Here is a 72089-nt window from a genome sequence, read left to right on the forward strand (position 1 = left end):
TTTTATAAAAAAAAAATAAATCTATCTTAATCAATTTGAAAAAAATATATATATATATTTTGAAAGTGCAACTATTATAAAAACAAAACTCAAATTAAAAAAAAAAAAATATATATATATATATATATATATAATAAAAACAATATAAATAAATTGGAGAATCATATGTGTGAAACATAGAATTGAGAACTATCACAAAAGTTATTTCTATCGTGAATTTTGAACTTAGTCACCTAAATCATTAAACTTATTACAAAAAAATAGTCATGTTTATCATGAATTTTAAACTTAATTAGTCACCTAACTAAATCATTAACACTACTAAAAAATAAAATAAAAATATATTATTGCTTTAAAATGAGTGAGCACATAAAGTCTTGATTTCAAATATTCCACCTGAAAATTCTAGTGGCTATAACAGTTCCACGAGGGATCCTCAATTAATTTAATGTTATAAAGATATTATCATTTCATAAGGTGTGTGGACTTTATTTTTTATCCTTACATATATATTAATTTTATAAAAGTAATCAAATATATTTATTTTTACATATAAAAATGTACCCTCCTTCAACTTAACTATAAAGATTGCTTTTCCATTTTTCAATCATATAAGATTGAATTACAGGTTTTCTAAATGGACCACTATCAACTAAATTAAAATTATTGACAAACTAAATGTTCATGATGTGAGAATTTAATGACAAATTCAATTATTATTGCTTATAATTAAGTTTCTAATCATCAAATTAGGAATGAATTATTTTGATATCCAAATAAATAAATATTAAAAGCATATGAATTAAAAAAAAAAGATTTCTTTGAGTTTCTTATGAATAATCATCATTTATTATGCTAAACTTAATTAATTCCATGTATGTGGTGACACTATTAATGGATTTTCCTATAAGTTTGTATTATACTGATAATTTCGATATATATATATATATATATATATATATATATATATATATATATATATATATATATAAATAGTTATTTATATTTAGATCTAACTAACAATAAAATAGTATTTATTGTTAGCATGGTCATGAATTTGATTCTTGACTTGTTGATAGAATATATAATGTTTATGTTTATATATTATTTATAAAATTAATAAATCAAATATGAAGGTATGTTTACATAAAAACTGTTTTCGGACATTAATTTTTTTTAAAGACTCGTATAACACATTAAAGATGAAAAAAAGTTATGACTATAAATTAATTCGTGGATTAAATATAATCTTTCATATCATTTTAGAAAGAAAAAAAATGTAGTTATTTTCTTCAATTGTGTGCTGCTAGTTAGATTTTTACAATATTAATTTTGTAACGTCGTTGTCCAATTAATTTATATATATAGCATGTTTTCCTTATTGTATTTAAAATAAATATACATAAAATTATTATTTATATATTTATTTTAAAATGCAATAAGAAAAATAATTGGACAATGACCTTACAAAGCTATAGATTTACAAATCTCCATAATACAATCCATTTATAAAATGAAAATTACTAAAGTTAATCTCATATATACAATCACACCTTCTATTAAATAAATTAACAAAATTATTGGGATTAAGTAGTACCAATACAATTTTCTTTTTAATTATCTAAAAGGAAAAAAAGTATATATCTATAACACCACAAAAACAAGATTAAATATTTCATTAGAAATTTTAACATTTAAAAACTTACTATTCAACAACTAAATTCTTTAGATGTACTATATATTAATGAAATATGAAAAAAAAAAAAAAATCAATGATGGTAGATGCGGATATATGTTAAGGCTTGGATAAGCTTCGGCCCACCCTATAAATAAATAAATAAATAAATAAATAAATAAATAAATAAATATGATATAATCACCTATTTGTTTTCTATTTCTCTAATTTAAAAAATAAAAACTCAAAAACTCATGTTTATTTACTTTATTTTATCTATATTTTTTTTAAAGCAAACTCAAATATTTTTAAGTACATTCCAACTTTGGTTTCGTCCCTCCGGATGGTAGGTAAGAATTCATTTTTTTTTTTTAATTTAATGAATTTCGATGCAAATGTTGCGCGAAAGTCAAATTGAAAAATTTGAATTGAATTATATGCTCCATATAAACTATTCAAACTCAATGAAGCCTAAATTTCAACATGAATTGTAAATAAAAGTAAGTTGTATTGATAAACTATATTTGATCTTTATATCATGTTTAAATGATTAACCAAACATGACCTTATTGGCATATAAGTGGAACCAGTATGGTTAGCCCATCCAATTTGGAGACTCCTATCATATCCAAAATGGACCAATTTATTATTATTATTATTATAAGTTAAGTTGTGGTCCATCCCAATGATCATCCACATTCCACCCTACAGTAACAACAGTGCACAACCCATCATGCCACGTGGCAACAACCCACTTGAAGATCATGATAGTTCCGCGAAAGAAAATATCAGGAGAAAATGGGTGGGACCCTTAATCCAAGCTGGAAGGGACGGTGGATGATTCAGTTGGGGGGCCCATATCCTGAGGTGAAGTCCATGCACGCTTCTGATAGACACTCAAAACACCCCTGGAGAAATTAATTTAATTAATTAATTAATTAATTGTCAACAAACAGGACCATTTCATGCTCACCAGACGTGGGTTATAAATCTTTCTTTTAATAATAAAAATAAAATAATAATTATGAAGATATTTAAAATTATTGTATTAAAATAAAATAAAATAAAAGGACAATAAGTGTTAATAAAGTCTAATGGAAGAGCAAAAGATGATTAAGATTGAGCCCACTTTCAAGGGTCTAATATATCGGCTATGTGTATGGGCGTGTTAAAATTATATACTATATGGTCCATGCCACGATCAATGTGCAAGCTTTTTAAATATATCTAAATAAAAAAAGGTCCCCTAAGTAGTTATCATCTAAATAAAATAATATGAAAATAATTAATCATTTTTTGAATTGGGTTTTGTGATATTCAGAATATAATATCTGGACTATAATAAAAGACATTGTTTTGATTAACAAATACTTTTAAAAAAATCATTTTAATTTTTTATAAGTAAGATCATGACTTAAACAATATTTAATTTTTAAAATAATTCATTTATATTAAAAATGATAAAAATCGTTTAAAAAAATGATAAAATGACATGAAAAAATAAAATAAAAAAGTCAATAATAATAAAAATAAGAAAAGAATACGAACACGTTACCCAACAGGTTATTGAGTTCGTAAATATTTCAAAAAGAACGAATAACTCTCGGGCCGACTTCATCGACTCTCCAGAACAAATATCAAAAAGTGTCATAATAATAGTATTATAATTGATACGTATCGGACGACTACAATCATTAAAGTTCTATAATTTCTCCCCGACTCGATAGTCTATTAGAAAATAATCAGGATGATAATACAAATATGTATTTATGTCATACTAGTCATCTCAATTCAAACTTCATAGTAAATATCCACAAACTCGGGTATCACCTAGTGAATCTTAGTCATACTCCACAAATCTATTTACTAGCCATATTTGATATGCAAAAGTAAATGAGTCGTCAATTTCACCTCTTTATCACACATACGACAAATAATTTATCATAATGCAACATTTTTTCAAAATGTCAGAAGAATCCTACAATACACACTCTATATAATCAAGAATTTCACAACCACACCGCCCATTAATTATATAAATCCTTACAATGCACTTTCAAATTTTATTCTCCATTAAATAAATCTCCCAAGATCAATAAATCCCCAATATCATCCAAATCAATAATTTTAACTGAAAAAATTATTATTTTTCTTTATTGGAACTATAAAATTCAGTTTATTGATGTATTAAATTAATGATATATATCACAATATGATGCATGAAAGAAGGATGTTAATCCCAATTCCTAGTCGGCCACGTACTCTAAATGCCCACAAATGATAAACTAAAAAAAGGAAAAGGAAAAAAAAGTTTTAAATATTGTTCAAACAAGGAAAATACTATCGCACACGAAAAATAATATGTTGTTATAACGTTCCGCGTTTATCAAATTTGGTGTTTAAATTAATATATAAAGTATTATTAGCCTGGTTGGATAAAGAGTTGTACTTTTTTTTATTAGGTTGTGAGTTCGAAACATACCTATAACATTTTTAATTTTATTTTTAACCGTTTTAAGTTCATGGGCGGGTCAACCTAGAATTCGACCCAAATATTCATTTACTCTCACATATATATCCAAATTAACCACCGCTCTCAACCCGGCAATCCAGAAACTTTCAAAATTAAGCATCATTATATATATATAGATTAGTTAGTAAAAAATATCTCGCGTTCATCAAATTTAGTGTTGAATTTAAAATAGAAATTGTTATTAGCTTAGTTGGTTAAAGAGTTGCACTTGTGTTGTTAAGTTGCGATTTCGAAACATACCTATAGCATTTTTAATTTTATTTTTAAGCGTTTTAAGTTTATGGGCGGGTCAACTCAGAATCCGACCCAAATATCCATTTACTCTCACATATATATTGAAATTAACCACAACTCTCGACCTGACAATTCGAACACTTTCAAAATTAAGCATCATATTTTATTTTTATATATATATAAAACAGATCACGAAAAATTGTATATATAAGTTTTTCTTAGTTTATATTTAAATATTAAATGAAGTGACAATTAATTCAAAATAATAAGTTGCCTTTTACTCTTTTAGACGGTTATGACGTTTCTTTTTATTATTTTTTAAAGATGGTTGACTTAATTTACGCTTACCATGTACCAAATATGTTTTAGAAATTAGGAATTGTTTCAATTTTGAGATGAGAAGATTAAAGGAAAAGAATGATATTTTAACGTTGTACTTACATATTTTAACATGGTAAATATTTATGTTTAAAACAATATGTAACTTATTTAACATTAAATACATTTTGCTCAAAATTATACATGGTTTCACAATTTTGAAATAAATTAAAGTTGTTATAATCGTTGAGTATCCAATGACATTCAATGTGATTATTTTTCAATTCTCGATTGCATTTAATATTAAAATATTAATCAACTTATTTTGCATTATATAATTTAGCATAACATTGTAACTTGTTTCGTAATTTTTAAATAATTATATATATATTCCTGGCTCTATTTATTTTCCATGCATAAAAGTGTGACAAAAAAAATTAAATGATATATTGGGAAGAGAATAATCTTGGGAAGCCACATTATTCTTAAAATATAGTTAATCATTATCGAGAAACACTGTAGATATAGATTCGTATCTTGTTTTGGATTGTGATGCATTATTTTTAGTCTAATAATACAATGTTTGTGATAATCACCACATAATAAATTCACTTGATCCGATTCGTTTTTCAGTACATGTATCTTATAATCTGGACCAATTATTCTTCAAGAAACACATGGGACTAATAGTAACATTTTCTAACCCCGATGTTTATAACTATTGATTTGGTTTCTGAAATTGATGGGTCACCCAACTCCCAAGATGGCATTGATTTCAATTGGGCATGGAGTCGTGTTGAATTTGAACCCATAAGTAATAATTACAGATCGAACAACTCACTACAAAATAACATTTATCGCGATTGATGTTTAATTGATAATATGAAAGTAAGCATTGATTGATTTACAAAAAAAAAAATGATTCTTTAAAAATCATTTTAATCGGTTAGATGTGTTTGGATTTTGATTATATGCAAATAGGCATAAATAATGTTCACACAAGAAAGAGCTCAATTGGAAATTACGATTTGGATGACAGTCGCTACTAGTTGAAAGATAATTCATCTACACTAGGTATTTCATCAATAGCGACGGTCTTCTTACCCCGTCACCAGAACTTATGCTTTGTTTTCCCTAATCATTCAAATATTTATATTTTAATTAATAATCAAAATAAAGCTTATAAGACTAATCTACAGCGGTATTGCGATTAGAGCTGCTTATAGTAGGCGGGTTGTGACTTGGAGGAGGATCGAGGAGGCATGGTGAATGGTGACAAAGTAAGCTCTTCTCCTTTGCTCGATTACACATCTTTTTTATGGTTAATTCCATCGTTCCTTACTTTGATGATAAAATGTAACAAAGAAGTTGTCCATATGCATATACATATTCATAGAGCTTTTTAGTTCTCAAATCTAACAAATGGATAAATTTAGTATAAAAACTTATCAAAATTCAAAAGAATGCTTGTTAAGGGAAAATAAATGGTAATATGCATGAATATCAAGTGGACACCATGGATTTTTTTATTTTTTTATTTTTTTGAGAAAAATTAGCAAATATAAATTTAATAATATATTAATGAAAAAAATCTTAAACTATTTTTAAATTTTAGTATTCAACTAAGAGGTATTGTGTAGAGTGAGTTTTTTTTAATTAAATTTAAATTCAGTCATAAATATATCGGTTATACTCTATCAAAATCTTACATCCGGCCATATATTTAACGGATTTGATATATCATATATTTGATCCGTTTGATAAATGTTTAGATATTTGACCATATATATATTTAATAATTCATATTCAAGCGTATTCATAAACTAATTTTAAAATAATTAATCAAACAAAATAAATTAAAAAACAAACATAGTAACAATTTCAAACAAATTGTCTTAATAAATATAAAAAAAAATCAAGTTGGTATATCTTTAAAATTTATTCGTATATCATAACTTTAACTAATATATTTTAAGTGTGTATCAAATTGGTTCGATATTTTAAATAACTTTATATCGAACCATAATATATCGGTTTTTATTCGAATGAAACAGAAACCTCAGTCAAACCATAGGCATCACTGAGAATTTGATCGCCCTTTCATCATCAACGAAAATCAAGCAACCTCGATATCAAACTCCATTGAAAACACCTCAGATCTGGACATTTCTAGATCTGAAACCAAGACAACATTGATCCCACAAATAAAGATGCAACAGAGATAGTTAATAAGAAAGCAAGTACTTTGAATTGATTGTATTGTGTGACATTAAAGTACGAGATGGGCGCCCAAATTAGTAAATATTTTATAGTATGTGCATACCCAGCCACATTATACACACGTAAGCATAAAGACCATAGAAATGGAAATATTTTATAGTTCAATGAATACAATATTTTGGTGGAAATTAATTAATTAATAATATTGCAGGTGATGGAGACAAAATTACAGGGTGTATGTGTAAAATTGACAACATTTTTTCTTGTTTACTTTATTACTACTACTTCCATAGAAAGAAAAAGGAGATGGAAAGTATTTAATTAAGATATTTCCAAAAAAATTCTTCAATTTTATATATTTCTTTCTTTAGAATTGGAAATGGAAAATTTATAAGGTGTGCCTATCTTTTTTTCACATGGTTGTACTTCAACCATTTCATCAATTTTGAATATATATATATACAAAAATATATTGCTAGCATTTGTTGGTTATGTGACAAAACTAATTAGGAAGTATATATATTATTCCTCTTTAATTCAAAAGTTTATTTTATGTTTTTTTTATTTGATAAAATACAATATTCACATGCACACATTAAAAGAATGGAAAAATTAGAGTGGGTCTTGGGTTCTATTGTAAAATAAATAATTAATAGTGTCTTGAATAATATATTTATTTATAAGATATTATTACAATATAATCATTATTATATAGATCATTCAATAAGATATATCCTCATATTCTAACAACCACGCACTAATTAAAGATACATTTACAATTATTAGATCTCATAATTATTCATATTAAAAGCACATGGATTAAAATTAAGTCTATAAAAGAAAAAAAAAATCTTAATCACATCTAAACTAGTTTAGCTATGGTTAAATATTACGTTTCTTATGGAAATATAAGTTGGGCAGGACTAATTAAAATGATGATATTATAATAAAAGTTTTGCAAGGATACTTAAAAAGTACATTCGTATTATAGTTTACAACGATAGCTAAAGATATTTATACATTATTAATTATATATCGCCATTGAATATGACGATAAGACATAATATAATTTCATAGAATAACAGCATGGAACAAAAGAATGCTATCAAATGATGTCTTTATATATTTAGTTGATCAGTTATAGTTTGCGTATGAGAAATATCATTTCTTTGTCCATCTCTTAATTCTTTGCAACGAAAATTGAGTAAATTCGTGTAAAAATCGATTGTGAAATTATTATTATTTGAGCATCAAACAACCTCTAATCATATTTTTCACTTTCACTAAATCTTAAATTGAATAGTATTAATTAATTAGTGATGATACATACAATAAGAATTAAAATATAAAAAATTGAGATCTGAGGAATAGTAGTTAGAAGAAGTATATACATGAGATTGAGACAATAGTGGGTATATGATTAATTAATTAATTAATAATGTTTTAAATATATGAAACAAACTGATTTTTGAGGAGAGGATTCAAACACGAAGACCATTCTCTCTCTTTGAAAATTAAATATTGAATTTTACTTTTATTTTCGTTACAGCCTCCTCCGCCGAATCAATTTAATTATTATTGTTGTTATTGCTATTTCAAAAATAAGGACAAATATGAATAATATAGCTGAGTCAGACACGTGATCAAAATTAATTATTTCATCTTATTCATTGGCGTTTTCTTTTTAATGTGTAAATATTTTTTTTATTTTTTTTTCAAACTTCAAAGTTAAAATTCAACTTTGTATCTTACCGTTATGAATTGGGTTGGGTCAATTTATTTGATAAATTTAAATTCGATTCTATTAAAAGTACTATTAGATATTAGTATGTTTGTGTTTGATAATGTAAACGACCTTTATCAGAAAAAAATAATTTTTATTTTTTATTTCATAATATATAACTTATTGTTTAAAATAATTGTGTGATATTTTAAAATTTTAAATAATGTAAATATATATTTTTTTTATTAGAAAAGTTTAGAGAAAAATCAAATTTGAGTTTTCATCAAAATGACCCAACAAATTGATTGGATATTGAAATTCAACAAATGTTACTTTCCTCTATTGGTAGAGAAAATTTGAAGATAAAACAAAAACAATCAATTTTTTTTTTTGCCAACATTACAATATACCAAATAAATGAAGCAAGACATATTACACTTATCTAAGATATTCTTTATACTAATAAATAATTGTATAACTTGATATTATTTGGGTTTGACTTGATTTTAATAAAAAATAATATTAATATTTATAAGAGAGGGACACAATAAAAATATAGTATTATAAATTATCAATCAAAATAATGAGAAATAAATTTAAACATGACCGATAGATAACAAAAGTCATCGATTTGTGAATTTATACTAAGAACACTTACTAATAAACCTCATTTTTTTTTTTTTAATTTATTATGAAAACTTGTATAAAAGATAATGATTTAGTAATTGCATTTGATGGGTGTCTATTTTTTCAATGATTGTCCTTTTATAAAACACAGTACACAATTATTTAAAAAGATGTTTAATATCGAATTAAAGAATGGGTGCTTAATTAAATTTAATTTGAGACAGATAGTACTTATTATTATAATTATTTTATTATAATAAGGAAAGGATATAATTGATAGGTGTCAAAATGAGACTTTTCCGACTGATGGCCGACTTGCCCGTGGGTGTGCCTTTTCCAACAACTGAAAAAATAATTAATTAATTCCATGTTATGTTATGGCCCCAAAAAATAAATAATCCCATTTGTCTTTGGCGCATTCACAGCCGTTAGATCACTCATGTATGGTCATCGAATCAAGTGGTCCCCTCGAACATTTCTTCACCAACATGGTAACATGCCTTTTTTACTGTTTATTTTTTATTATTATTTTATCCTAAACATATATATATGACTAATAGTAGTTTCAGATCCCTTTAAACAAAACAAAAATAAAATAAAATAAATTTTTATCAATGTGTTACCTTTTTATAATTAAGGTTATCTTCGTTAATAGGAAGAGTGAGGTGATTTGAGGGGTGTAATCATAAATTACGGATTTGATTCACATTTAGAGCGACTTAAATAGAAGTAAAGTTATGGTTATGAAATATTTTACTAGCTTCTTACTATAAAAAAAAGATGGGTACATGTCGAAACAAAGAAATTGTTAAGCTATGGAAAAAAAAATAAGAATTTTAAAGAGAAATGGATTAAACCTAAAAAAATCATGTCACATTTGTGAGGAAATTTATATTCAAATGGATTTAAGTTGATTAAATAACCAACTTAAATTAAGTAAGTAATAGTGAACATTGGTTACCTATTAGAATATTCCTTTATGTTCCTTTTTCTTATTTACTAGTTGTGGTCCAGCTTGTTTGATTTTTTTTAATTATTTATCATATTAGCCATCTCTTTTTAAAATAACTTCATTTATTAATATGAATATTAAAAAATTAAAAATTATAATTCAAAAAAAGTCTAAATTTTGATTCTAACCATTGAAATAACTCAATAACATACCTTAGTTATTTCAGGTGTGAACAGTTTAGTTAAGTCTCAAAAGTTAGCTTGAGATGTTAGGTTTTGTTTGGCTAAAATTATTTACATCATTTCACTCTTTTTCTTTCATTACATCATTCAACCTGTTAACTAAAATAGTAAAATATATTTTATTTGACAATTTATTATTATTATTATATATTAATATATATCCTTTAATTTATTTATTTTTTATCAAAACTCATAACCTCCTTAAAATAGTTTTTTCCTAAATAAAATAGAAAAAACTGTCATTATTAATTATCACTTTTAAATAACTCAAATCCGAACAAACACTTCGTTTCAATTTAGTCGTTTATAAGATCAATCTATTTCATTCACTTGTAAAAGATGATTCCTAGATATACAAGTTATACATAAATTATATTTTTAAAATAACATCAACTATAATAAAAAAAACTTAGTATTAATGGATTTTAGGGTAAATATTATTTTCTTGTAAAAAATAAAATTATTTATATTTTTCTTATAAAATTATACATATTTTTAAAATTTTAATAACAATTAGTCTATTAATTTAAGAATTCGACACTAAACTAACAATTGTTTTAACAGTTTTAAAATTTATCAATTATTGATCGTTCGATTTAGATCGGTTTAGTTTCATTTTAACAATTTCATTGTATTTGTTTAAACCCTAACAACCCTAATTGTTAGAAACTAAGATAGTTTTTTAACCAAACAACCCCTGATTAGAAGCTCACCTAATATCTGCAAAAGTTAAAAAGGACAGATAAAATAAAAAAGTGACACATCCGCTGAAAGTTACACTGAATATAATGATCGAATTCTTTTCATCACGCAAAACCTTAAAGTACTCTCTCTCTCTCCCATCTCTCTTTCTCTCTCTCACACACCACAAAAGGGCACATATTTATAAAGTATATGATAAAATGTGTATAAAGTTCATTTCTTCATTAGCTTCAACTTCAAATAGTTCCCACTGTTTCCACATCAAAATCCATAATCATCACGTCTCTCTCCATTTATCTCTCCTCTCTCCTCCTTTTTTTATTTTATTTTTTTCCGCAGTTTCTATATATCAACATTCAATACCCTAACAACCCATCTCAACTTGCATCTCACATTCTCATTTTCCTCATCACCGCCTTTTTCTCTTTCTCTATATAAAAGTATACCCTGTTTCAACAATGTCAATAAACCAATTCTCATCAGAAATCCCACAAACTATATGGTGGGCATGGCAACATCAACCAACAATTACCCATCACTCTAATTCCGAATCCAAACTCCCCCAAACTCAATCTCAATCCGCCGACTTATCCATGTTCGCCGGCGAAAACAGGGAAGCTTACAACAACAGGGAGTCAATGTTTGAGAAACACTTGACTCCAAGCGATGTAGGGAAATTAAACAGGCTGGTTATACCCAAACAACACGCGGAAAGACACTTCCCGTTAGGCGCCGCCGTCTCCGGCGAATCCACGGCGGAGAAGGGTTTGTTACTTACGTTTGAGGATGAGCTGGGTAAGTGTTGGAGATTTAGGTATTCGTATTGGAATAGTAGTCAGAGTTATGTTTTGACTAGAGGATGGAGTCGGTTTGTTAAGGAGAAACAACTTGATGCTGGAGATGTTGTCACTTTTGATAAGGGTGGTGACCATTTGTTTATTGGTTGGAGGCGGCGTGACTTGGCGGCGCCGAGTCAACCTGTTTCTACTCCGGTCACGGTTGGTTATTATCATCCGCATCCTTCTTATAATTCGAACCCACATGAGTCATCTCTTCATGCAACAGGTATTACTTCACTTAACATGTCTAGTTGTCATGTCATAGCCATTTTTGACCTAAATTGATCTAGGGTTTAGTTTTGATTCAATTGGATTATAAGCTGAATCAAACCCACAAAAAATTTATGTTGAAAGTGAGGTAGATTGAACATAATAATAATGCACGTGTTGGATGATTTGCAGCAATCGGCTTAGGTGATGAGGGACGACAATACACGCAAACGACGTCGTCTTCTGGTGGGAACCAAAAGAGGTCGGTTTTGAGGCTGTTTGGGGTCAACATGGAGTGCCATGATGTAGATGATCATGATGACGAAGATGGGTCCGAGACCCATACCCGACCCGACTCCACCACCCATCCATTTTAAACCCTCTTAATTATTTTCGGTAAGTAATTAATATATATAAATGTCTTGCCTCCTCTAATGAGGCAATCTATATAAATTCATCAATATAATTAATTAATTAATATATTTTATGATGATCTCATCTCAAGTATTAATATGTTTTTTCTACCATTATTGTTTGGTTCATGAATCAGCTTGATTATTTTTACTTTAATGTAGCTTTAGATAGGTTTAATTTTAAATTTAATTCTTTTTCTGGTTAAGATAGATTGGTTATAGCTAGATTCTTATGTAATGCAATATGTTATTGTATATATAGTGGTGGTCCATTCCAGCTAGCAACTTGGGCCTGGTTTGGAATTCACCTCTCATTTTGGTATAGCCAGGACTTGTTTGGATTCATTAGGTTAATCAAGGCACAATAATCACATCAATAATGTGTATAGTATATTGAATTATGGTTTTTAATTTGAATGGTTTGTTTACAGGATAGAAATAATAAAAATAAATAATAAAGACTTGGAGGATAGAATGATGAGAAGATATGTTAAAGGATGAAGATCTTTGAGATGTGACTTTTTGAAGATGGAAGAAAGTAAGAGAAGATGGATATGGATATTCCATACATATCTATATATATATTATTATTATATGTAGTCTTATAAAATATATAATTATATAAACTATGTACTGAATTGATGATGGATGATGATGGATGATGATACTAATTGGGGATGGAGAAGAAGAAAAATCCCAGATTTTGGGGCAGCTGTGTAGAGAAAATCCTAAGGAGATTTGAGAGAGAATGGGTCTGGATATGAGAAATTGACAGAAATAGGGCATACGTCATCATCCATGATCGATCATCGAAGAATTGTATATAAAGGTGGTTGGCATCAGGAATCTGTGTATATATTTTGGTTACTGTTATGATTCTGGTGCATGCCTGAGACTGAGAGATGCAAGAATTAGCTATATAGTGGTGGGTCTCACTTTCGATCGATGTCCACAAATAACAACTCCATCATCTAAATTGAGATATTTCTCATGCATGATCTCATATACTTTTAATTTTAAGTTGTATTATTTTTGTTTATTTATTTCTTTATGTTAACTATGTTTTGTTTAAGATATTTGTTTTCATTTTTCGTGTTTAGTCAAGGCACAAAAGGTTAATGTCATATGTCATGTGCATGTGCCGGAAAAGTTAATGTTTAGTTTTTTTTATAATAGTTTAATACATTTAAAAACATATTTGTTAACCCATTTTAATTATTTTGAATATTAGAAAATGAACAGTTTATTGTGTTGTTGATTTAAATATATATACTTATTTGTTTAGTTTATTAAATTTGTAAAATTAAAAGTTCAGGGTTTGTAAGTGGAGGGGTGATGTAGTGTGAGATCAAATTAAGATTCACTTAAACTATCAATTTCAAGTGATCAAACCAAGTTTTCCCTCAGGGCGTGTTCCATAAGGGTTATTTAAGGATTTTGTAAAAAAATAATTGGTTATTTGTTTTTAATTGTGTAAATTATTATAATAATTTTTTTTATTTAAAATTTATATTTTGTAAAAATAAAATAATTAAGAATATTTTAGATAATTAATGAAATAAGTGATTTGATATTTAAAATGATATTGATGTAATAGAAAGAAAATTTATAAAAGTTCAAATAAAATTCCAAAAGAATCTATAAAAAAAACCTACATCAAATGAGCTCTAAGTCTGAGTTACATCAGATTCATCACAATTCCTAAGAGAACCTTGAAACTTTGTTTTTTTTAACTTCATTATATACTATTAAAAAATCGTTCCACTTGGTTTGTTATATAACAAAAATTGTTGAAAGATTGACTACTTGTTAAGTATTCTAACTGGGTTCGAATATGATATCTTAAAAAACAAAACAAACAAATAAATGATTGTTTCTAAATCAAATAAAATTAAAAACAAAATATAGGTCAAATAGATATATGTCTATCAAAGATGTTGAAGAACATCAACACTTCCAACAGCAATGTCTGTTGACCATAACAAAATATACAATATTACAAATAATCTATAACAAAACTAAAACATAAGGAAGGATGGTCATATATGTTAGACATAGTTGATTAATGAACCTCACATTCACACTTAATTATGATAATTGAAAATTAGTATTTATTTCATATTATTGTCTTTAATTTTGTTTTGAAAAAATGTTTTCTTAATATGAATTAATGGAAGTCCATGATATATTATTAGTATAAAAACATCTATAATAGTGATCATTAAAGTAAGTCACTAATTATTATATTTCATAACGTTTATATCTAAATAATCCATAATCATATATTCAATGAAAGAGAACATTATTTAACCTGGAATATTACTATATGTTGCAGATCAATCGACTATTTCTATAACTCGATATTATAGTTGATAATCTAAATAAATACGTATGCGTGTGGTCGCACTAGAGTGTCCATCACGAGACAATTCCGGTTAATCCGTAAAAAGGAATTCAATAGTTGGTGGTTGGGTATATGTTTTTATATGTAAAACATATGATGTTATTGTGAGTAGTCAATATAGGAGTCACAACTCTTGTAATAGAAACAATGGTTTATATACTCAAAGGTCTCTTGTCAAAACTCTACTTAATAGTCAATGTTCATGACATACTTTCTGATGGTCTCCTCAAAATAGATTAAATGAGTAACAAGTTTTAGGATGACAAGAAAATAAGGTTGAATTAAATGCGATATTTCGGTCTTGGGAGTTTACAGTTAATAATCATACCCAATTAATTGAGCCGAATATAAGGGGTGACAAAATAACAGACATATTTGACACTTCGTCAAAGTTAGTACCAATTAACTTTTTGGAGTATCAGGGGTCACAAACGTTTTGCTAGAAATATCTTCGTGACTGAAGATTATAATCGGTTAAAATATTTGGGCCTAATGGGTCACATTTGAAGAATCAAGTGAAATGTAAAACGACAATAAATTTTGAATTCAACAAATGTTATAAGTATTTTTGAATTCCATCCATTTAATAAACAATAAGAACACTAGCATGTTATGTTGTTTTATCAATCGTTTCTGAAAAATGGTTTATACTTCACGTTGAAAAGACGTTTGGTGAACTAGTATGAGTCCATATCGTCGAGTGTTCGTGGATTTTTTTAAAGTATTTTAGACACTTCTTAAAAAGTCTAGAAAACCGTAAGGAATACGGATCATGATCGTCATCATAATCGTAAAAGATTAACAAAATGTCGTAATTCTATGAACTCGCTGTAGATGTTTTTAATAATTTATAATCAATGAAACTTGTCACTATTAATGTAAACAGAGATTATAAGTTTCATCAAATTTTAAATGTTAAATTCTAAAAAAAAAAATCAGCTATTAATTTCATATATATATATATATATATATATATATATATATATATATATATATATATATATATATATATATATATATATATATATATATATATATATATATACTGATTGTTATTTAATCAAATATTAATCTTGAAGTATTCATTGTCCACGAAGACATGTTTATTCACACAATGCAACTTAGTTCATATCTTCACAAGACACCAAATTATATGCAATTTTAAAGTTTACTATACAAGATATATAGCTTGAGAAACTTTTATAAAATCCTAGATTTATCACTGCAAAGTAATTTAAGATTTATCGCAAATTTAAGGACCAAAATTACCATTTTTAATCTGTATAAGAGCTGAATACTCCATAATTCATTACAAATGACAGAATTTATTTAAGGAACTTAATAAAACAACATGACATCCTAAGAGAATAGTTAAAAATGTCTCATTTTTTTAAAAAATAAAATAAAAATTGAACCTTTTATTCTTTGTATGTTACTTTTTCTTTGTAGTTAAAGATGTAGCATGAATGAATGTATGAGTATTATAGAAGGGAAAGAGGGGAAAGCCAAAAAGGGAAAACTATATAAAGTTAGAGAATTGACAAGAAGAAAGGTCACGGTGGGTTCTAACGATGCCCTGAACCGAAAATGGCGGACGAACTATCTCACCTTCCCCACCATTTTAATTTCCACCCACTATTTCTTTTATCACTAATAACATAGGGGGGGCATCATCAACTTGCATTTGTAAGAATCTAAACGGTAATCTTTAATCTTGATTTACAATTTGGAAAGAATGTGTTTTGCATCTTAGTTTGTGTTTCTTATGATGATGATGATGATGATCTAATCTATCTCCTTAAAAAAGCTTGATTTTCATTTACAGTTTGTTTTTACAGAATGATGGAAAAAGTCTTCAGGGAAACTGATGCGAGATAATGGATTCAGCAAGGAGTTGGTTACACAAGTTTCAACCTCGGGACCGCATTCGATCTTCAAGCAAGAAGAAGGATTCCTCAGTTTGTGAAGACGAAGATTTAACAACAATGTCAGCAGAAGAAGCTTCAAATGTCACCAAGCAAAAGGTTGCAGCAGCAAAACAGTATATTGAAAATCATTACAAGGAGCAAATGAAGAACCTCCAAGAGAGGAAGGACAGGTAATTTACATTATTTGATTACTGTTTATTTGTTTCAATTTGAATACAAATTTCTACTCATATTTCACAGTAATCAATCCATCCTGTTGTACATTCATTTGGAGTTTTGATTAATTCATGCAGTGTACTGTAAAGTAAAACATGCGAATTCTGAATTTTTCTCATCTTAAACGCATAATTGTAACACATTGTCTGCACAGTGAGTTCTGAAATTTCAGCATCTTCGTGTGATTCGAAAGCCTTTTCAACCACTATAATATATTTATCATGCATGTATACATATATGTTATTCTTTCGCATGTAATTACAAATTCTTAACCAGTTTTTGATTGTTTCATTTGGCAAACAGACGAGTTTTGCTTGAGCAGAAGCTAGCTGATGCTGATGTTTCTGAAGAGGATCAATGTAATCTACTGAAATTCCTGGAGAAGAAGGAAACTGAGTATATGCGTATTCAAAGGCATAAAATGGGTGTTGATGATTTTGACTTGTTAACAATGATTGGAAAGGGTGCATTTGGAGAAGTAAGTCTCTAAATGAATCTGTCATATGCTATATTTCTTTCTTGAGAAAGATAATGTTATTATTCAAAGAAAAATGAGAGCACAACAAAACTCAAGGACACATTACTAGACATGAAAATACAAGGAAAGAACAACGTTAAAATTGTCTTTTCACCTAACCAATCCATTGTTATCAAAATTCTCCGAGTAATGTTGGCTTTTTCATTGGTTTCAGGTGAGAGTTTGTAGGGAGAAGACATCGGGTCATGTGTACGCAATGAAAAAGCTTAAGAAGTCAGAGATGCTCCGAAGAGGACAGGTATAAAATGAAGAGAAAAGAAAAGCTGATCTAAATAATTGCTAATCTATGATTCTTTCAGGTGGAACATGTAAAAGCTGAGAGAAATCTCCTTGCATCTGTTGACAGCAACTGTATTGTAAAACTATATTGTTCTTTCCAAGATGAGGAGTATCTATACCTGATTATGGAATATCTACCTGGTGGAGATATGATGACTCTACTTATGAGAAAGGATACCTTAACCGAAGATGAAGCTCGGTTTTATGTTGGTGAAACAGTTTTAGCCATTGAATCTATTCACAAACATAACTATATCCATAGGTGTGTTATCTAATCTTATTATACATATTGACAACTAATGTTTAATGCTATTATACTTAGTTTCTCCTCTTTTTACTGCAGAGACATCAAACCAGATAACCTTTTACTTGATAAATTTGGTCATGTGAGACTCTCTGATTTTGGACTATGCAAACCTTTGGATTGCAGCACACTTGAAGAGAAGGATCTCCCTGGAGGGGACAGTTTTAACTCCAAATCCCAATCTGATAGCCAGTCTGCATCTTCAAACCGCACTCAACAAGAACAGTTGCAAAATTGGCAAAAGAACAGAAGAATGCTTGTAGGTGTCATGTAATAGAACGGTGACAAAAAAATTATTTCTTCTTTTGAATACTAGTTGTTAGTAATATAATCAACTTCATATATCGCTTCCAGTTCACTTTCTCTTTTTCTAATCCAAGGAACGTGTCTTCTTTTTTACACTTTTTCATTGGCAATTACAGGCTTATTCAACTGTAGGCACCCCAGATTACATTGCACCCGAAGTTCTTCTAAAGAAAGGATACGGAATGGAATGTGATTGGTTAGTTAGTTATTTACTCTAATTCTGTTTTCAAATGTGATCCATCTGGATTCACAACTGGTTGAGAAATGTGACAAAAGTATTGTTTTCAAATGAATCCATTATCTAATTTCCCTATATTTGGCTGTTTTTCTATAGGTGGTCACTTGGTGCTATCATGTATGAAATGCTTGTCGGGTATCCACCTTTTTATTCTGATGAACCTATGTCAACATGTAGAAAGGTAATGTTTTCTTTTATCATATATTGGTTTCGAAAAAATTGTTTCAATTGTTCCTGATAATACGGGATTTTCACTTATATAGATTATAAATTGGAAGACACATTTGAAATTCCCTGAAGAAGCAGATTTGTCAGCAGAAGCAAAAGATATCGTTAGTAAACTGCTTTGTAACGTCGACCAGAGGCTAGGCGCAAATGGTGCAGACGAAATAAAGGTGTTGTATGGTGTGTCCTGTTCTAATTTGTAAATATTCCTTCTAAGTTTCCATTATACAAGGTGATTGATTACCAAATTGTTTGTGATAATATAATATATAGATTCATACATGGTTTGAAGGCATTGATTGGGATAACCTATATGAAATGGAGGCTGCGTTTCTTCCAGAGGTTAACGATGAATTGGACACTCAAAACTTTGAGAAGTTTGATGAGGTTGCTTTTGTGGAACTCACTTTTTCTCATGTTAAATGGATACCATATTCATTTACTTAAACAGTTTTCTTTTTTCAGTCTGATGAGCATACTCAATCTTCATCAAAAGTTGGTCCATGGCGAAAGGTAATAAAAGCTGCACATTTTTTTTATAATTTACTGTCGTAGATAAGTGTATTTTGTCAGTATAATTTATTTGTATGACTTATCTTTCAGATGCTTTCATCCAAGGATGTTAATTTTGTTGGATATACATACAAGAATTTTGAAATTGTGAATGATTATCATGTGCCTGGAATGGGTATGTAAAATCGAGATAGACATTCTATTCTATTCTATTCTATTTCAGTTCTTCGTTTATTTATTATTGTCTTCTTCCCATAGCTGAGCTGAAGAAGAAAACTACGAAATCTAAGGCACCAACCATCAAAGCATTATTTGGTATGTTCTAATATTAGTATGCTTCTCTAAGAGTGATGGATGATTCTTTATTACCTTAATTATATTGTTTTGCAGAGGATGAACATGAAACACCAGAAACAGCTATAAATGAAGGAAGTTCTTGACAAAATTCTCACAAATTAACAGACATTAACTGGGAGACATCTGATTTTATGGGACAGAATCTGTACTGATGACATTCCTGAGTTTTATTATTATGTAATCCAATTTTGTTTTCTCATATAAACTAATTCATAGTTTCAAATGAATTTGATTGTAGAAGGTCATGACATGTTGAAACAGAGAGATTTGCACGTCTTCTTCAGTAAGATCTTTTTTTTAGTAAAAGATAGCTTGCCTGATGAACGTGCTAGGCACTATATTATTAAAAGAATAAGGCTATGGTCAATTTGAATTGAAAAAAACAGATGTATCTTTGAAGAAGATTACAGGACTGAGTTATTTTTTTTGTTTTTAAATTATGGAGCTAGGTCATACCAAGACCGATTCAAATTTGGGACCTTAAGTCCCTAAATGTGGTTTTTTTCTACTTGAGCTATTCTTGTGGGTCGGGAGACTCTCTGTTTCCATTCAAAACGCTATCAGTGGAGAATTAAACCCATGACATTTTGGTCTCTAAAGTCGACTATTTTCATTGGACCACTTTAGTTTGATGGGGTATTTAAGTAGAATGTATATCTATAAATGAATAAATTAGTTGGTATCTGCGTTAGGTCTTACTATTATTCAAAAATGACATTGATTGTATAACCAAAACCAAAATAAATCATGATAAACTTACAATTTTTTTATGAGATCCTGTTATAGGTTGATTAAAAAAGGTTGTTTCATCCTCTCTTCTAGCCTAGTGGCAACAAGAGGTGGATATCCCCCAGGCCTCCATGAGGTCCTGGGTTCGAGCCCGTCAGGCGGCAAGTTCTGCGCCTGGTTAATTGGTTAAGTATGTTTGCGGGCTATGTACTTAACCCGCGGGGATTAGTCGCACTCCATAGGAGCAGCGGAATCCAGCGTTCTAAAAAAAAAAAAAAGTTGTTTCTATTAGCATGTATTGTACCTATTCATTGCATTATTTTAGAAAGAAAACTAAATAGCATGTTTTAAAAACATCACTTATTGGGTGAGACAAGATTTGACATGCCTTGTATTTGTCAACCATATCTGGCCCATGTTTGGGGAGAAATGAGATTCCACTAGAATTTGGTCTGGTCGATTCTATCGGCTAGAAAAAGTTGTTGGTCTCGTAGAGAGTTCAAAATATATGTTTTTGAGCTCTGCAAACTCCAATTTTGAAGGCAAATTGAACGGTTGAATTAACATATGATGCACTTTTAAGATAAAATTGTCGCGAAAGTCATGAGTCGTCGAATGGAGGGCCGGTCTTAAGTGGTTCAAGCTCTTGCCGTTTTGGTATTTTCTGAACCAATGGAAGAGGATGACCACCCCATTGATACATAGATTGTGTTAGGCTTAAGTCTCTTCAAAACATAATTATGATTTAAATATAGAAATAAGTCTCTCCAACAAGTTATTTGTTTAACTATAATACAATTTCTTTATTAAGTTTACACATTATAATATTATATATCTCATTTTTTTCTTAAAAAACACAAAGATATAATATAAAATTAAGTCATTAAAATATCCAACTATTGTAGGTGATAATATATATATTTCTTGTTGGGTTGTTTTTTTATTATGAAATTATCAAATTGAAAAAAAAATATGAAAGAGAGTCAAAAGAAAGGTTGGTAAGGTCATCCAGACTAATAAACATGTCATAAAATTAAAAAATAAATCATTTGACTGAAAATGTTTTATAATTTTTAACACCTTTTATCATCAGAGTTCAATCACTCTTTCTATTTCCAAATAAAATAACATTTAAACAAAAATCATTATAGAAAGTCCAAAATGAAAGACAAGACATTTGCTTTGACATATTTCATAATTTGTAATTCACTATTTAATGAGCCATATTTTTACATATTTCAAAATTACTTATAAATATTTTTATTTTAAATTTATATTATTTTTGTACCACCTTATTTTAAATAATATTCTTTATCTAGGGTTGGATTACAAACAAGCGAGTCAAACTATTAAATATTTATTAGCTCTAACTCGAGCTCGACTCGACTATTTATATACAAGTTTGACTCGACTCGAAAAATTTGAACTAAAATTAATTTTTCAAATATTTATCATGAAAAATATTTATTTATTATAAGGCTCGAAAAAATTCAACAAAACATCAAACATGTATTAAGCCTTGTTCTCTTTGGGTTAAAAAAAAAACAATCCAAAATCAATTTTCCAATCAATTATTTCTGAACAATCACATCACTCGTTTCATTAACCAAAATACTAAAATACCCTTTACGTCTTTTTACCAAAAATAATCATCACCTCCTCAAAATCATCCGCAATCATTACTTTTTCCCTCTATAAGTTTTTTCAAAAACCCTAATCCGAACAAAACTTTATATAAGTTCTGACTCGAATATTAAACATGCCCACTTCAGCTCGTGAACTCATTTGCCACACTAAAGTCTAAACTAGGGTAAATTAGATGAACCTAAATATCTTATTTGTGTTAGGTTAAATAAAGAAATAATTTCAAATTATAAAATTAAGGACTAACAGTTCTATTTATTTTTTTAAATTATAAAAATAAGTTTTTAAAAAATAATAATTGTGTTAGGAATAAATTATAATATAAAATAAGGAAGAGTAAAAGAAAAATAAAAAAAAAATCGCCACATGCTTGTCTTTCCCATTGCCATACGCACAGGCCACAGCGTTTCTCTCTCTATCTTTCTCTCTCTCTCTCTCCTTCATCATCATCATCGTCATTTCTCTTCTCAATCCATCAGCTCAATCTGGTCGTCTCCAATTGTTACTTTTTTTTTTCTTTTCAATTTGATATCTTTCTCAAAGGATTTACACAGTTCTCAATCCGATCTCAAGCAATCGGTTTTCGTTTGTCTCTTTCCAGCACCAAAAAAAAGAAAGCGCGTCGATTCCTTTTCATCGCAGCAAATTCAACGTGCATCATATGAGATGGCAAATTGTACAATTTCTGATGAATAACTCTCGTTTCTCTTCTACCAATTACAGTTTCCACTTTGAAGATTGTGGAAATTTGAGAAAGATTTTGTAAATATAATTTTGCTTCATTGATTTTCGTCTCTGCAGCTTATTGTATTCTAGTATAGTAGATTGTTCCTATAACCTGTCCATATAGAGAGCTTGTTCTTCATTACCCTGATTTCATCAATCTCCGTTCATTTCTGTCTTGAGAGTTTAGCGGTACAATAAATCCTGTGAGCTCGGTGTAACTTGAGTAGCTGCTTATTTTTTGTCGGCTGATTCTATTCAAGAGGAGATAGATCTCAACATAATGGATCATGTTATTGGTGGAAAGTTCAAGCTGGGAAGGAAGATAGGGAGTGGATCATTTGGAGAACTTTATCTAGGTAATTGTTTCGTTTTCACCGTCTTATCCCTTTCCAAGAGATTTGTGTACTGATTGATGATGTTTTTCTAGGTGTTAACATACAAACAGGTGAAGAAGTGGGTATTAAGCTGGTATTTACTATGTCTCTTCTGCTCTGATTGTTTCAACGAGTTCATTCTTTTTGTTCTGTTTTCTGCATTTATTTGGTTCTTATCTTTAAGAAGATAGTTTTTCCCCTTCTTTATTAGGCTTGTCTGATGTGCATTAACTATTGTCTATGGGTTTGTCTGCAGAAGCCCATAATAATAGGGGCCTAGGATTGGATCAAGATTATTTGAAAGAGATGTTTCAAAAATATTTGCAATCTTCAATGGACTTAGATGCGTGTCAATTTTCTAAGCATTAGTTAGAGAGAAGTCTATTAGTGTGGATATTAGTGTTGGAAAGAGGATAAGAAGCCAAAATCTTAACTTGCAAATGTTCTGAAAAAGTTGGAATGCATGATGGAAAGAGTAGGTATCTTTATCTTGTCAAAGCAAGGACGAGCCTGTGATTCGATTGGATGCTTAAGTTGAGAGAGCTCGGAGATGAGATGATTAGGGTCTTGTTTGGTTCTCCATTTGACTGGGATGTATGGTGATGTATTGAGAAAGTGATAGAACTTTTACAGAAAGAAGTTCAGGAAGAAAAAAATGGGTTCAATGTTTTTATAAAAGGAGAGGGTAGATTTCATTTTCCAACCAAAATAGTTTTGTGAAACAAAGTTCTTTTGGAAATTGTTTTAAATGCCTCAAAATGGATACCAATCAAGTGTTAGGGCTCTCTTATATAGAGAATCACTACTTCCAAACACCAATTTTCTCAAATGATTTTATTTTGATCCAAAATTATATTTAGAAGTTAGTGGTCCAATAATGATAATTATCTAGCTATACATGTATATATTTATATTTCATAATAGTTTTTAATCTCAAAACTACTTTTCTAAAACCACTTCTTTACAAAATGCCAGAACAACCTCTCAACTGGCATGAGCTATCCTAATATGACCAATTCCTTTCAAAATACTCTTAATATTAGATGCTTAACATTGTTTAGCTTTTATATTGCTAGTTATATTTTTTGAATTGGTTTTCCTCTTATTGTGATTTTCGTCTTACATTTCTTTCAAATGCTATTTGCTTCTCAGGAACCTGTCAAGACCAAGCACCCTCAACTCCATTATGAGTCCAAAATTTATATGCTTCTCCAAGGGGGAAGTAAGTATTCATCTCTCTTGTCTGCTTCTGACATAACACTGAGGAGCCATGATTAGACATTGAAGGACCTGAAGAGTTGGATTTTATATTTTTAGGCCACAGATTAAAGATAAGAGTATCATGAACCAAAAAGGGGAAAAAAAAGAATTTGACAGAACCACTTTTTGGGTTTCCAAGCTAAACCCTTGATTTTTCCTTTAATCAAGGATAAAATGTCCTATGTTTTTAACATACTTTTTAGCTTGGGGTTCCATTAGTTTTGTGGGTTCTTGATTTATACAGTTTATATATATTATTGAAGTCAATACTAGTTGCTGTAGAATAAAGAAAATCAGCACACTAACCCTTCCCCCTGCCAAAAAAGTAAGAAAAGAAAAAAGTCTACTTTTCTCCTACCATGATAGAAATAAGAAGAAATCATTACTATCAGTGCATGCAGATTTGTCTGGTGGAAACCATAGAAGGTGTTTCCTTTTTCCTCCCTTCTTTCCCTCCTAGCAATGATAGTTGTAAAGGAAAAAAATTAAGAACAGATTGAGTGACCATTGATTTCATTACGAATATGAGGCTTCTTCCTTTAGTTTTTATATTATCCTTAGTGCCGAAAATGTAACTTTTCCTGCTATTAACTTCATTTGTCTATTTCATTTTGTTTAAAGAGTAAAGCAAAAAAAATAAATCTGACATTCTTAAATTAATCTGATTTTACTCCCATGAAGCTGGTGTTCCTAGTCTCAAGTGGTTTGGAGTGGAAAGTGAATATAATGTCATGGTTATCGATCTTCTGGGACCGAGTTTGGAAGACCTATTCAACTACTGCAATAGGAAATTCTCTTTGAAAACCGTTTTGATGCTTGCAGATCAGTTAGTGAGTACACAGATATTAAATTGTGATTACTAAATTAATATAGTTTAATTTTGAGCTTCTAAGTAAAACCTTCCCCATATTGTGTTTCTTTTTAGATTAACAGAATTGAGTATGTGCATTCAAGGGGATTTCTTCATCGAGATATTAAACCTGACAACTTCTTGATGGGCTTAGGCCGCAAAGCAAATCAGGTTATTTTCCATGTATTCAGTCTAGCTGCTGGTGTCGTTTCTTCTTTCATATGTGTAAATGTGGAATTTATTTCTGAATGATTAGCTATATTTGAAAATCTCCCCTCTGAGCTCATTAATTCTATTTTTTTTTTTATTTTTATACTAAAAGTGAGGTCATTAACTTGGTTTTATTTATTATCTTTTTTTGGGGGATAAATGTTCTGGAAAATCACACAATTATAAGGAAACAATTAAGTACTTATGCCGATTAGCTTCTTACTTACTTTGTACAGTCTCTTTAACAAAAATGTACAGCTGCAAAGACTTTGAAGTTGTTTATATTTTATCTTGATCAAAAGCATGTACATATTGCTATGATATTGATGATTTTATTATATGGGAAATGGACTATTTGTTTCGTCATTTACAGACAATGTTGTTGTCACAGGTATACGTAATTGATTTTGGCCTTGCGAAGAAGTACCGGGATCTTCAAACACATAAACATATACCATACAGGTAAATCTTGTTTGTAACCCCAAAAGTGCAGACTTCATATTTCGTTGTCTAACCTGTTGAGCCTCAAAGTTGACTATCTTGTCAGTTTAGTTATCAATCTAGATTTTTGTTCTACTCTTGTTTATATTTCAGCCATTTCTTATTATCCTGTCAGTGAACACGAGGAACACCTAGAGCTTGTTTGAGATGCAGTTTTTCTTTAAATCTAATTTTGGGAAAAGAAAAAAAACTTGTTTGATGAAAACATGGATCATTCGAGTTATTTGGGTTAAATGACTAACATATCTTTTGTATTTAACATTTTAAAATGTTATACGAAACAAAGTAATGGTATTTTAGTTGATGATGATGATTTGATTGACGAAGTGATTGAATCCAAATAACCCTGCATCCAATAAGGCACTAGTTTTTTACTTTAGCACCTTTTATTATTAAAGTTATTGCTTGTATAAAAGAGGAAGTAAAGACGGAAAGGATGCAAGATTACAACAAAATACAAATATGGAGAGCCAAAATGAAAAACAAGAAGGAAAACAAAAACATAGCAAAGTGAATGGGAAGAAAATCGCTGGGTTTTTTACCTTTGTAATTAGAGCTCATATTATGGTTTTTCTTCCTATGTTTATGCAAATAAGATAATATTGAGGTGGAAGCTAGATAGGCTAGTTAGGAATGAATGAAGTTCTTTCTTGTACGGTGAGCTCTGAAGCTCATGTTTTGGATGTAAGAGGTTGCTTCATATTTGTTTGCCTTTTCTTTCTTTTGGCTGCTTACCATATCATACATATCTTGTGGATCCCTGAATGTGAGAGATTTACAATCCGATCCTACAAAGTTATTCTCTATTTTAACCTTGTTGTTCTTCATCTACCTCATTTTTTAATTGTCAACATTTTGGTAGGCTTCTTATTATAATCTTTTCTCCAGGGAAAACAAGAATCTCACCGGCACAGCTCGTTATGCTAGTGTAAATACACATCTCGGCATTGGTGAGTTCTCTGATATTTTGATTGCTTTTATCCCAAAACTATACTATATTTTTTCTTTTGCTGAAGTATATATATAATTAAGTGAAAAATGCTTACAAGCAGAAATACTTGAAACTGGGATATTGCCGACACCAGTATCCCCCACTAAATTTATGATGTCTTGCCCATTTACAATGTTCCATGTGCAGAGAATACATTTTTCCTGTTAAAAAAATTAAAGTGAAGGAGATGATGAAAAGTTGACCTTTTTTTATAAAAGAAAAATAGGTTTACAGAACAATGATGGATTTTTATTTTTTCCCATGAGATTCGTATACATGTTGATTTATATGAAATTATGAATCTCACACGGATAATTGTACTGCAGAACAAAGCAGGAGGGATGACCTGGAATCTCTAGGTTATGTGCTTATGTATTTCCTAAGAGGAAGGTTTGATTTATTTTAGGGCTCTACCTTTTATATTTCTAAGACATTTTGTTTGCCGCCTAATGTGATTTGTACTGCATTAGTCTGCCTTGGCAGGGACAAAGAGCTGGCACCAAGAAGCAGAAATATGACAAGATCAGTGAAAAGAAGATGCTAACATCTATAGAGGTCTCATTTATAGTTCTTGAATTGCTTCTGTGTCTCTATGTAGACTACTTCTCAAAGTCAATTTACTGATAAACATCACTAAAATCTGGATTGCATTTGGTTTTGAAGTTATATATATTTGAGGTGGAGATCATACCATGGTTGTGATTTTCCGTGATGTTTCAGTTCATAATCTCAATATAATGGTGCTTAAATCATTTGGACAAAATATATCTAGGTTTCGAGTCATCTAACTTTTTTTTGTTAGGTAGTGAAGATTGTAATTTGATTCTTTCTAACAAGTATATGGTGGTGTCAGGTGCTTTGCAAGTCACACCCTTCAGAGTTCATATCATACTTCCACTATTGCCGGTCATTAAGATTTGAAGACAAACCAGACTATTCGTATTTGAAGCGACTTTTCCGTGATTTGTTTATTCGAGAAGGTAATGAAATCAAACAAAACTCATCTTACAATTTGAGAGTCCATTTTTGAATATCACGCATCATTTTTTATTTATAGGTTATCAGTTTGACTATGTCTTTGATTGGACCATATTGAAGTATCCCCAGATAGGTACCAGTTCCAAAGTACGGGTCAGTGGTGAAAATGCTGTTCATTTCTGGAGTTTATACATTGCATTGCTCTCTCTCTCTCTTTATCATAATTTTTCTTCCTTATCAGACTCAAGCTGGGAATTCAAGTCTAAACCCAGGACCATCAGTTGAAAAGCCAGAGAGAACCTCAGGTAAGGTCTTTAAATAATAGCAAATGATTTGGTATTTTGAGATGCCCACTTTTGTCTTTAAAACATGAAATTAAGGGAATTTTCACATTAATCTCGTATTCATGAGCGTTGAAGAGTTATACGGATCTAAACGAGAAACCACCTATAAATAAATTTCTAAATATATGTTTTCATCATGATATCATCTCTCAGACAGAATAAAGTCTGTTTCGTAGTGAATATGTGGCTAAGTTCTGTTCTCAAACGTGGTCTCAATTCGTGTTCTTATTTTAGTTTTTAAAATGGTTTGTTTTTTGCAAATGGTGTATTCAGTTGGGCAAGAAATTAGAGACAAATTCTCAGGTGCTATTGAAGCATTGGCAAGAAGAAACACTCCTAATTCAGCTGGTCGTCATGGGGGCGATCATTCAAGACACCGAAATCCGGAAGATGCAGTACCACCTTCATCCAAAGACGTGGTATTTTTCACTTATTTATTTTTTTTATTTCTTTTCAATTTTGTTGCCAAATTATTTAATGTTGAATTATATTTGCAGGAGCCTGATTCAGAAAGAGGGCTAAGTTCTCGAAATGGAAACAACAATTCAATGAGAAGAGCCATCTCAAATGGAAGACGACCAGTCACATCAGGTGACACAAGTGAAATGCGGTCTAGTAGATTAACTTCTACCGCAATGGGTGTTCGTTCTTCAACTGCCAACAGAACCCAACCCCAACCGGGTGGTTCTGAGTCCAAATCATCTGGGTTAAATCGTTCGTCGCTGATGAAAACTTCCCAAGACGCCCACCCTCTTCGCAGTTTCGAGCTCCTTACACTGAGGAAATGATAGGGAGGATGATCGAGAGAAGAAGTTAATAAATAAAAATGGATGTCCCTATCAATTCTCACGAGTATCAATCATATTATTACTAGTTTGTATGAAGAAAAGGAATAAGTACCTTCAACAGTACCCACTCTATATTTTCCAGTAATTCATCTTTCTATGCTTAATTTGTCTAATATATCCACTTTTGTATATTTAAGAAAGCTTTTTCTTGCACACTACATTACTATAAGCAATGCCTGTTTTTGTTTTTAATGTATTAGATTGAAGAGATAATGGGATTTAATGTTGCTTTGCTATTTTCACTTTTCTATGTTCCCTTTATTGTATAGACTTGTTTCAAAAAATCTCGCAAAAGTGACCGCAAATATAAACCCTAAACTATAAGAAAAAAATGCATGCAGAGATAAACTTTTCCCCATTTTGTTTTTCATTTGTACCTTCACCAAGAAAAATAACTACAAAATATGTAACAAGTTTTAAACAATGACTGAATCTTCGGATAATAATACACTCTAGGGCAAACATTCGCACAATATTTACTACACATGATAGATAGTCAATCGGAGATCATATAACTTATCGTTTGCACGAAATTGAAATCAAAAGATTAGACGAGTCAAAAATAAATATAGCCGAACTTTAGTGGCTCAGCAGGCAAACTTTTGATTTAAGGATTCCTCAAGGCTGCAAACCGCTTCTCTAGATCATCAATGTTTGAACTGTAAGGGGAAAACATGTTACTGAAAATCAACTTGACAAGTAAAAATAAGTTTGTTTTTCGAGTATTGAGCAGTTCATTTAGAAACTAGTAACTGAATTGAACTTGAATCATCCTCAAACAGGTTGTGAAATCTTATAACATATTCTTTGATTTGCATACCTGCTAACAACATTCTCAGTCTTCTTCCCAGCAATTTTCCCTTTTGGAGCAGATGATAACTGTAAATATAAATAATATCGCATTATTATAGGAGCATAAGAAATTATTTATTACTGTTTAACTTGAGATTTTTACCCACCTGTGAAGCAACATCAACACCAATTTCATCTAGCACCTGTAAAAATTGAATGGGATATTATATTAGTAGATTATAAATAGTATTGAAACTGGATTATCCCCTTCTAAAGGCTTAATCCAATTTATCATATGAAGTAATATTAACCTGATTTGTCAGCTCTTCAGTTTCATCTTCAGCCTCGTCATTATCCAGGACATCATCTATGGCATCTGACATCATTTCTGTCTGTATTTTCGAGTCACAAAGACAAGAATTAATCCGAAGTTAGAAAACTGGCTAGCGATCATCTTCTTCTTTTCTATTTTATCAACATCATATCAATTCATCTTACAGTCATTTCCATCTGTGCCGATTGCTTCTGGAATTCCCTTATTGCTTTTGTCTGCTTAGCCGGTTCCATTTGCTGGAAATCAACATCATTTCAATCAATTATGAAATCAACACTTTCAAATCGTATTTGAACTAGACCCCAGTTGGTTTTCATAACTAACCTTGTTCATTGCTGCCATTGCTTTAGTTGCTCCTTTCATGCCAGCAGATACAGATGATTGAGCAGACATTGCCTATCAAATTAGGAAGAGAAAACAGCATTATCGAATAAAACCAAGCAAAAATCACAATTTTTTTAATAGTTTCATAAAAGAACCGGAATCATTGTATCATCGTTACCTGCGTTTGAGTAGCTATGCCTCTTACTTGAGCTCGGCTACCTTGTAACTTTGCTATTTGTTGTCTAAGCCTGACTAATTGGCGTGCTAAAATTTTAGTTGCAGCCTGCAAGTTCAGAAGAAATAGTAAGTCAAGATTAAGTCAAAGAAGAAAGCATCTCCCTCACAAACAAGAGAGAAGTACCTCATTTGATGTTTTTGCAGTTCTCTTTATCTCTGCAACTAGATGCCTTTCCTGTCCAAATGGTAAGAAGAAGGTAGATAGAGTTGAGTCAACAAATCAACAATCAGAAAAGCTAACAGAGATTCATTTTTTGAAAAGATCTCTCAACTTACTTCCATCTGTAAGGCTGTAATCTCCTTCTCAATGCCTGAAATAAAAGCAAACTTATTCACCATCAGTCTAATAGAAGAAAACAAACAAATTGCATTCAGCGATTACAGGGCAATTACCTCTGGTGGCATTCGCCATTTCTCTTTTACTCTCTCTAAGAGCCTCTGCCATCAAATATAAAGTCAAATTTCTCTAATAACAAGCATCATTTCGATCAATCAATTACAGAAGAGGAAAGAACGAACCTTTGGCAGAGGGTTTTTTGGAAAATATTTTCAACATCTTGTCGAGACCAGCGAAGATTCAAGCCTGCAAATGCCTGGACGGAAGGAACCTCCCCCTAGACAAGAAGAAATCCAATAAAAAACGACCGAATTGTACCTTGAAAGAAAGAGATGGATCTGGGCAAGCAATTCTTCAGCGGCGATTTCGAAAGCTTGAGTTTGAATTAGTGCAATCAAAGTGACGAGAATTCTAGTTTCGCATTTGGGTTCCTTCAAAGTTCTCAACGGGCATATCCAAAGAACTTCACTCGACAGCTCTAAAGTCTCAACATTTAGCCTAAAATATAAAACCTCACTCTCAAGTCTCAACCTAATTCCTTCTTCTTCTTTTTTTATTTTTTTTTTAATGGAAAGATATAATTAATTCTTTTAAATTTATATATGAAACAAACAAGTAAACAATTATTAATTTACTTATTCATTATTTACTCTGGCATATTTTCAAGATTTTTTTTAAAAGTTTAATATATATTAAAAATGAAAAAAATTATTTAAACACAACGAACATGACATAAAAAGAATAAAATAAAATTAAGAAAAAAATGGTATTTAATAAATTATCGAGCTCGTAAATCCTTAAAAAAATGATTAAATCTCAATCGACTTTACTGACTTTCCTAAACTAATTTCAAAAAGCGTAGTATTATGAATGATACGTATCAGATAATTACAATAATTGAAAACTCGACGATTTCACTAACCAAATAATGTACTAAAAATAATTAGGATGGTAGCCTAAATAAACTATCTTATAAAATGTAAATTGAGGGATTTGTTAATTTTTACTAGTTTTTTTCTAGGGAGATAGTACGATGGATGTTATATTTTTATTATATTTTTTTAAATTATTATATTTCTTTTTCAATTTTTTATTTTTAGGTGATTAGTGGTTATTATTATAAAAATGGTCTTTAACATAAATTTTAAAGTTACATTGAAAGATAAAATTAATTATATATTTGATAACATGTGTAAATAAATAATCAATATACTCAGATATCATCATTAATCAGGATGATAAAAAATTATTCATTTTCTTAATTGTTAAAAAAATCTTATGACCATCCATATTTTTGGTATATTTTCTCCTCATTTTAATGTATATTAAAGACTATATAATAAGGGGGGAAAAGTAATGTTTACAAGATTTGATCGTATAACCTTAATATTGTTATCATAAGTTATCATTTTTAACCAATTAGAATAGATTATCTTTATTCATTTTGGGGAAAATTATTTTTATTAATTTAAATATAAAACTATTATGTGTTTTTAATATAAATAAAGTTAAATAATAATAATTATTACTTTTTAGTTTAGAACACTCCAAACTTTTTTCTATCAGCTCAGTTTGGGTTAAAAAAAACTTTAATCTTAACTCAAAATATTATTTTTGGTTGGATTAAATTTGAATTAATTTGAATTCAGGTTAAGTTTATTTCAAGTTGTGATATTTTTTTATGTTGATTATAGTCGAATGGAAAATAATTAAAATTTTAAAACTCATTAATAATATATTTATTAATTATAGTTTATCCATACAAGACTAACATATCACTATTGTTCTAAATTTTTTTAATAAATTAATTTGTTTTGAAAAATAAATAAAGTTTACCATATTCAAGACTTTATTTAGTATTAATTATTTAAATAATCCATATTAATCTCATCTATTATTTCTTTAACTAATTTAGTAATTAAAATATTAAAATAATTTTAAACAAATCAAAATTATACTAAACGGATCAATAAAACGTATAATAATGACAAAGAAATATTAGTCGGAGCGACAAATTAAATGGACCGAAAATGTTAAATGTGTCATAAGTGTGTTAAACGAGTCAAAACGTATTAAACATGTCAAAAACGTGTTAAAATGTTAAAATGTTAAAAACGTGTTAAACGTGTGAAATTGATTAAAACGAGTTACATACTTGTTAAAATTAAAATTATATTAAGTGAGTCAAAATAGGTCAAACGAATCAAATATTAGTTAACGAGTTAAAAACATGTTTAATAAATAAAAAACGTATAAATTAGGTAAATGAATCAAATAATTGTGAAACCGGTTAAGATGTGTTAACCGGGACAAAAACGTGTTAAATATTAAACGAGTTAAAAACATAATAAATGTGTTAGAAACTAAAATTTTGTTTGGATTACCCGGTCCATATTATTCATTAATATGAGTTTGATAATAGCTTGACTAAATTTAATTTAGGTTAAATATGAGTATTTTTTTTAGAAATGGTTTACACCATTAATTAAAAAAGACCCGAAAGGGGGAGTACAAGAGCTGAAATTGAGCTTACAACAGTTTGCTCAAAATCAACACACGATGGCCAAGAGAAATCCACATTTGGCCTAAGAAACGTACACGGACATGAGATCAAAATACAAAAGTGAATAAAAGATGAAACGAGCAATCAATAAACTAAAACAAAACGATAGGGGTTGATTTCCTCGGACTCGTCTCTCTTGTCTTTGCATTGTTCTTTCTTTCCTTCTTTTTGTCACCCTTAGGTATTTTGGGGATATATTTCCGGATAGAGTACCGACTTCTTTGTATTCACTAGCTTCTCTTGTCACTTTTTCCTTTTGGGCTTGAGTTTGGAGTTGGGCGTATGAGTTGTTTCCTTTGAAGTGATTTATTTGACAACGTTGCGACTTTCTTTGGTTTCGGAGCTCGTGATTTTTAAGATGCTTTGGCTTTCGCTATCATCCACGTCGACGCTGGGCTTTTCGAACCTAATCGGTGGGAAAGAGACCTCAGTTTCAGGCTTTGTGACATCGGGATCTATTTGGTTCTCATTCACGTGTTCGTTGAATATGAATTTGGACACCCTAAATATAATAACATTAACTTTAAAAAATTAAGTGTGAAGATCAATATATCATCTTTTCATAGACTATTGGATTTCTCAAAAGAAACTCTTGAATTTATGAATTAATTTTTGATTTATTATATAAATATTAATAAATGTAAATGTTAATTATAAAGTAATAATATCAATACACTCTTATCAAAATAATGATTTACTATACAACAATAATACTTTTTTTTCTTTTTGCTATAAAGATTTTATTTCAATTATTTAACTACTATTAGTTTAAAGAAATCGACAAATGGTACATACATTAAACCAATTAAATCAAGTATGCATGTGACATTGAAACCAAGACTAACTTTATCTAAAAGCATGGATTAATCAATTATAAACTCGTAAAAATTGTATAGCCAGCAACTTGATTATGGTTCAGTCCTCGGTCAGGGTCAGTCCGGTGCTTTGTTGTCTACTAACTCTAATGTGAGTCCTGTGTTAAGGATGGGCTCTAAATTTGTGCTTGAATCTGTTGAAATTCTTAGCACTGATGTTATTTGTCTAGCCAAGGACTTTTCTGAGTTAAGGGTTGGTATTTGTGCTCTTGGGTCTGTTTCTTGTGCTAATAGTTTGTTGGTTTGTTGGACAAAAACTCTTATAATTCTAATGAGGATGGACCTATTTCTTTTGGCAGCCTTAACCATGAAACAAATCAATATGTGGTCATTGAAGACAGTCAAGACAGTGATGTATATGGCTTTTCTGAAAATAAAAGAAGCATTGGGTGTGATAATAGAATGGTTAGGCAACATGCTAGCCATGATGACAATGAAATTCAGGAACCCTACCCGTATATCCATTCATTAACATAATGACATGGAATATACGGGGCCTCAATGATCCCATTAAAAGCAAGGAGATTAGGAGGATCATTGATGAGCAAAAGCTTACTATTTTCGGTATTCTTGAAACCAAGGTGAAGGAGCGTAATGTGGACAAGATCAAAAGTCTCTGTTTGGACAACAATTGGGATTTGATTCATAATTCCAACAATAGGACCGATAGAATCTGGATTGCTTAGAAAATTGATGCAGTTGTTATCAAGCTGTTTTACTCTTCCGACCAAGTCATTATGATTGAGGTTAGAAGTAAAATTGATGACAATCTCTTTCGGTGGATATTGTCTATGGTAGCAACTCATAGAAGATTGTTGTGGAGTTGTTTGAATGCTAGAATTGACGATAGAGATCCATGGGATGTCTTGGAGAATTTTGATGTTACTAGAGCCGAAAATGAGAGAAGTCCAGAATCTGAAATCACCTATGACATGATTGACTTTAACTATTGTATTTGTGACATTGGTTGTATTGAACTGGCTAACTCCGACAACTTCTTCACTTGGTCCTCGATGAGAGGTGATGAGCATATTAGAAAGAGCATAATTGATAGAGGCCTTATCAATGCGGAATGGGCTGCCAAGTATCCAAGAAGTCATATTCACGTCCTTAACCCGAGAATTTCTAATCATTGTCCGATTAAGCTATTTTGGGAGAAGGATAAGAAAGTGAATCTCCCGTTTAAATTCTTCAATTTTTGGATGGAAAATGGTATCTTTAAGAATATTCTCAATGAGGTTTGGGACACACATGTGGACGGCTCCAAAATGTTTAGGGTATCGGAGAAATTGAGGCTTCTTAAAAATCAGCTCATTAATTTTGAGCGTAGAAAATTCAGCAACATATCTAAAAGGGTGATGGCTGTGAGAGTTGATCTTGAGGAGGTTCAATCCCGTTTTCTCTAAACGACATTGATGAATCTTCGGAGGAGGAAAAATCTGCCCTTACCATGTTTAGAAAGCTCAGTTTAATGGAGGAAAGTTTTGTGAGGCAGAAATCGAGACAAAACTAGATATCTCTTAAGGACAAGAACACGGTTTTCTTCTATCGAAAATGCTCCTCTAGGAACCTTCGGAACAATGTCCATAGGTTTAAGAAAGACAACGGGGATAGGGACGGCGTCCACTTGTGGAGAGTGGAGGAGAATGGGAAACTCAAGTCAAGTATGATTTGGATCGTCATAAGGGAGAGAGGTCAAACTGTGAGTTGGGCTTCTCTTGTGTGGTCTTCAAAAGTTATTTCGAGACATCGATTTATTCTTTGGTTGGTTTTATGAGGTAGACTTAGAACTCGTGACTGTATTCTTGCTTACATGGATATTTTGGACGCCAATTGTGTGCTTTGTAGTGGATTCGCGGAGTCCGTTGATCATCTTCTAAGGGGCTATTTTTTGCTAAGTCCATTTGGAGGTTATTCACATCAGCCATGAGGATTTTGCAATTATCGGAGTCTTGGGAAGAGATTAAAGTTGTTGCCCAAGCTTTTGCTAAAGGTAATAAATTTCATGCTAACATCTTTAAGTGTGGATTTGCTGTCATCGTTTATCATGTGTGGACCGAAAGAAATGCAAAGGTTTTTGGTAGAGTTCGTCGAAGCATCAATCATGTATGGAGCGACAACGTCTTTGATTGTGGTGCAATTATTAGGACATGGAGACGAATTCCAAAAGGCGCGCGGGAGTGAAACTTATGTCACGAATGGAAGGTTGATTATGAAGAAGTCACGTCACGTCTTTGAAATGTTTTAAAGTGAGATAGTTCCTTTTGTGTTTTGTTTGTAATTCATATATGTTGTTATGTTTGGATTGTGTACTTGTTTGATTCCTTGAACTATGGTCTAACTCTCTAGGTTTGTTAGAAAGTTAGACGGAATTATGTTCGATTTCTTCCGTTTTTTGAGATTTTTAATAAAATGACACTAAATCGTTTTTTCCTAAAAAAAAAACTCTTAAAATTTATAATTTAATTTGAAATTTATTTATTTATATATTATTATTATTTACAAGACAGGTCCACAATGTGAATTGGGCCTGATATGAGATAAGCCCACAATGTGACATACCACACAAAACAAACGAAACCAACCCTTAAGTTACCCTATTTATTCCAAGCTCTGTTTTGAAAATATAGGCTGCCGGCTGCCGCACATAATAGAACAAAATGTGTTGTATGCCTTTCTTTTGAATTGATCGGTTGTGAAAATTGTAGTCAGTATATTATATCAAATTTTTTATTCACAGTGTATACCGTATCAAAAATTTTAGTATAGGAAATTATATTGACACCTATTAGAGTTTTTGGTATATAAAAAATTATACCGATGTCATACCATAATTTTGATATACCAAAATCTATATATAATATAAGTAACATTTCAAATATTTATGATATTTACGGTATATCGAGATTTCTGTATGATATAGGCATTAGGCATTATATGTTCACACAAAAAACCATTATTTATTCAAAAAATTAAATCATTCTATGTTAAAACAAAAACTTCAAACAAAATTGAAAGTTAAAACTTTTATCCTACAATAAAAATATTATTTTTAAGATTATAATTTTCTAGAAGATAAATATTCGAAGAAACATAGTTAAGATTAGTTATTTATTACATACAAATCTTATATATACTTTATAAATATTATTTTGGTAGGAATTTCGGTATTATCAAAATACCGAAATAAAATAAAAGAAAAACTAATATTGTATTAATAATTTCGGTCTCGGCATTATATGATATCGAAAAAATCATTATTTTTTTAATATTTTGATATACCAAAAATATTAATAATTTCCCCATAATTTTGAAAAATTTTGACTTCAAGAATATTTTGTAAAAGAAAATAGTAAAAGTGTGAGGGAAGAATCAAACCAGCATAATATTAAGAGGTTCATATTAGTCTCTATAAATTGAAGTCACAAGAAACACCACTAAAATTAACCCATTTATGAAATATTATTCATGATCAAATATATTGCTGGGCCATGCCTTGTTATTGTACAATTTGAATCATTGATTAAAATATAAACGAATATATGTCATGTTTTTTTTTTTTGCCCAAAAATAATATATAGTCGTTATTGCTAATAATTTCAGTGATGGTGGGCATGTCTTATTTATTTATTATAAAGAAAAAACTATTGTATATTTAATGCACGAATGATATCCATCATGTTAGGAAGCTATTATTATTTTGGATTAGTTTAATCATCACCCACGGTTTGTTAATAGTTTAGATGCGTTACATTATTAGTTTATTCGGTAAGATTATTCGTTAATCATTTTAATGTAAAAAATAAAAAAAATCAACTGCCATGTGGGTTTGAATTAGGTTGTTTTATATTCAAATTGTGTTATTTAGATTTGAATGGTCAAAATTTAAGCTTAAATGGACAAAACGTCTGTTTTTCTATCTTAATATTTTTTATTTATTTTTAATTAATTTGATATATTTATAAATGAAATTATATTTATAGACTTTTTAAACATATTGTTTTTAAATTGACCTTTTTTTTTCGAGATTTACTCATTCATTCTTGAAGGTGAGTTGAATGACTAAAAAATATATTATCTAAAAAACAATTTAAGAAAATTAGAATATAAACATATTTAATTTTTTTTATGAAACGACATAACATTGTGTCCAATTTATCAATTCGAACATATTTGTATTTTAAATTATTAATTTTCTTAGATACAAGTGTTTCAAACCTAAAATACATTTCGAAATCTATAAACAATATGTGATGGGTGGAAAACTGAAAAATCAAAATAAAAATTGTTATTTTTTATAACTATAATATATTAGTTAAGATGAAAATAATACATTAAAAATAACGAGAATATGAGACACAATTCAAAGCTCGAACAATAATGGTCTATAAGATGATATTCATACTTTCACCATATCTCACATAATATTCATACTTTCACCATATCTCACGTAGACTTATTATATTTTATAACAGTTTCTCTCTTATCATAATTATTAATTTATCTCTCGTACCATAATTATTAATTTATCTTTTTTAATTAATTTTTATTTTATTTTACTAATTTTTATTTCCTAATTATATATATTATTTTTCTTAATTAATTTTATATAAAATTATATTTAATATTATATATATATATATATATATATATAATATAATAACTTTTAAATGATTTATTAAACTTAAAATAAAATTACAAATTTCTCTTTTATATTCATTTTTCTCTCATATATATATATATATATATATATATATATATATATATATATATATATATATATATATATATATATATATATATATATATATATATATATATATATATATATATATATATATATATATATATATATATATATATACCCATAATTTATATATATTTTTAATAAAATAAAAATTTTAAATTTATTTAAAAATTAATATTAAACGTTTCTCTCTTCTAAAATCTATATATATTATATTTTATCATTAATTTTATATAATTATTTTTTTATATATTATCCTTCTATACATATTTATTATTTATATAATTAATTAATTAATTTTCTTTTATTCATTATATATTTTATCTATTATTAATTAACAAGGATTAAATATTTATACATATATAAAATTTTAAATTAAATTCAAAAAACACAAATAGTCTAATGGTTGAAGTGTTCATATTTCATTTTAGAGACTAGAGTTCGAGGTTGATGTGGATGTCATGTGTTAAATACATATGTGAATTTGTGATTAACGGGAAGACCAAAAGTAAGGATAAGATGACATATGCGAGTCCTTACATTAATGCATAAATTGAGACTAAGTGTGTGAATTTGTGATTCGCATAAATTGATACTCGAAATCTAAAATTATGAATAGGTAATTATGATACTATAAAATTAATGGTAAATACAATTTAATGGTAAAATTTATGTAATAAAATTTAAATGATTATTATTTTTTTATAATTCACGTGTAAATATGTAAATAAAAAAATAGAACTTAAATGTCTCAATTTTTATATAATAAAATTTAATTAAAGTAAAAATTTATGTTTATTGTATTTGATTAAATATTTTTAAACGATTGAATATAACAACTGTTAATATATTATATAGTGTGATTCAAACTTTTTTATATAGAATTTTGATTTTTTTTTATATATTTATCCGTTTGCATCGCACGGAAATCATGTTAGTTAATTTAATCGCGACATATTTCCATTGCAATAATCGAATCAAACTAGCCTCTATGTTATGTAGAGCCTCCCCCAAGTTGAGACAAAGGGTTCCCATACCCAATGATATGATCCATCCAAATCCACTTTAATTTACTCTGAATAAATTAAATTGATTTAAATTCATACTCCCATAGAAATGCTCAATTCTCATCATCCAATTAGAATTTACTCTTTCTCCTTAGCCATACATTTGGACGATTTGGTTATGATTTTATTCTCAATATTTTTATTCTTTTTTTTTCTCTTTTAAAAAAATTAAAATAAATTATAGTCCAAGAGTACTGCTATATCAATTTTATTTAATCTCTTACACTTCTAACATTTATTTATTCACATTGAACAGTGTTATAATAGTTTTTTTTCACTTGTTTTTATTGAATATTTATTTTATTATTACTAGTTTCATAATTATAATAGCTTGTTTTTCACTTGATTCCTGTTTTATAGGTATATTTCATCACTACAAAATACTACAAATGTTTTTTATTTAGTTTTGCATGAGTTAGGATGGTTAAAAATGAAATTTCATTTTTATTAAATTTATTTCCACTTCCTAACCTTTTCAGTTTCTTGTTATATAATAGCATTATATATATATATATATATATATATATATATATATATATATATATATATATATATATATATTAAATGAACCATGTATAATAAAATTTACAAGAATAGTTTAATCATAGCAATACAAACAACACTAGAATAAATAAAGAAATCAGAATACATGAATATAAGAACAAATACACATAAAGAAATATATATTATTTTTATATATATTAATAATATATGATAAATTATTTATAAAAAAACAAATATAGACCTCGATGATGAATTTCCTAGACGGTCTTGATTACTCATAGACACGAATTTAAGATTTCATTGTCATAAATCAAAACTCCTTTCTTCTTTAATTATCCTCTCTGTGAGTTATTTTTAAAATATTGTTCATATACATTAATATATATTTTTAATATATTAATATGTTTGTTATGAAAGTTTACTCCTAATTTATTGTCTTAGACATGCCCACACCAGATTTCATCAGCTCCAAATCTACCCACTTTTTCCCTTAAAAAAATTCTTACATTTTAGATACATTAATAGATTTTTTAATTAAAAAAAAATAATACTCTTTCCTAAGAATGTAAAATTCTTATTTAGTTAAATCATATTCACATAATGAGAGTTTTTTCATAAGATACTTAGAAAAAAAGAATATTAAAATATCTTAGAATGATTATACAGAAAATTTAGTAAATTATTATATATATATATATAATTTACTTTGTTTTTGTATGGAAACACTTCCAAAACAAAAATAATCAAGTAATTCAAAAATATATATATATATATATATATATATATATATATATATATATATATATATATATATATATATATATATATTAAATAATCCTACGGTCTATTTTTATTTATTTATTATTTTATCATAGAAAGAAAAACAAACTATAATAGATAATTTTCCATGGAGCATATTAAATAAAATTAATATTATTCAAATTTAATTAATTTAAAATTAATTTTAGTTTGTAAAAATTAATTTTAATTTTAAACTTAATATTAACATATATTTTATTCTTCGGCACCCACTTAACCCCTCAATTGACCCTCATCTTGTGACTCATACTTTTTCATATGCATTTTTTATCTATCGGCAAACCATCCACCAATCTTAGTTGACTTCAATTGATGACACACTTCTTATATCTCGTTAAACTCAATCACTAACCCTCTAATTAACCTTCATCTTGTGACTCACACTTTTTTATATGTCTCTTTATCCTCTCGGCAAATAACCCACTAATCTTAATCTTGTGACTCACACTTTTTCATATACTTCCATCCTTCAACAAATCACCCACCAATCTTATTTAACCTCTATTTTACTCCCAATTCAACAAATCAACAACCAATCCCAATTGATCACAGACCTCTTATTCAACGTCAAATCAACCACTAACCACCACCCGACATTCATCTCATGATCTCACACTTTCAAATACTCGTCAAACCAACCATTAATTCCAACTTCACACTCGACAAACCACCCACTAACCACCACCCGACCTCCATCTTGTGACCTCACACTTTCAAATGTTCGCCAAATCAGCCACTAATTCCGACCTCACAATCGACAAACCATCCATCACCCGACCTCCATCTCGTGATCTCACACTTTTAAATGCTCGTCATACCAACCACTAATTCCTACCTCACACTCGAAAAATCACTCACCACCCGACCTCCATCTCGTGACCTTACACTTTCAAATGCTCGTCATACCAACCACTAATTCCGACCTCACATTCAACAAATCACCCACCATCCGACCTCCATCTCGTGACTTCACACTTTTAAATGATCGCCAAATCAACCACTAATTCCGACCTCACAACTCGACAAACCATCCACCACCCACCACCCGACCTCCATTTTGTGATTTCACACGTTCAAATGCTCGTCAAACTAACCACTAATTCCGACATCACACTTTTAGATGTCTATCATTTGTTTAAAAAAGTTGCGCCACAATACATTATAGTCAAGAATACATTCTTGAAAATATAAATTTGCATGTTTTGATATTCGATCCATAATTTAAGTATGAAATGTGAACACTTAAACCGCTAGACAACTTATGATTATTGAAACAATTTTATTATTTTATGTATGTATATATATTTTGTATTTAATATTTATTACCATAAAAATTATTTATACTTAAAGAAATAATATATGATAAAAAATAAAATGTATTTATATAAAATTAATGATGAAAATAATATAATATATATAAGATAATTAATAAATATAAAATTACAAGGTAATTTTTATAATGTATTTATAAAAAAAATGTTTATATATATATATATATATATATATAAAATAAATATAAAAATTATAAAAGTAGTTGAATTTATAAAAAATAAAAAAAAATATTTATATCTTGAATTATTATTAATATAAATAATTTTTTAAATTATGATAAGGAAATATATATAATATTTATGGTAATGAAAACAAAATTTAATTAAGAGAGATAGAGTAGGAGTGACGTGGTATATATATATATCTGATGATATAATATGATATGGATTAATCTGGTGTTTGTTGACATTAAATATTATTATATATAAATATATAGATTAATTATTTCATATGACACGTTTAGAAAATTTATAATGTAATAGATTATTGTGATTAAAAGATAAAATTTATTTAATTTAATAAAATATATAATAAATATTTTATAGAAAGTCAATAAAGATTACTTTAATATTATAACAATTTTTAGTTTTTGACATGTTTGATTTGGATTTTTCTATGATTAGTATGAATTAATTTTTTTATTAAAATATAATTTTATATTTATAACTAAATAAGATATTTTTATATTTTAATTAATAAGTTAAATAATTTAATTTTAAAAAAAACTTACAATTCCCAAGATCATACAAGAATATAATTAATCAAGTCAAAATCCAAAGAAACATTCAATTGTCATCCTAATAAAAAGTTCCTATTTTTCTGATGAGAAATTTATTATAAATCTTATCTGAATTATTTACTATGAGTCTATTATGACTGTAAAAAAGATAAGAATTAACTTATTAGTTAACTCAGGTTAATATTAACCAGGGTAAACTCTACTACAATGAACGTTATAAATTCCAATGAATTGTTTTACTAAGTCAATCTCATCCTATTGTTGATGGTAGATCACTCTTCTTTCTTCTTCTAGGGTTCTAATTCTATAATGTAAGTTACAATTTGTAACTATTATTATTATATAAGATTCCGATTTGATCATGGTTCTGTTTAATTATTAGTTTTGCAGAAATGGCTGAAAACGGAAATGGTAATGGCCACGGCACCGGCAACGGCGAGGTGACGTTTATGACGAAGGGTCGGAATGGATTGGCTAAGATCCATACTCATCGGAAAGAGACCGGCGGGATATGTCACGACGATAGTGCCACGCCGGTGAAAGCTCAGACGATCGATGAACTTCATTCTCTTCAGAGGAAGAAATCTGCACCTACTACTCCGATCATTCCCACCACCGTCCACGGCGGCGTTTCTCCTCTCAAAACAGAGGAGCAACGACACAAACAACAACTTCAATCTATCAGGTTTTTTTATATCACCTTTCATTTCTCTTTCTTTAAAAAAACAATATTCCGATGTCTTGGTTCGAGAGACGTCGAGTTTCTTCGCTTGTCTAGTTAGTTGATTAAGTGTTTTCGAGTTACATGTTTAATCCGTCGTCCATGTCTATGGCATAAAAATGAAACCTTAGTCATGGTTACTTTTTTTTTATCGGAAAAACATGCCAGGACAACTATTCTCTCTCGTTTGACAAACAAACAGCTTTTTTTTTTCTAAACAATGTTTTGATTAAATTTTCTAAAAACCCAGTTGTTTATGGTTAGAAATCAAAAAGATCTTTTTTTTCTTTTTAGATAAATGAATTTTATATAACTAAATGAATGATAATTTTGATATTTAAATTTATAATAGGTTGATTAGATGATTGAAATGAATCGAAGAAGTAATCGTTTGATTTTAGAATGAAATTTTGAAAAAAACAAAAAAAACCACACATCAAACAAACCTGGTCATGTCTATATTTTTGGATCAAAAAATATGTCATGACTAACTTAGGATGACAAAACTTAATTATTTTTTATCTTTTTGGCTCGATAAATTATCATTTTAGATCAAAAAACATATTACTTCTATATTTTTGGGTCGAAAAATATTTCACGGATTAACTTTATCGGTACGATGATAAACAAATTTAGTGACTATATTTTTTGGTTATTTTTTTTGGTATATTATCTGACAAAAAAAAAAAACATGTCATGATTAACTTTTAGGATGAAAAAATTAGTTCAAATTGTACAAATATTTATTAAGATCAAACATTTTTTGTAGTGCATCTTTGGCATCTTATGTGAGGGAGACGGGTCCCAAATTGGTTAAGGGAGATCCGGCTAGAAAAACCGAAACCCCAAATATATCGCACGTGTCTCATCACCACCATCACGTGACCCCTACCATCAGCGTTAGTGATAGCTCTCTCAAGTTCACTCACGTCCTCTATAACCTTTCACCAGCTGGTAATTACTTAAATTAAATTACATAATTAATTAATTACCATATTAACTAAATTGTTTTTTGTATTATGGGGACAGAACTATATGAACAAGCCATTAAGTACGAGAAAGGTTCATTCATAACGTCAAGTGGCGCTCTAGCGACTCTGTCGGGTGCGAAAACCGGCAGATCGCCAAAGGATAAACGTGTTGTAAGAGATGAAACGACAGAGGATGTTCTTTGGTGGGGAAAGTATGTATCTTTTTCTAATTTATAAAATTATGTTTTTAATGATTTGTAAATTAAATATTGTTTTTAATATTTTGATAGAGGTTCTCCCAATATTGAAATGGACGAACATACGTTCATGGTTAATAGAGAAAGAGCCGTGGATTACTTAAACTCATTGGACAAGGTAATATAAGATAATAAAAATGGATAGTTTTGTTGGAGAAGTTGATGATTAATTAACATTAATGGTTTTGATTGAACAGGTTTATGTTAATGATCAGTTCTTGAATTGGGATCCAGAGAATCAAATTAAAGTTCGTATTGTTTCTGCCAGGGCTTATCATTCATTGTTTATGCATAACATGTAAGTGAAAATTGAATACATGTTATGTTTTTTTGTTTGTTTGTTTGTTTGAATTTTTGGGTAATTTGTGTTGTTGGTTTGGCAGGTGTATCCGACCCACTCCTGAAGAGTTGGAGGATTTTGGTACTCCGGATTTCACAATATACAATGCTGGACAGTTTCCGTGTAATCGTTATACACATTACATGACCTCGTCTACTAGTATCGATATGAATTTGGGTCGTCGAGAAATGGTGATTCTCGGGACTCAGTATGCAGGGGAGATGAAGAAGGGTTTATTCAGTTTGATGCATTATCTCATGCCTATGCGTCAAATTCTCTCTTTGCATTCGGGTTGTAATATGGGCAAGAGTGGAGATGTTGCACTCTTCTTTGGGCTGTCGGGTAATTTTGTTATTTATTTATTTGTTAGTTTTGTTGATGAAATTTAATTTAATTTTTTGTATTTGTTTTAGGAACTGGAAAGACGACACTCTCCACCGATCACAATAGGTATTTGATTGGTGACGATGAACATTGTTGGAGCGACAATGGTGTGTCTAATATCGAGGGAGGTTGCTATGCTAAGTGCATTGATCTCTCCAAGGATAAGGAACCAGATATCTTCAATGCTATCAAATTTGGAACTGGTAATTATGTAGAATAATCTATAATTTAGATCATGATCCATATTCCATACAAATCTTAATAAGAATTGTTTTTGTAGTATTGGAAAATGTTGTGTTCGAAGAACATATCCGGGAGGTGGATTACTCTGATAAATCTGTGACAGGTAAATTAAAACTTCAATTTTATGTCTAGATTCTTCTTTGTTTTGTTTATACTTATTTTTTTGGCTTGGTGGCAGAGAATACTCGTGCTGCTTACCCGATCGAGTTCATCCCCAATGCGAAGATACCGTGTGTTGGACCCCATCCTAAGAACGTGATATTGTTAGCTTGCGATGCATTCGGGGTTCTACCACCTGTCAGCAAGCTTAACCTGGCTCAGACCATGTACCATTTCATTAGTGGCTATACTGCATTGGTGGCTGGGACTGAAGATGGAATTAAGGAACCACAGGCTACATTTTCAGCATGTTTTGGAGCTGCTTTTATTATGATGCATCCAACCAAATATGCAGCCATGTTAGCGACCAAAATGCTGAAACATGGTGCGACAGGATGGCTAGTTAACACCGGATGGTCTGCTGGAAGGTGTGTTTTGATTGGATGGATACGAAAAACAACAATTATTATAATGATTGAAAACTTTAACCATTTCTTTTTACAGTTATGGTTCAGGTAATCGAATCAAGTTGGCATACACGCGTAAAATAATTGACGCGATTCACTCTGGTAGCCTCTTGAAGGCGAGTTATAAGAAAACAGAAGTGTTTGGGCTGGAGATTCCTAACGAGGTGGAGGGTGTGCCGGTGGAGATTCTGGATCCGATTAACACTGTGAGTTCATGATTATTCGAAAACTATGTTTTATGTCTGGTTTTGGTGATTTTGTTTATGTTTTTTTGATGCAGTGGTCTGATAAGAAGGCTTATAAGGAAACATTGATGAAGTTGGCTGGTCTATTTAAGAACAATTTTGAGGTTTTTACTGATCATAAGATTGGTAAAGATGATGAACTGACTGAAGAAATACTTGGAGCTGGTCCTAATTTCTGAAACAAGATTATTAATAATGATGTCTGAAAAAAAAAAAAAAAAAAAGGAGGAAGTCGTTTTATTATCTGAAAATTAATATTGTTTAATTATAACTCAAAGTAATGTTTTGTCACTTATGTTCTATTTTGTCACTCCTATTATATTAATTTGTATTAAATTCATTTCGGATGATAAGTTCCTTCTTAGATATTAATTAACTTAAAACTGAACATTTTAATTAGACAAAATTTAATATGCTAATTTTGGTATGAATAAATAAATTACATATATATATATATATATATTATTAATATATATTTAACTTGTTGCTTGTAAAAAATATATATTTCACCGGTTAAATTAAATGGATACTTATAGGTTTTATTATTATTTTGTTTGCTAATTATTTTTTTCAATGAATAGGGTCGAATATCATAAGTTTGTTGAATATTGTTAAATTTTTGAAAAAATATGTAAATTGAAAATGCATTATTCAAAGTTTTAACAATTACAATTCTTTTTTATATAGTAGTCACAATACTAATTATAATAATTCAAATTAACTAACCAATAATTAAAACTTAATTAATAGTTTTATTAAGCTATTTTAGTTATTTTTACAAACATAAACTAGGCCGATTAACATTTATCAAAATTAATCGACGAGTTAACTATGAACATAGATAACATTATATTTAACCCATCAAGTTAACTATGTATTCTAATAAGGTTTCATGATACAAGTGAAAAGTCTCTAAAAAGGCGAGCTGAGTAGTCGCTAGGGCTGCAAGTGAGTCAAGCTACTCGTGAGTCACTCGCGAGCCACTCGATCAAAGCTCGGCTTGAGCTTGACTTTGACCGAGCTCGAGTCGACTCGTTTAAAATTTAAGTCGAGCTCGAGCTCATATAATACTTGCTCGATGACTTGTCGAGCTTTTTCGAGCATAAGTATATAATATATATTTTGTTTATTTATTTAAAATTAAAATTTAAATAATATATTATTTCCCTCTCTTTCTTTTCAAAGCCATATGAAGACCCACAATCCATAAGTAAAACTCTAATTTCTAACGACTCTTCATATAACATAATCTTTTTTATCTAATCGCATTTTCTTTCATTCTAATCTAATATAATCTTCTTCATCTAATTGTCTCTTCTTTCATTCTTCCTTCATTTTCTCTTCCATCTTCACCATTTCTTTTGCTCACTCTTCATCGTTCTTTCACTCTTAATTTTTTTTATTCATTTTACACTATTTCTTTAGCTCTTAATCTCTTATTTTTTAATCTTCACATATTTTTCACTCTTCATCTATTCATTTTCTTCTTTTTTTCGTCTTTACGTCAATCTCATTTTTACTTTTTTTCGTCTTCTCTAAAAAGGCGAGCTGAGTAGCTGGCTAGCCGTTCAAAAGGAAGAAGAATCTCAGAAATCAGGATTTCACTATTGGGTTAGGTAAAATTTTTAGTCGAAAACTATATCAAATCCAATTAAGAGAAATTTTGGATTCCACAAAAAACAATTGAGGTCGTTTTTTCTGTTGTTAATGAAAAAGAAGAAATAAAATAAAATTATTTCGTAACGAATCCTCAAAAACTCAAATTTACATAACTGTTCAGATGAAGTCATGTTAAAAGGAATTGAAACTCTAATAGTTATTATATATTAGAGTGGTTCAAATAAGAATCAATTTTTACATTTTTGGTTCTATGACATACATTTGTAAGAATTAGTTTTTTATTTTGTAAAATTTTATATTATATAAAATTAATTGTTTTTGTTTCTCATAAAACAAAACCATTGGGCAAAACCCCAAACCCCAATATTTTCGAAATCCTAAGTTATCGGGATTCAGTTGAGCTCAAACGATTCATATTCTAAACATGGCGGCGAGGTTGGCAGCAGTAGAACCAATGAAGCCCTATTATAAGCTTAAGCATACCCTAACAGGCCATGGGCAAGCCATATCAAGCGTCAAATTCTCCTCAGACGGTCGTCTTCTTGCTACCGCTTCCGCCGACAAGACCGCCCGCACCTGGTCCTCTTCCGATGGAAAGTTCCTCCAAGAATTCAAAGGTCACGAGCAAGGTATTTCCGACGTAGCATTCTCGACAGACAATCGATTCCTCGCTACCGCCTCCGATGACAAAACCATCCGAATCTGGGACGTTTCCACCGGTTTACATATTAAAACCCTAACCGGCCACTCGAACTTCGTATTCTGTGTCAATTACAACTATCAGTCAAACATGCTTGTTTCTGGTTCCTTCGATGAGACTGTTAGGATTTGGGATGTGAAATCGGGCAAGTGTTTGAAGGTTCTTCCAGCCCATTCTGATCCTGTTACAACTGTGAGTTTTAACAAGGATGGAACTTTGATTATAACAAGCAGTTATGATGGGTTGTGTCGGATTTGGGATGCTTCAACTGGACATTGTATGAAGACTCTTATTGATGAAGAGAATCCTCCAGTTAGTTTTGTCAAGTTCTCTCCTAATGAAAAGTTCATTCTTATTGGTACTTTGGACAACACATTGGTAAGCAAGCTTCTATGAATTCAGTTTGGTTATGAATTATGATTCTCTAAGTTATTGAAGAGTGGGAATCTTTTCCCCTTTCAATTTCCATGAACTAGTATGATAAAATGAAATTCTTTACATAAATGGGTAGATGATGCTTACCAATAGTGTAAACCAGAACAAAATGATTGCTATATTGATTTCAATTATCTTCATGTGTTGTATAGTTCAATGACCTAAGAAATGTCCCATTTCAGATTGATACTTTTACTTTTCCACTTGGATTCATCTTGTGAAGTACTATGTAAATAGAGTATATATGTGTAATGATGAAGGATAAAAAATTGTAAGAGTCTTGAACTAAATGACAGATGTGTCTCGTGTGTTCGATTTCCACTAAGAATACCTTGACTGAAGAATACCAGGTTTTAGCTGATTAAGGAACATTAAGATGTGTTTTTTTGAAAGTGGTTACATTTCAGCCTTATACTAATAACTTGTTTGATGAAAAAGTAGATTGTTAGGAGTAGCAACTATGCAACATCATAAATCGACCTTTCTTTTATTCGTTTGGTTAATTATGCAGAGGCTGTGGAACTTTGAGACGGGTAAGTATTTGAAATCATACACTGGCCACGAGAATTCAAAGTTCTGCATTTCTTCTGCATTCTCGGTGACAGGTGAGAAATACATAGTTAGTGGTTCGGAGGATAACTGCGTATATTTGTGGGAACTTCAGACAAGAAAGATCTTCCAGAAACTTGAAGGGCACACAGACACTGTAATATCAGTGGCTTGCCACCCGACTAAGAACATGATTGCCTCTGGTGCACTTGACAAAGATAAAACAGTTAAGATCTGGATTCAGGAAGAGTAGGTTAATTATGCGATTATCGGATAAGATTGAGCCTTTTTGGGTAGGAGGCCAATATTATGAGATATTCATATGGGTTTTATTTGAAAGTAAACCTAAAATGTAATTGGAGATGCAGGTAGAGATGGTGTTATTTTTGCAGTAATGGGAATTAGGTGCATTTTATTGTTGAATCAGTTTTTAGTGATGGGGTTTTTAGTTGGAGGAATATGTGTAACTTAATTATATCATATCATTACGATTAATAATCATTATTAGGGCGTGCTTAATGTTTCCATTGTCATTTAATATGTATTGACAAAAGACTGTTCTTCTTTGATTAATTAGGCTGATTATATTTACATTGGATAAGGTTTTGGTAGAATAATATTATTTTATTCACTGGATTAGGTTCTGATAGAATATTTTTGAATTTTTGAATTTTGAAAGTTAAACCCCCTTCTTGTATTGGCTTAATTAGATAGATGTATTTGAAAGGGAAATTGGACGAAATGACCCTATTGAAGTTGAAGGAGGTATTTGCCTCCGTGGTTACCTGTAAATTTATATTGATCTGGTGACCACTTTAATTTTTTTGGACGAAATTATCTTTTTCACGCGGAGTGATTTCGCGTTTCGTGAAGTGAATTAAGTTTAATATAAATACTAAATTTTTTTCATTTCTTTTCTCTCTCTTCTCTCTCTGTTTTTGTGCGGTTAGGGCGACGTTGGAAAACATTAAAGATAAGAAAACTCTAACACCCTAACCCTGAATCAATATGTTCATCATCCTGTTCTTATTTCTATTATTTTCATTTCAAACGATTTATTTTGTTCTTAATCAAATCCTAACCCTAAATCAATTTAATCTGTTCATATTTGTTCATATTGCTTCATTTGATTTTCGCCAAGGACTTCACGTTTCGCGATGGCCTTCACGTTCTAGTCTTTGTATAATGTTATCTTCACTTCAGTACCAGTTTTAGTTCTTGGACTTTTTGACAAGGTATATCTTCGTCTCTGGCTGATTCTATTTATTTTGGATAATCGTGAACCGGAAAAGTAAAATGTTTGTGTTTTATAATAGGATGTGAGTGCATCTCATTCAAAGCAGTACCCTCAATTGTACAAGAAAGGAATAAGAAATACTTCTTCAAATGGAGAGTTGTAGTGGCCTTAGCTGTATTTTCAGCTTACCAATCATTGGTGATCTATAAATTTGTAGCCATTTCCAGTTCTACAAGTGTTGACTCAACTGTCAGGATGTTTGGCATCTAGGATGTGAGCACAATGGCTTAATTGCGTAATTTCTTGTGGTCAGGGTATCTACGGGACAATGTTTACCTTGATGAGAACGGGATACTTCTATTTAACCCTTCTTTTCATTCCTATTGCTGCTCTGTCATTCGACTTCCTTTTTCTAGCGTAAGATCTCATGTTTTAATTATAGCAGCTAATATGAAGTAGGAATAAATAAATAATTGAATTTGGGTTATTCAGGATTCAAAGATGGTCCTTCCCTTATGATCACCAGATGGTTCAGGAAATGCATGCAAATGAAACAAATATTAGTAGCAGTATAGGGTTGGTGGAGGTTAGTACTACCCAGCTCAATCCAGAGGAATCGAGGAGATTTGCAATGGCACGGCTTCCTCGAGAGGGATCTAAACATACATGTTTTGCATTTGATTCACCCGGTTACGAATCCTTCTTTGCATCCCAAGCCGGTGAGCTTGCACCTCTCAAGGCATGGGATGTTGCCAGAAGAGTCAGCATGAGAGGAAGGAAATAACTTCTTTTGTATATTAGTTTCATTCTTTTAGGAGTACAGTCTTTAGGAAAAAGATGTATACTCTTATAGATATAGTATGTTCCAATAACTTACAAAATCATTGTTGAAATTTTAGACAATTTTCTTATTGAATTGTGATTTCTGTTAAAGATGCATGTAACAAATATCAGTTTCAAATAAAGCGTTGTGATGATTCCTATAGATTTTGATTTATATATATTATTTAGATGGTCGATGAAATGAATAGTCGTTTAAATACGACAAATAAACCATTGTGAAAGAAAATAAAATAAATATATTAAAAAGTGTGAAGATCTTCTGAAATGGAAATGAGATTCTGAGGATTTCAAGATTGAATATTTATAATGTCAAATGACAGCCTGAAATTGTTGAAAAAATAACGCCCGTCACAAACTCGCGAATCTAAGTCTCAAAATATTTATTTTCCAACTAAGGCATTGATTGCCAGAAGACGAAGGTACCCACTATCATTCCAAAGAAGGTAGATACTTTCACCATCTTCTTCCTCTTGCAAGCCCTAATTGACCTTGTTTCTTCTGCTTCTGCCAAAGAGAGACCAACAAAACACATGACAAAGGAGATTAGGTTATGATTTAGATCGAATACGGATAGAATTTTTCAATAATCAACTAGATCCTAGTACAGAAATGCTAGCCCTAACTAGCAATGCACGAGATTGAAGCTGCAAGCAAAAAGACATTATGATAAGACAAATTAATCCGAAAATAACCTAGGCGAGATCAAAGATGAATCATTAGAAGAAGAAGACTCAATAAGCATTCACATGATTCTTAATTCAGATCGAGGGAGGGAGAGAGAGAGACCGACCTGAAGAAGTTCTTGACTTACAAATTAGGGCTCATCGACCGTCTGGGCCTTCGCGAAACGTGAAGCCCTTCGCGAAATGTGAAGGCCTTCGCGAAACGTGAAGTCGCGAAAATCAAATGAATATTCCCTGAAACGGAACCGAATGAGAGCATCATCAACTATAAACATATCATCGACAAGATAAACAACCAAGATGAACCATAAGATAAAAATAAAAAATCTCATTATTTAGGGTTTAAAGATGAACACAATGAAAATAATAACATAAATCGATCTAATCACCTGATATTAGAACGAGTTTTCGTCGTCGATCTGTATAATGTGTTCGTTTAGGTTTAGGGTTCCGCCGCCGCCGTGCCACCGTGCCACCATGCCGTCAAGAGAAGAGAGGGAAGAGAGAGAAAGAAAATGACGAAACGAAAAAATTTAAGTATTTATATAAAAAAATTCCCTCTTTCGCGTTACACGCAAAAATGGTATTTTTCGTCCCAAAAAAATAAAGTGGTTACTAGAGCAATAAAAATTATCAGATCACCACAGATGTAATCTGATGTAAATATATACTTGGGTCATTTCGTCCAATTTCCCATTTGAAATATATGAAGTTGAGATTTACAAATCAATTTGGTGCATTGGCTTAATTAGATAGTAGTGTTAAAATATATGAAGGTGTGATTTACAAATCAAATTTTAAAATACTGCAATTTTTTTTTATGTTTTTGTTTAATAAAAGTATTTGTAACTGGATATTTTTGTAATTAATTTTGTTTAATTAATTATTTTTAAAGTTACAATATTCTGAAATATTTTAAAGAAATATAAGTTTTTAAAGAATTGTGTTAATCGAGATATTTCTTAGTTAAAGATATAAATTGTCTACGTTCTCAAATAGAGTACATAAATTTTTTTCAAATGAAGAAGTTTGCATTTGTTTTACTCGGGTTCAAAACCCTTAGCCAATCACTCTTCTTATTTTCTTCCCCGCCACTGTCGGCTCACCATTGTCGGCTTAGGGATCACATGGTTCTCGACGAGGCAATGATAGTTGCTTTGACGTTACATTAGAAAATATGGTTTATCGTATTCAAGGTTAGTAGTTACAAATATTTAATGTTAAACATATAATATTAATGATTAAATGTATAATTAAATATTCAAAATAATTATCAAATTGACCAAACATTGGTTAAAATTTGTTGGAGGATAGTTAGTGTGACCAACCTAAGGTCTTAATAAATTATAACCTACTTAATAATTGAATTTAAATTTATTCAATATAACTTGCACAATCTAAACATTGAAGAACCCATTTATGATACTCCCCTTACTAAATTTGAGCAACTCATAATTAACAATCAACTTAAATTTACCTCTACAAAAGGGTGAAACAATAAAGCAATTTTGAGGTCCATTAATAGAAGTTCTATTATAGAACATCATAGTAATGATCTTGGATTATATGTATTTATTCTTAGCCCTAAACATTTATATTCAAGCCACTATCATTCTATTAAAACAAATGGCCACCGAGTAGACTAACTCTACTATAAGAAGGAACACAAGAAAAAATCACATAAAAGACAGACTCCTTAATTATAGGATAAAGAAACACAAAATATGCCCCCACACAACTATCCTAGTCACAACACATAAAATAAAAATAAAATATGGAACAACCCCAAATTGTGGTCCTCCATTGGTAGTGGATTTTCCCTTTTTTTCTAGTAGTTTATAGTTTTTAATTACAAAATAACTTTATATATTTTTAGGATTATTAGTTGAAAATTTAATGAGCTTAGGATTATAACTAATTTTTAAACAAAGTTATAATTGTTAAGACTATTTCCAACCCACATTAATGAAAACACATTTTATCTTTCTTAAATACTAGTTATATTATTTGTGTTTTACTATTCACAAACTCATTTCATTTTCAAAATTATAAAATGAGTCCTTTTGACTATTGATATATGAGTTAAAATTACAAGATAAATAATAAAAATTAATAATAATTAATAAAAATAGAATTAATAATTTTTAATTTTCTTTTTTAATGTGTATAAATTATTATTGTATAATTAATTTTATCATAATTTTTTCTAATTCAATAAAAAATATATATATATGATTTGTAAAGTTAAATATATAAGTGGTGTTGAAAAAGTTGGTGAATATTCTTTTGAGTTTTAGAATATTTTTTTTATTAAAGATAAATTATTATTTGATATAACAAATAGTGCATTTTGAGTTTGAAAATTGATTTTAATTTTATAAATATAAACTTATCAATTCAATTCATATTAAAATAAGTTTTAGTTCTAAGATATGGTCTATCTATTAAACTATATATATATTTTAAATCTTTAAAATAATCGTTAAAATAAAATAATAATAACAAAAGTAACCTCAAGAAAAAAGATAGAAATAAATAATAACAAAAATTAAAATTAAGAAAAGGAAAAGGAAAAGGAAAAACGACAGTTTTCACTTACAACTTTGCAAAGGATTCATGAGATTTTTTAGCTGAAACTTTTGATTTAAGAGTTAATTCTCTTCTTTGTCATGAGTTTAAATTTATGAGGTTTAAACTTTTTTTCAAATTGATCTTGTTATTGAGAATCATAAATATGATATATAGTTTTTTCTTATTAAACACTGTCATTGTTTAGAAAATAGTAACCAGGTGAAACTATTAAAGTCCAATTTAAGTTGGCTCAATTCAATTATACTGTAACATAACAACAGTCTCAAGACTAATTAATTTTCCACAAATTATGAGTGGAGAGCACAAACCAATGAAGTGACGTCGAAGAAATTTATATCTAAAATATTGAGTAACAGTGAAATTTGTCTTTGCTCAAAGATTTATAACTAACGTCAAAAAAATGTTCCGCAAAATAATAATTAATTATCTATAAATATAGTGAAAATAACGGAAAAACCATATAAATTATTAGAGATACATGTAAAAGTCTCCTAACAAAAGATAAATTTAAAATTTTTTTATTAGAAAATAAAAAAATAACTCTAAATACAGTAATACTATCTCATTTGCTACCAAGATGGTGACATAATTAACAACAAGATTGAAGGGTATACGACGACCCATCAAATATTGAGCATATTATTCGAATTTACAAAAGTTTGAGACGATAAATTCAATTCGGCTAGATAGAATACCGTATCAAACAAAACACCAACAAAAATCTGAACAATTAAAGAAAAACAATGCACACTATAATTCTTACTAAACTAATCAAAAGACAATGAAGATAATGAATTTATAACTTATACAGTGTTTTTTTAGAACAATAAAAGTGGAGAATCAATCTATCGAAAACTAATTCAAATGATTACAATCAATATGCTTTATATATGACTATATGAGTAGTTCAAACTAAATCAATAAATAATTAATATAAAAACTAATTAACAGCTGAATTCATTATTATTTCTCTTCTTAAATATGATTAATCTAAAAGTTATTCACTACATTTATTCTAGATTTAATTTCAATTATTTTTTCTTACTTAGAAAAACAATTATTATCTTTTATATATATACACCTGTTTAAAGTTCTTTACCAAGATATGATATTAATTTTGAGTATATAAAAAATATTAAAATATAAAATAATATATTTATAAGATATTATCAAATAATGTTTGAATTACCTTAAAGTATGTTACTTCTATAGACATTAAATTAAATTATCATATTTTAATAATATTTTACAATATAAATTGTGATAATATATTATAATATATTAAATATATTATAAGAATGATAAATTATTAGATAACACATTTCCTATTTATATGTAAATTATTGATGAAATCTCACATTTGCTTCCTACCTATAAAGCTATATAGTGTTTGGAAGATTGTGCCTATTTTTTATTTTGTCTTTATCCCTTTACTCTTTATCCAAGAACATAAACAAATAATCTTATTCAATTTCCTATTTATAATAATATTTCCAAGAATAACTTATTACCTATATTTCCATATTGAAATCCTCAAATTTGAATATTAATCCAAATAAATAAATAAATAAATAATTTTTTTAAAACTTTTTAAAAGTGAAAATAGTAAAACGGAAAAGGAGGAGAATAAAAAACCACGCTTTCTTCTTCACACTATCTCTGCTCTCTGCTCTGCTAACTCTGATCTCATCGTCTTCGCTTTCGCCATTTTCTAGAGAGAGAAAGCCGGTGGAAACTCCGGCGCCGGCGGTTCAAGGAAATGCGATTCCTTCTACTTTTCATCATCCTCAATCTCAATGTCTTCCTTCTTCCTCAGGCAACCGCCCGCATGCCTGAATACCAGGCGCTACTTTCAATGAAAGCTGCCATTACCGACGATCCTCAGGGAGAGCTTTCAACATGGAACGTCTCCACCAACCACTGTACATGGTCAGGTATTACTTGCAACGTAGACCGGCATGTGATTTCCATTGATATCTCAGGCCGGAATCTATCCGGTACTCTATCATCTGATATAGGACATCTTCGATTCCTCGTTAACCTTACGGTTGCCGCTAATCAGCTAATAGGACCTGTTCCTATGGAGATCTCATCCATTACAGGTCTTCGTTACCTGAATCTTTCCAACAATGGCTTCATCGACAGCTTTCCAAAGCAGTTATTTCGTTTACGAAATCTTGAGGTACTTGATTTCTATAACAATAATATGACTGGAGATCTTCCTGTTGGTGTTTATACGATGACTAGTCTCCGACATCTTCACCTTGGAGGAAATTATTTCACCGGCATTATTCCGCCGGAGTATGGAAAGTTTCCTCTCCTCGAATATCTCGCCGTTTCGGGAAATGAGCTCGTCGGCGTTATTCCGCCGGAAATCGCTAATATATCTACACTCCAGCATCTATACATTGGCTATTACAACATATTCACTGGAGGAATACCTCCTGCGATTGGAAATCTGTCGAGACTTGTTCGATTCGACGCCGCTTGTTGTGGACTTGACGGTGAGATTCCGCCGGAGATTGGTAGGCTACAGAATCTGGATACTTTGTTCTTGCAGGTGAATACTCTTGCAGGTCCTTTGACGCCTGAACTTGGAAGCTTGATGAGTATGAAATCCATGGATCTATCTAACAACTTGTTCACCGGCGAAATACCTGCTACATTCGCGAATCTGAAGAATCTTACACTTCTTAATCTATTCCGTAACCAGCTACACGGTTCAATACCGGATTTCATCGGTGACTTGCCTTCGCTTGAGGTGTTGCAGCTATGGGAAAATAATTTCACCGGAAGTATTCCTCAGGGTTTGGGAACAAATGGAAAGCTTCAGAACGTTGATCTCTCGTCAAACAAGCTGACGGGAAGTTTGCCGCCGGATCTCTGCTCCGGTAATAACCTTGAGATTCTGATAACACTCGGAAACTTCCTGCTCGGACCGATCCCGGAAGCTCTTGGGAAATGTGAATCACTGAGTCGAATTCGAATGGGAGAGAATTATCTCAATGGTTCTATACCTAAGGGTCTTCTTAACTTACCAAAGCTCACTCAAGTTGAGCTTCAGGATAATCTTTTATCAGGGTATTTTCCACAAACAGATGGTCTGTCCGAAAATTTAGGCCAAATTAGTCTGTCAAACAACCAGCTCACCGGACCATTACCTCCGACCATCGGCAATTTCTCCGGTATTCAGAAGCTTCTTCTAGATGGAAACCAGTTCTCAGGTTTAATACCACCCGAAATAGGAAAGCTACAGCAGCTTTCCAAGATCGACATCAGCCATAACAACTTCTCAGGTTCAATCCCACCTGAAATCAGTCAATGTAAGCTTCTAACATTCGTTGATCTTAGCCGGAACCAACTATCCGGTAAAATCCCACCTGAAATTACAAATATGCGAATACTCAACTACTTAAATTTGTCAAAGAATCACTTTATAGGAACAATTCCTACATCTATATCCTCCATGCAGAGCCTAACATCTGTTGATTTCTCATATAACAATCTATCTGGTTTAGTCCCTAGTACAGGCCAGTTTAGTTACTTCAACTATACTTCATTCCTAGGAAATCCTAATCTTTGTGGCCCATATCTATCTCCCTGCAAAAATGGGATTAACAGCGACTCGCACCCTGCTCATGTAAAAGGCCTCTCAGCTTCTCTAAAGCTTCTACTAGTAATCGGTCTTCTTCTATGCTCCATCGCCTTCGCCATAGCTGCCATTGTCAAGGCAAGATCATTGAAAAGGGCGAGCGAAGCTCGGGCATGGAAACTAACAGCTTTCCAACGCCTGGACTTCACTAGCGACGATATACTGGATTGTTTGAAGGAAGATAACATTATAGGAAAAGGAGGAGCCGGGATTGTATACAAAGGCTTGATGTCAAACGGAGATCACGTGGCTGTGAAAAGGCTTCCGGGTATGACCCGGGGTTCTTCCCATGACCACGGGTTCAATGCTGAGATACAGACATTAGGGAAGATCCGACATAGATATATAGTGAGGCTGTTGGGTTTCTGTTCAAACCATGAGACTAATCTATTGGTGTATGAGTATATGCCTAATGGGAGCTTAGGTGAAGTTCTTCATGGAAAGAAAGGTGGACATTTGTATTGGGAAACTAGGTATAAGATTGCTTTGGAGGCTGCTAAAGGACTTTGCTATCTTCACCATGACTGTTCACCTCTTATTGTTCATAGAGATGTTAAGTCAAACAATATTCTTCTTGACTCCAATTTTGAGGCTCATGTTGCTGATTTTGGCCTTGCTAAGTTCATGCAAGATTCTGGAACTTCTGAATGCATGTCTGCCATAGCCGGCTCTTATGGATACATCGCTCCAGGTAATCAGATTTGTAATTTTGTATTATTATTACTCAAAACAAAGGGTATTCAAATTTTGAGTTAATTCCTAAGAAATTGGAGATAGGGTTATGATATAGTACGGATAAAGTTGTCATTTTTATGTTTCACTGAATGATTTGAGTGTTGTAGTAATAGCTTGTCATAAGTCCCTTTCACTGTCTTGTGTATTAAATGATATTGTTTGGAGATTTTGGAAGGACATGGGATTTGGGTCTTTGCCAACCATAAATGGGGTCCTTTCCTTCCTATTCAATTAATAGTTAGTTTTGATTCAAATTTGTTTTTTTGAAAACTAAAAACACATCTTGCATTGCAGAATACGCATACACATTGAAGGTCGACGAGAAGAGCGACGTTTACAGTTTCGGGGTTGTTCTGTTGGAACTTGTGAGCGGGAGAAAGCCAGTTGGGGAGTTTGGAGATGGAGTGGATATAGTACAATGGGTGAGGAAGATAACCGGAGGGAAGAAGGAAGGAGTTGTCAAAGTTATCGATCCAAGACTCCATAAGGTTCCGTTTGACCAAGTCATGCATGTTTTCTATGTTGCCATGTTGTGTGTTGAGGATCAGGCTGTCGAACGTCCTACCATGAGGGAAGTTGTTCAAATGCTGACTGAACTTCCAAACGAACCTTCCTCAAATCCTAAACAGGGAGACTCACCGGAGTCTGTTAAAGGTGAGGTGCCGGCGCCGGTGATGGTGGCGGCGGTGGCGGGGGCTGGTGGTGGAAGTAATAATGAGATGTCCCAATCACTTACAACTGATCTTCTTAGCATTTAATAATGTAGGCTGTCTAAGTTTTATTTAATGTTTTTTTGAATTTATTAGTTTCAATGTTTTGTTGTTTGTTATGTTTAATGTTTGAAGTTTATTTTATTTTATTTTATTGGGGGTCCATGAGTGTAGTGTGTATATAAGGGTAAATGTTTGGCTTGTTGAAAAACAACTCATTTATTTTCTTTTGATTTGATTTTGTGATGTGTTGCATGTAAAATTGAAAATGGTAAAGGTAACAACAAAGCATGACACAAGAAAAAAAAAATAGAATACATCCACGATATTCAAATAGATTATCGAGTTCGTATATCTTTAAGAAAATGATTATCCTGATTGTTTTTTAGAACGAATTTCAGAAAGCGTCACAATATTAACATTATGAATTATATACTTTGGACGACTATTATTTCTTTATAATTAGACACTGCACTAGAAAATAATTATGATGGTAATAAAAAAATAAAATTAGTGCACTCATAAAATTAAAACTAAAGTAATTGTAAAATTATTAAATTTGTTATGAATTCTTTATATTTATTAAAATTAAAATTGAACTATTTTACAAGTGTTTGTATTATTGTTTAAATGCACATTGGATTGGGGGAAGATGACATGCAAATGAGGGAACTTTTAAAGAGTTTCAAGGGAGTGGGTAACCCCTCTTTTATTATTATTATTTAATTTACTTTCCCTGAAACTAAAAAATTTCAAGATAAAATTGTTGGGTTTATTTTATTTGTTCTTATTTATAAAATTTTGATAAAATTTATTATTTTCTATGGTTTAACTTATTGGTTAGTTCTTAATTTGTATAGAGATATTATTCACAAAAGTAATATATTTATACTGAAAATTTATGAATCAAACTAGTCTTGCTTATTCAAATAGGGATCTATCCTTCTCCAATTTCCATGTGGTTGCTTCATCAATCACAATGTCACTTTAATATAAAATTTCAATTTTAAAATAGTATTATTTATACACATTGGGCCCTCAAATCTTTAATTATTGCATATATAAAATCATCATGAAATACACTTGTCGTTTTAAAGTGACGAAAGAAAACAAACAATATTTAAAGGGTCAAAAGTCTTAAATAATAGAACAAAATAGTTTCAATTACAGACACCCCATTAATCAAATATAATAATAAGAAAGTAATCTAATGTAACATAATATCAACATTTAAAAAAATCTCCTCATGTCACAAAATCTCACTATAAATAATACAAAAATTATCTATATTCCATTATATTAATATCTTATTAACAAATGAGTCAATTTAGATGTTAGTGGAAATGGAATTAAAATGCAAGGATAAGATTGACCTTAATATTTTATTATTAATTACCCTTCTTTTATAATAAATAAATGGTTATTTTAATACCAAAATACAGGTAATATAACACTTATATGTAGTCAATGTGAAAGAGAATCATTCACTAATGATTTAATTAAATTTAAAACCATTATACACATTTACACACTATATTCTTTTTTGTGATTTTCTTAATTAGAAACATAAAAAACAAAACATTATAACATAAACTTAAACGCGTCTGTCAATCGAGGTTGTGAATAAAGTCGACTTGTAATATGTACAAGTTTTTAAACAAATTGTACAAAGTATATATGAACTTGAATATGGTATTTAAAATTGACCTAATTCCTCTAAGATAATGTTAGTATTAGCCAACTATTTTGTAACAAATAGAAGAACCAAAATATAATATATTTTAAAAGTTAATAATATATAGAAGTGACAACTCAATCTATAATAATCTTACAATTAAGTATTATTGATAATTTTGATGGAATGGGACAAAAGAGTCCGGACAATAGAATATGTGACATTATGAATTTTAGTACTCTAAATTTCTAATCCATATATCAATATGAACAACATACAACAATCCAAAATTTCAAAATAAATAGTATATAATAATTTATATATTTGATTATTAATTGATTATGTTGTCTCTAAAAGTAATTAGCATACCGACATTATTTATATTTTAAATGATTAGTGTTATAATTTAGGATCATCACCACTCTCCTAAATGAACTTCAAAAATGAATCTTTTGTATAATTAAAAAATGGATTATTTGAATTATGTTAAAATAAGGGTAATTTGAGATCTTGATTGAATTTATTTTATTATTTTATTGAAAAGTGATCGAAATAAAAAAAATGAAATTATTTTCAAATAAGCAAATATTATTTTTGTGACATGTGATTAATGGGTCCAATATAGATTTCTCTAGTGATATTGGCGTAGCATTGTTGTCTCTTGTCAAAATCACAACAGCTTTAAACTGTTACACCTTCCATATAATTGTACTTAATTTTGTTTCAAATAAATCTATTTTACAATAAGATTCATTTTCATTTCTTATGTCAAAATGGTCATTTTTATAATAGATTCATTTTCCTCTTTTGTCAAAATGGTCATAATATAGTTTTCTTATACCTAATTATTTAGAAATAATTTATATTATTATTATTTGTATACAAAAGAAAAGAAATTATCCACTATATTGACAAAAACAATCCCTATTAATTGTCATATCTTGTAAAGCTTAAAGGACATAAATAATTGTTATATAATTGATTTGGGGTGAGATATTTTTTATAATTAATTAATAAAAAATGTAAAAGGAAATCACAAATTATTCGAATAAATAGAAGTGGGTGGGAGATTAAAAATGGTGCCCAAAAAATGACAAACAACTTTTCAAAATGGAATTGTCACAAACAAAGATGTTGATATATATTATAAAAAAACTATTGTCTAAATAATTTAGTTTGTTAAAGTTTTTAACGATTAAAAACAGTCTTACGAGTTATAACTCATCAAATCGATAGTTAAAAGATTAAAAACACCAATGTCAATTGTTAGAGATGAATTTTCAGTAAAATAACCAACCAAATTGTTTACATCATAATATATTTATATAATTCACTACATTTGTTAATGAGTTCTTTAGTTTTACTGGTGAAATAGAATATTATAAATTTAATTTTGGCTTACATATTTGAAGTTTTTAGAAAAGGAATTCCAACTAGGTAACGAATTTGATTCCATATGAGAACGTTTTGAGTTGAAACGGGGACAAAAAAAAAACTATTTAACCAAGGTAAAATACCTAGTAACTATTTTCTTGTAGAAAGTTAAATTTACATCTTCAACAATAAAGAGTAAAGTTAATATTGATATTTCCATCTTAATAATGATGTACTTTGTAATAAAAAAGTAAGACAAATAATTCATAATTAAGTAGCAATAAAGAGATTGCTTTAATTAGCCGAATAAATTAAGGTGAAAAAGGTTCAATTTTCAACGTTTTATTAAGCACATAAATGAGTCCCAATAACTTTAAAGTGGTCCTGTGTTATAGTCAAATATTTTTACATAAATTTATGAAACCATGCTAATTTATGATTTATGAACCCAATGAATTTATTGAAATTCTCAAACACTATCTATCACATGCACCCAACCCATCTACTTTCCTTGTTGTTATAGCCAGCTACCTAGCATTCATGCATCTTTCTTTTAACTTTTTCTTTTACCATTGTAAAGTAAATGGAATATTTTGATTGAATCATACAAGATATGCAGAATATTCATATTGATCTATAACACTATCTAAATCTAATGAAAATGGAACCCTACAAAGACCACTTGTGGGGAATTAACATTTTTTTGAAATCGGTTGGAGCAATTCTAAAGGGGGTGGAGTGATCTGTGATCGTGATATCATTGTTCGATAATAAGACCACTTGATTAAAACTCGATTCTTAATTACCTCTTTACATAGCATACTACATATTTTAATTGAGGTTAGACTTTTTTGATTATTCACAATGAAGTAGTAAATTTTACACAAAAATGAGTAGTTTTGATGTTCTAAATTACCTAGCTAACATGTTGGATTAATAACTAATTTTCCTTTTAAGCATATAATATATTTTATTGTTCATTGATCAAATGACAATAAGTAGCAAAAAAGAATTACAAATGAAGAAGATGAAGATTAAGACAAAAATAAAATAAAATCTAGAGCCACAAAAACAAGGCCCAATTGACAAAGGAACACCTCCACAAGTGTTTTAAAATAAAACTCTTGCATTAAATCAAATTTAGCATAGTAAACGATTCGGTTCAATTAGTTTTTTCACCGAAAATTCATTCTAGATGTTATATCGGTTTTTTCAAAATCTTTGTTTGACTATTAAATTTTGGTTCGATAATTGATCAGTTATAAAATCGATTCGGTCGATTTTTCAGTTTAAAAATAACAAATATATATAATATAATAAAGTAAAGAATGAAAAGTTAATCGAATCTTATAATAAAATTTTAATTTTAGATGATAAAACAACTCTTTTAACTTAAAAAAAAAATATACGAGAGAAAAAAAAGACATTAAATATGCGTGTTCCAAGATTTGTACCCTAAATAAAAAAAACATCATGATTATCCTTTACTAACAGGTTAAAAGAATATAAATGTTTATTATTTAAACCGTCAACCAAACCCGTTAGGGTTCGGTAAATGAAATTATGAACCGACTACAATTTGGCTGTTTATAAGTATTTCAATTGTTTTTTAATTGGTTCTATTCGATTTTTTTCAATTTTGTTGTCCAACTATTTTTAAGGGATACGAGATATAAGCTTTGTTGTGATTAGAGTTTTTTAAAAAAAAATAGAAGACGAAAATAATGATAGTCGATGATTTTGAGGATGTGATGATTATTTTTGATAAAAAGACTTAAAGTATACTGATATATATAAATAAAATTAAAAATAATAATTAAAAATAGATAATATTTTAGTATTTTGATTAATAAAATGAGTGATGTGATTATTGAGAATTGATTAATTGAAAATTAATTTTGTTTGAATTATTAAAATTTTAAAGAAAATAAGGCCATAGAAATAGATATGAAATTAAAATGAAAACATGATTTTGTTTAATGGATAAATTATTTCATTAATTCATATTTTGGGAAATTGTAGAAAAACAGGAAAAAAAATAATACAAAATATGACAATATTTGTCATAAATTATCACATTACCTTAAGCCTTAAAGAAACATCTAAACAATTGAAATAATTTAAATCATATTACTCTTTTCCATTCACAAACTTCAACTGCTCAACCTAAAAAACAATTTCTCTGAACATCTGTAAATTGTACATTCTATTTAATCTTCTTTCAAATTGTTTTGAATTATCTATGTCAATTTTAACATTTTTGTAAAAAAAAAAAAAAAAATCTTAACAAAGTGAAGTGCAATATTGTGGTATTGCAGTGATGTGCAATATCCCTGAACAGGGTTGGTAGGGCACAAATATGACAATGACAAGAGAGAGTTATCCATTACTTTTTCTTTTTTTTTTACCATGTGGTTAATTTATTTTATTTTGTATTTTTTTTAAAAACTATTTACTTAGCCAAGACTTTTTTCCACTAGAATATTATTATTTGTTATTGATCCAAAATTTTAGAATATATGAGAATTTGGAGTTTAGTTTTTATTAGTAAAATTAAACAGTCTACTTGAAAAAAAAAATATATTTTAATTATTACAACCGTATTTTAATTGAACATTGTCAAAGTTAAATTTTATTTTAGTTTGATATAAAATAATTTTATATGATATATCTAAATTGATTTATTTGTAATGATTCAAATTATATCGTGATATATATATATATATATATATTATAAGTTTAATTTTTTTTTATTTGGTATCATATCATATTGTTTTTAAATATAATGATTTATAATATTTTTGAGATTTTTATCTATATATTTTAACAAAAACAAAAGAAAGAAATAAAAAAAAGTATATATTTCAAAATCTTCTAAAATACACTGAATTGCGGGGCCTGTAAAAATGATTCACAAGTAACCCACACTTTTAAAATACACTTTATTTATTTCATTCATTTTGTTTAATTTGTAGGGTCAAATTAAAAAGTAACCCACAATATTTGTGTGACTTTCTTTTCATGTTCCTAAAATAAATATATATATAAAATATATATATATATTTGTTATACCTAATACGGGCTAGTTTGATTACAACTTTCATATTTATAGTGTAATTTAGTTACATGAAACTCAAGAATTTCAATTTTTAGTATAATTTTTTTAAATTTGTTAATTATTATTTATTACCTTGAAATATGTTATTATAATACCTTATCACTTAAGAGTACACCAACCTCTCATATTCAATTTATTGAGAAATTTATCTACTTCATTTACCAAAAAAAAAAAATTGCATACAAATATTTTATTTTAAGAGAACCACTAAACAAAAATATTAAAGTACAGAAAAATTAAACTAAAATAAATTGTAGGGTGAAAACTTCTTCTAGTATAGTTAAACTATATATTAATTAAGAAAACAGTAATTTAGTAAGTGACTGTATATAAAATATTAATTATAAATTTATAAATAAATAGTATTAAAAAAAAAATAAGTTTCTAATAGAAAAAATAGAGTAATAATGAAGACAAATATGTGTCTTCTCGGCCGTGGCTCATTTTCATAATTTGTTAACAACATCATTTATGAATAGTGAAAATCTTTACTATTTTTTTTAAACAAATTTATTATCAATTTCTCTTTTAAATTTAAACATTTTTTTAATTTCATAAAACTAACCCAACTATACCAGTAATAGTTACCCATAGCCATTTATCTATTAAGAAAGAATTTATGAATTAGGATTAATAATTAAAGTGCACACGTGACCTCAATCATTTTAGTCAAATGTTAATTCAAAAGAGAGAAGAAGAATGAACAATTTTAAACCCCTCTCCATTGATGGATGTTTTTTACTTTTTAACCCAATAAAGAAGCAATAAGTAGTACTATTACATAGTCTTCATATATGGATCCTACTAACTCTATAAAGTTCATTGCTTTATTGTATTCCCACTATTTTTCTCAATCTTCCTTATGGCATCCCAATGCTAGCTCTCACCATGATATTATTCCCACTTCATTTACCTTTAATCCTATAATTTGAAAGAAGAAAGAGTGGTATTTGTCTATCAAAGGCAAGGTATTATAAAACAAAGATTATTGAATTTTATTATAATAATAACTTATCCTTCTTTCTTTTGATTCTTAAAAATAATTTTAGGGATATAACATTATCATATTGCTGTCGTTAGTAAGCCCAACAAACCTCGGGGGCTAAGGCAGTTCACTCCACTGAAAAATCCATTTAATAAAACATATAAGATATTTAAAAAAACATATAATTTTTGAACATAAAATGTTGTAACTTAGTGGTTGAATATATGAATTTTAAATTTTTATTTGATTATAAGTTTAAATTTCAATAAAAAAAATTTTTTTTTTATCAATTTTTTAAATTAGACATAAAACAACACAAAAAAATTCATTTTTTTTCTTATTAGGATGGGATATCAAAACTCGGGACTGACTCTAATGACCATCCACGTTCATTACCCATTTCAACCATGTAGGTATTTGTATAGCTATAATCTCCCCCCTAGTATCTTCATCTCTCTCAAAGAAGAAGATAAGACTATGGAAGACTATATATGAGCTAGTTCGGTATAAATTTATTTGAATAAACTTTGAATTATTTAAAAAAAATTATTAATTAGTGTTGAATTTGAGAAAATAAAGTTTTTATAAAAAAAATAAAGATATTAATATATAATAATAATTTTTTTTATATGAAAAATATAATGTATTTTAGTTCATGAATTTATGGATTGAATTGTAAATAAATAAGATGATCTTTTATTATATTATGTTGTCAAACAACCAAGCCATTTTTTAAAGAAATTCGAATGTAGGCTTATTGGTGAGTTAATGGGCCAAATCTTCCGATTGAGAATGGGCATATGGCCATAAAAGTAATACCTTATTTTTATTATTATTTTATACAAATAAATTAAATTAAAAGTAAAACAAATATTTTAAATTAATTACAGTTAAACTCTTGAATATCTAATTATCCAATACAAATATATTATATCCATCTTCCTTTTAAAAAATAATTTAACTAAATTATAATATATAGTTTATTTATGAAAAATGATATTTAATTAATCGTGTCTATAAAGTATAAATATAATTTGATTTGTTATCTACATCACATTCTCGTCTTTTACACTTACTAAATATGTTTCATGTTTTCGAAAATGACTAAGAATCTCGTTAATTTTTTTTTCTTCTAATTTTACAACAGACAATGATGCTTATTTTGAATTCCACCGTTGTTATTATATTCTAAAGAATCGAGTAACGAATAATAAGCTTCTTCACGACACACTCGTTGATGTATTATATCGCCTTATATTGCACCACTCTTGAGAACGTACTTGTCTTGCTAAATAGTTTTTTATGAACGGTTTGGCAGGTTATGGGCTATTGACAGGTGTTTATGGGTTAGGCCAGATCGTTTCAGAAAAGAAACAAAGGCCCACTAAAATATCCAGGCCGCCAACTACCGGTTAGACAAATTAGGCCCATTATGAAACCAGGCGGTCCAAACAAGCCCAAAGCAGGCTAACATGTGGATTGCACGTGACATCCTCCCCTGAATCGATCATCCCTATTTCCTCCTCCTATTCGCCCGACTGGTCTTGAGAGAGAAAAGAAAGAGAGAGAGAAATTCAGAAAATGGCGTCGGCGATTGTGAGATCTGCTATCCGCGGTGCTGTTCGAGCTAGGGCTCCGGCTTCCAAGAGGAATTTTTCTTCATCTGCCCATCATGACGATGCCCGTAAGATCTCTTTCTGTCCGTTTACTCATTTTTCGATCTGGATGTTTTAGTTTGCCAACATCATCTATCATATGATCCCTCTGATGGGTTTCAATCTATATCACGCCTTCACTTGTTGTATAAATTCAGGGTCTTGTTAGATTTGTAGCTGAAATGTTTCGTAATTTAGGTTTAGAGAGTCTCTTCATTTGTTGTTTTTCTTACCCTTGTAGTCTGATACAATAAGAGATAAGACCTGGGAAAAATGGATCAATCCAGTTTATTTTGACCCATTCTTCTATCTGATTCGATTCATAGCAACTATGTAGTGGTCCGGATTCAATTTCATTTAAAACCATCTTTTTTTCATGAATCATATAAAATCTAAACATCATGAATAACATGTAATTGTATGTAGTCTGTTATGACTCTACCCAAAAGTCCACAATTCACTATAAAGGCACTAGTTTGAATGGGTCAACCAATTTAGGGTTTATATTGTTTATGCTAAAGAGACTGATTTAAATGAGCCTTTTTTTACATATATTTCAAAATAAGTCATGTGCATTGCTAAACAAGCTTTACAAGATAAGTCATGTTTATCACAAGGAGTTCTGGTTCAGTATGGTGCATAATATGCTCTTCAAAGAAGAAGAAATGCAGTTTGAATTGTCAGATGGAAGATGAGTAAATACTTTATATCAAGTACAATATGAATTATTTAAGAATGTTTAATTCTCATGGTTGTTTTAGAAGATAAGTAAGAAGGATGGGTTTGTATACAAAATTTCGAAATTCTAAAATTTAAGTTAGCAAAGATTGTTATTTTGTTATGAAGATACGGCATGTAACCACTCAATGAATGGCGGAGATATTAAACCACTGCTTGTTTTATCTCAGGTGAAGCTGCAAAATGGGAGAAGATTTCTTATGTTGCAGCTGGCTCTTGCACCATCTTTGCTATCTATAACCTCTCGAAGGAGCACCCACACTATGATGAAGCTCCTGTATGCTTTTCTTTAAAAAAAAATCCTCTTGATTGACTTCTTAAACTTGTATTCCTATGTTGAGTTAAGAGTTTATTTGGTAAGAGCAGTAAGGGGATGTAAATCCAATACCATATGTATAAAATAATATTCTTTTGATCTTAAATTTTAATTTTTTTTATAAAATCTACAATCCATAATCTAGGGGATAATGTATTATAAATGTTGCTGTAATGTTTTTAATAGTGTTCGATTTTCTCACTGACCTTACATTTGGATGCAGAAATACGCACATATGCACATCCGCAACAAGGAGTTTCCATGGGGTATGTGTCTCACTGAATTCTTTTTGGTTATATTTAGTACTCTGGTTAAGTAATCTTATTTTTGTGTAAATTCATCACATGGAATGTTGGGTTCCACTTTCTTAGTTCTCAAACTAGAAAATTGTTAGCCATAGTTTTTATTTTAACTATATGTTCAGTCTGCATTTCAGTGTTGTGATTACTCTTGTGATGCTTTTCCGCGCCCTAATGGGCAAATACTTGGTTGTGTAGTTTTTGGGTTAGGCTTAATGCAGTGTTTGATAACTAACTTATCACTTCATTTAAACACTTAATTATGTAGATTAAGCTCAAATTAAAAAATATTGTTAGTTTTGAATTACTTTACTTGGTTAAACAC

At 29.5% G+C, this 72089-nt stretch overlaps 8 protein-coding genes across 9 annotated transcripts in view; 7 read left to right on the top strand and 1 right to left on the bottom strand.

Moving 5' to 3' along the window:
• The first annotated feature begins 11251 nt into the window (after positions 1-11251).
• LOC124915415 (B3 domain-containing protein At2g36080-like) lies at positions 11252-13812 on the top strand. The gene is made up of 3 exons (XM_047456127.1): positions 11252-12291; positions 12468-12671; positions 13120-13812. Exons 1-2 carry the CDS (start codon positions 11685-11687, stop codon positions 12650-12652), a joined length of 792 nt encoding a protein of 263 aa, XP_047312083.1. The 5' UTR covers positions 11252-11684; the 3' UTR covers positions 12653-12671; positions 13120-13812.
• Positions 13813-16937: 3125 nt separating this feature from the next.
• LOC124914885 (serine/threonine-protein kinase 38-like) lies at positions 16938-20308 on the top strand. The gene is made up of 13 exons (XM_047455506.1): positions 16938-17190; positions 17540-17714; positions 17929-18012; positions 18074-18315; positions 18397-18616; positions 18780-18859; positions 18998-19082; positions 19165-19296; positions 19400-19513; positions 19592-19639; positions 19730-19814; positions 19898-19954; positions 20030-20308. Exons 1-13 carry the CDS (start codon positions 16970-16972, stop codon positions 20077-20079), a joined length of 1593 nt encoding a protein of 530 aa, XP_047311462.1. The 5' UTR covers positions 16938-16969; the 3' UTR covers positions 20080-20308.
• Positions 20309-22748: 2440 nt separating this feature from the next.
• Positions 22749-29691, top strand: LOC124915406 (casein kinase 1-like protein 10). 2 transcript variants are annotated; one of them, XM_047456116.1, is made up of 14 exons: positions 22749-23451; positions 23523-23563; positions 24622-24691; positions 25411-25559; positions 25655-25750; positions 26181-26251; positions 27179-27240; positions 27608-27671; positions 27752-27836; positions 28135-28261; positions 28339-28406; positions 28501-28564; positions 28877-29022; positions 29101-29691. In XM_047456116.1, the coding sequence occupies exons 1-14, from the start codon at positions 23376-23378 to the stop codon at positions 29389-29391; spliced, it is 1410 nt and encodes a 469-aa protein (XP_047312072.1). In that variant the 5' UTR covers positions 22749-23375; the 3' UTR covers positions 29392-29691. The 2 variants fall into 2 exon arrangements, with proteins under 2 accessions (XP_047312072.1, XP_047312071.1); XM_047456115.1 differs by having other exon boundaries at positions 22750-23451; positions 28339-28412.
• A 184-nt stretch (positions 29692-29875) lies between these two features.
• Positions 29876-31602, bottom strand: LOC124914789 (vacuolar protein sorting-associated protein 2 homolog 3-like). The gene is made up of 10 exons (XM_047455397.1): positions 31532-31602; positions 31415-31449; positions 31263-31313; positions 31080-31184; positions 30902-30973; positions 30742-30813; positions 30555-30635; positions 30411-30446; positions 30272-30330; positions 29876-30110 (listed from the first exon to the last, which is right to left on the bottom strand). Exons 1-10 carry the CDS (start codon positions 31581-31583, stop codon positions 30059-30061), a joined length of 615 nt encoding a protein of 204 aa, XP_047311353.1. The 5' UTR covers positions 31584-31602; the 3' UTR covers positions 29876-30058.
• Positions 31603-44513: 12911 nt separating this feature from the next.
• On the top strand, positions 44514-48096 carry LOC124914960 (phosphoenolpyruvate carboxykinase (ATP) 1-like). The gene is made up of 11 exons (XM_047455595.1): positions 44514-44806; positions 45612-45796; positions 45872-46025; positions 46104-46188; positions 46268-46368; positions 46454-46752; positions 46824-46997; positions 47075-47140; positions 47216-47564; positions 47641-47809; positions 47884-48096. The coding sequence occupies exons 1-11, from the start codon at positions 44514-44516 to the stop codon at positions 48025-48027; spliced, it is 2019 nt and encodes a 672-aa protein (XP_047311551.1). The 3' UTR covers positions 48028-48096.
• A 1730-nt stretch (positions 48097-49826) lies between these two features.
• On the top strand, positions 49827-51653 carry LOC124915230 (COMPASS-like H3K4 histone methylase component WDR5A). Its single transcript, XM_047455908.1, has 2 exons — positions 49827-50546; positions 51115-51653. Exons 1-2 carry the CDS (start codon positions 49893-49895, stop codon positions 51403-51405), a joined length of 945 nt encoding a protein of 314 aa, XP_047311864.1. The 5' UTR covers positions 49827-49892; the 3' UTR covers positions 51406-51653.
• A 6526-nt stretch (positions 51654-58179) lies between these two features.
• LOC124914487 (leucine-rich repeat receptor-like serine/threonine-protein kinase BAM1) lies at positions 58180-61854 on the top strand. The gene is made up of 2 exons (XM_047455043.1): positions 58180-60850; positions 61189-61854. The coding sequence occupies exons 1-2, from the start codon at positions 58267-58269 to the stop codon at positions 61650-61652; spliced, it is 3048 nt and encodes a 1015-aa protein (XP_047310999.1). The 5' UTR covers positions 58180-58266; the 3' UTR covers positions 61653-61854.
• Positions 61855-70272: 8418 nt separating this feature from the next.
• LOC124915178 (cytochrome c oxidase subunit 6a, mitochondrial-like) overlaps positions 70273-72089 on the top strand; it is a 2153-nt gene continuing 336 nt past the window's right edge. The window contains exons 1-3 of the mRNA XM_047455847.1: positions 70273-70440; positions 71320-71426; positions 71689-71731. Coding sequence (XP_047311803.1) covers positions 70338-70440; positions 71320-71426; positions 71689-71731 — 253 coding nt within the window. The 5' untranslated portion in view covers positions 70273-70337. The remainder of the gene's footprint in view (positions 70441-71319; positions 71427-71688; positions 71732-72089) is intronic.

This window comes from Impatiens glandulifera, chromosome 9, assembly GCF_907164915.1.
Source record: "Impatiens glandulifera chromosome 9, dImpGla2.1, whole genome shotgun sequence".
Lineage (NCBI taxonomy): Eukaryota > Viridiplantae > Streptophyta > Magnoliopsida > Ericales > Balsaminaceae > Impatiens > Impatiens glandulifera.

Coding starts and splice junctions, on each gene's coding strand:
- LOC124914885 (XM_047455506.1), top strand. CDS start 16,970: ATGGATTCAGCAAGGAGTTGGTTACACAAGTTTCAACCTCGGGACCGC. Junction 19,297..19,399: donor ATGGTGCAGACGAAATAAAG/GTGTTGTATGGT, acceptor TATAATATATAG/ATTCATACATGGTTTGAAGG. Junction 19,514..19,591: donor ACTTTGAGAAGTTTGATGAG/GTTGCTTTTGTG, acceptor TTCTTTTTTCAG/TCTGATGAGCATACTCAATC.
- LOC124915415 (XM_047456127.1), top strand. CDS start 11,685: ATGTCAATAAACCAATTCTCATCAGAAATCCCACAAACTATATGGTGG. Junction 12,292..12,467: donor GTCATCTCTTCATGCAACAG/GTATTACTTCAC, acceptor GATGATTTGCAG/CAATCGGCTTAGGTGATGAG.
- LOC124914789 (XM_047455397.1), bottom strand. CDS start 31,583: ATGGCAGAGGCTCTTAGAGAGAGTAAAAGAGAAATGGCGAATGCCACC. Junction 31,185..31,262: donor CTGCAAAAACATCAAATGAG/GTACTTCTCTCT, acceptor CTGAACTTGCAG/GCTGCAACTAAAATTTTAGC. Junction 30,974..31,079: donor GCATAGCTACTCAAACGCAG/GTAACGATGATA, acceptor CTAATTTGATAG/GCAATGTCTGCTCAATCATC.
- LOC124914487 (XM_047455043.1), top strand. CDS start 58,267: ATGCGATTCCTTCTACTTTTCATCATCCTCAATCTCAATGTCTTCCTT. Junction 60,851..61,188: donor TTATGGATACATCGCTCCAG/GTAATCAGATTT, acceptor CTTGCATTGCAG/AATACGCATACACATTGAAG.
- LOC124914960 (XM_047455595.1), top strand. CDS start 44,514: ATGGCTGAAAACGGAAATGGTAATGGCCACGGCACCGGCAACGGCGAG. Junction 46,026..46,103: donor GATGTTCTTTGGTGGGGAAA/GTATGTATCTTT, acceptor ATATTTTGATAG/AGGTTCTCCCAATATTGAAA. Junction 47,565..47,640: donor ACCGGATGGTCTGCTGGAAG/GTGTGTTTTGAT, acceptor TTCTTTTTACAG/TTATGGTTCAGGTAATCGAA.
- LOC124915406 (XM_047456115.1), top strand. CDS start 23,376: ATGGATCATGTTATTGGTGGAAAGTTCAAGCTGGGAAGGAAGATAGGG. Junction 23,564..24,621: donor AAGAAGTGGGTATTAAGCTG/GTATTTACTATG, acceptor TTTGCTTCTCAG/GAACCTGTCAAGACCAAGCA. Junction 27,241..27,607: donor AAATACACATCTCGGCATTG/GTGAGTTCTCTG, acceptor ATTGTACTGCAG/AACAAAGCAGGAGGGATGAC.
- LOC124915230 (XM_047455908.1), top strand. CDS start 49,893: ATGGCGGCGAGGTTGGCAGCAGTAGAACCAATGAAGCCCTATTATAAG. Junction 50,547..51,114: donor GTACTTTGGACAACACATTG/GTAAGCAAGCTT, acceptor TTAATTATGCAG/AGGCTGTGGAACTTTGAGAC.